The sequence below is a fragment of the Primulina huaijiensis genome, chromosome 13, assembly GCF_012295235.1.
Source record: "Primulina huaijiensis isolate GDHJ02 chromosome 13, ASM1229523v2, whole genome shotgun sequence".
NCBI lineage: Eukaryota > Viridiplantae > Streptophyta > Magnoliopsida > Lamiales > Gesneriaceae > Primulina > Primulina huaijiensis.
Window position 1 is genome coordinate 14,211,828 of NC_133318.1, and position 72,089 is coordinate 14,283,916.

General features: G+C 35.0%; 2 protein-coding genes and 1 pseudogene across 2 annotated transcripts; all 3 read left to right on the top strand.

Annotated features, from left to right (window-relative positions):
- The first annotated feature begins 34,222 nt into the window (after positions 1-34,222).
- LOC140991671 (mitochondrial dicarboxylate/tricarboxylate transporter DTC-like) lies at positions 34,223-40,873 on the top strand. Its single transcript, XM_073461764.1, has 6 exons — positions 34,223-34,456; positions 34,902-34,985; positions 37,395-37,456; positions 39,374-39,735; positions 39,861-40,075; positions 40,394-40,873. The coding sequence occupies exons 1-6, from the start codon at positions 34,340-34,342 to the stop codon at positions 40,448-40,450; spliced, it is 897 nt and encodes a 298-aa protein (XP_073317865.1). The 5' UTR covers positions 34,223-34,339; the 3' UTR covers positions 40,451-40,873.
- A 2,528-nt stretch (positions 40,874-43,401) lies between these two features.
- On the top strand, positions 43,402-48,328 carry LOC140991741 (5'-adenylylsulfate reductase-like 5). Its single transcript, XM_073461870.1, has 4 exons — positions 43,402-43,781; positions 45,128-45,309; positions 47,285-47,409; positions 47,697-48,328. Exons 1-4 carry the CDS (start codon positions 43,614-43,616, stop codon positions 48,122-48,124), a joined length of 903 nt encoding a protein of 300 aa, XP_073317971.1. The 5' UTR covers positions 43,402-43,613; the 3' UTR covers positions 48,125-48,328.
- Positions 48,329-49,246: 918 nt separating this feature from the next.
- Positions 49,247-50,864, top strand: LOC140991665 (uncharacterized; annotated as a pseudogene).
- The last annotated feature ends 21,225 nt before the right edge of the window (positions 50,865-72,089 follow it).

Genomic DNA, 72,089 nt, shown 5'->3' on the forward strand with positions numbered 1-72,089 from the left:
TAGTTCAACTGATATATAAAAAACCAGCTCAACTTATAAAGAGTCCAGCTGACCAGTTCAACTGAAGCAGCGTAATCAGTTCAGCTGACAAGCCAACTGATTTCATCGAACCAGTCAAGATCAGTTTAACTGACCAGTTCAGAACATCAGTTAGAAATCAATCAGTTTGCAGAACACGACAAGATTATTCAATGGAATCCAGCTGTGCGCATTAAGGAAAAGTTGTTGTCCAGTCAAAGGACAATAATGGACGTTGAATCAGAGCTTAAAGACAGAATGTTCCAGAATGACTATCGAAAAGTACAGATACATTTCTAGGAATGAATTCAAATTGCAACGAGTATATTTGATGAGTCTTGGTGTACGGTCTCATTGCCTCTATAAATACCAGACCAAGATCATCAATATACAAGTGTGGAAAATATAGAAGTGTGTGGAAAAGCAAGAGAGAAGAAGAAGTGCACGCATAATGCATATCTGCTTACAGAAGCAATCAGCCCAGATTTGAGAGAACACTTCAAAGTGTTATTAGCTTAGTTTAGGAGCAGTTTTTCTCTCAGTGTGTGAGAAGACTTTCGTGATTCAGTTTTTCTCTCAGTGTGTGAGAAGACTTTCGTGATTCATATATCGGTTCTCACACACGCACACACAATCACTCACATATACAGAGAGTTAAGCCTATTGAATAGTTGAGTGAGTCTCGCACAAAAATATTAAACTTGTGTATGTAGTCTTTAACCTATAGACGTTAAACAAGTGTTGACTGGAAGATGCTGCCTTCAGTCTAGGCTAGGAGTTCAGTTAGGCAGTAGGGTAAGTCCTAAGGTGAGTGAGTTTCTACAAGACATTGTATAAATCAAAGTTTTCTAGTAGATCCTACCCGAAGTGGTAGAAGAGGTGATGTAGGAGCAGTTCAAGTCACCGAACATCAATAAACATATCTTGTGTACTTAACTGTTTAACTCTTTTTTCAAATTGATTTGATCAGTTCGAGCAGTTATCAGTTCAGTTCTCACCATAACTGAACTGATATATGCAAGAACTGATTCCCCTTATTTCAGTTAAACAGTTTACACAAGTTAAATTGTTTTCAAATTAATCATCTTTCTTAACGAAGGATTACTTCGAGTATTTTCCGTTTGGTTTAACACAAAACTCGATTTAATTCATCGGTGTTTACATTCTTAGAACACGAGCTATTGAAGCTCATGGAGAATATTGTGTTTGAAGCACCTTCGCAAGTGCCAGAACCGATCCTTCATATATTTTGTTAAAATGTTTAGTAATTCAATAACTAACATTGTCATTTAGATTCAAGTCAATTGGAATATAATGTCATTTAAATTAAAACATATTCAAGTTAAATTATTTATCACATACTTTTCAATTTTCGTAATTATCTGATTATAATTATTTATATTACTTCATTCCACAACATTCTTAATTAACACACTTAATTAGCAGTAATTTTTTTAAAAATCATATTTTAATTTCATTCGGATATGTGATATTTTATCGACAAAAATTTATTGGTTCTTTATGCAACTACAATGCATGTTATTATTCTTATAACATAGATATATTCGATCATATTTTTTCTATTTTAGAATAATTTCATATGATGAGTCAGGTAGCTTGAATTTGTTTTTTTATCAATCTACAAGCGTGCTGATCAACCTATGATGTTACAAGCTTTATTGAACAGACAAATCGAGATGTCCAACTATTTTGATCTGATAGAGCTTCTTCATCAGCATGACTTGAAACAAGTTGTTCGAGCAGAAGAGATCAACTCAAAGACCATTATGTCAACATTCTCTGAAGACAAACAGACTATTTCTGAGTACGTTATAAAGTTGTCAACAAGGACAAAAGAGAAAAGAACTGTTGGTTACCCCTTTCAGCTAGTGTCCAAGAAATTTGAATTGGCCGGTACTATATTCGGAAACACGAGAAGGTCACGTGACAATATCTGCATAATTGTCAGCTACCCTGTACATCTGTTAGTATCGTATATATTTATTAACGTTGGAACAACACCTATAAATAGAGAATGCATCAACTCTGAAGATCACTCTCGCAACTTCTTCTATTATATCAATTTTCATCAAGCATTCAAATTGCACATCTCTTAAAAGATTCATCTTTAAGTTGTTGTTGCACACGTGCTAAGTTTTCATCAAATCGATTAAGGATCAATATTGTGCATTTTGTATTCTCACTTATATTTGATATACGAGTGTTGTTGTATTGTGAGAATCATTTGTAACGATCAGAAGCATGTTTCTGAACAGATCGAGTTGAAGTAAAGAGTGTTGGGAGTTTCAGAGACTTTTATTCCGATATCAGAGTATCAGATATATTGATGGCTTCTTTTAACAAAATTTCTATATTTTCCAAAGAAGATTATGATGACTAGAATATTCGAATGCATGTACATTTATCAGCCCAAGATGATGACATATGATATATCATCACAGAAGAACCGATAAAGATCATGAAAGACAACACTTTGTTGTAATAGACAGTGCTCCTCAAATGGTAGAGAAACCAACGATGGACCGGACTGCCGATGACAAGAGGAAACCAAATCTGGACAACATTGCAAAAATATCCTTTATACAAGATAAAAATATGTTAAGTAAAATTAAAACATACCCGTCTGCTAAAGAAATCTTGGAAAAAATAGCCCAACTTTGTGAAGAAAATGATCAGACGAAGGTAAACAAATTGATGGTGGCCATTCAGAAGTTTGACAACATCAAGATGAATGCCGTGAAACAATGAATGAGTTCGATGAGAGGTTCAATGGCATAGTGATTGAGCTGGAAGCTCTTGGGAAGGACTACAACAACATGAAGGTTGCACTTAAAGTTATGAGAGCGCCACCAAGAGAATGCGATATCAAGATCACAACCATGAGGTATTCGAAGGACTTGAACAAGATCGAGTTGCATGATCTGTCCACTGACCTGAGTCTCTCTCTCTAGATTCAAAACTAGGACTTCAAAATTTGTATGTAACTTTTTAAATTTTCCAGTTGGTGCTGACAGTGACTTGTAGTGGGTGGTTGAATAGTCTCTTCTTCCACTAGCTAATGGTACAATATTCCATTAAGTAGTGGACATGTCTTTTTTTGGTGGTCATCACATCCCACCTACCTTCTTTATTTCTATCGGGGAATCTTTTGCATTTGAGGTCTCCGAGGAGATTGTTTTTTTTTGTGTGGTCCCTCACCGCTTGGTCATGTATTTGCTAGATGCTTTCGATAAGTTCTTGGTCAAAAGCCTTTATCGAATTCTGGTTCTTTTTAGTTCAAGAACTCTGGGTAGATGTTTTCTGACCATCGTCTCACATGAACCATGTTACAGAACTTCCGGCTCGTTTATTTGCTTCCCATCAACTTGCTATTCCACAAAAGATTAATTTTATTTTAAAATATTTCTTCTGCAAAACTTGTAGTTTTTCCTGTCATAGTATTTAACAGAAAAAATCCATTTATATAATTTTGATAAAAACTTAAATAGAAACTTTACTTTTTTCATCTCTTTAAGACAGAACTATAGACCTCATGCTCTTGTGGAAGAGATTTCATCTTCAGTGTGAAGCAACAAGGAGTGTTTCTGCTGGTAGAGTACTTTTGATAAATCTTTGAATTTTATATACGGCCTTCTTAGCTTGATAAAATGAAAAGTTTCATGTGAACTTTTACCGGTTGGTTCTGGTGTTGTAATGAAAAATTATAGCTCCAGAATATCTCATATGGATAAATCATCGTTGTTTGCTCATGTTTCATTAACAACTTCCTGGATAGACATTGGTAACACTGATAAATCTGGGAAGCTGGGTGATGTAGTAAAATCGATGCTAGAGCCCCAAATTCATCATATCATGCCTCGACTTCCTTAAGATAGGAATTTGGTTTCATCCATACCCTTGGATACTTTCCTGCTATATCAACCTGAATTGTGATTGAGTTGATGCATATTCTTATATTCAATTTCTCCAAGTTATTTTGATATACATGAAATAGAGAAACTATACGCTCATTAATACCAACCATAGATTTACCCTTGTCGGTTTGAGGTCTAAGGTTGATATCTCTCTCTTGAATCCCCGAGGTGTAGGGTTGACTTGAATGCTCGAGATAAGGATCCGAAGCTTCAATTTTTTCTTGGGTCGACTCATATAAAGATGATCTCAAATTAGCACTCGTACTGCGGGTACTTGAATCCCTGCTCTAGGTATAGAGCCTTGTATTTGAAAATTATCCTTTTGAGAAGCCAAGGAATTCTCAATAGCATGGAGGATCGGCTTTTGTAATACAGACCATAGGTGAGTATAAACCTATAACCATCATGTGATTCGATAAGAGAAAGTGCTCTTATAAACTTGTTGTAGCCTACCCACAACCTCTGCATTTAGGGCAAACATGTTGAACTCGGTTTGAAGAATTTCCCTCAAATGCCTCTGCATTTTCATGATGGCATCGACATTAGCTTTGTCCATCACTTGTTAAGAAATATGCAAGAATATTTCCGTGAGATTTAATTATAACAATATCAAAATTTAATTTTTATATAAAGCTTGTCATTTTAATAATCTAGCTTTCTCGGGTTTATATTCAATTTTATTTTTTAAGAAATCTTTTACATGTGTATTAAAAATTTTTAAGATAAATTTCTTTACAAGTATATAATGGTCATTTTTCAAAAACTTTTTTTACTATATAAAATTCTTTTTCGTTGTATGTCATCGTATGACTTCTGTATCTGAGAATAGCCCATTGTAATACCTACATGGCCATTCTCCACCAAGTGTGAGATTTGTAAGAACCGCTGCCTATCAATGATCACTGAAATCTATATATAATATCTTATAATCTTTGTCTTGAAGAATAACCATTTTTGGAATATTTTTGCAAATCTCCTTTAGTTGACTAAGTTTTTGTGTGTGTTCTTCTGTCCATATAAATCTTGCATCTTTTTTTAGTAATTGAATAAATACTTTTCTATGTTTTGTTAATTCTTAATAAACATTCCAGTAAAGTTAACAACTCTTATAAAATTTTGCATCTTTTCCACTATGTGTTCATGCAGAATTATTCTTGGCTCATCTATTTCTACTCCAAGGAATTCAATCTCCTTGTAGCAATGAGTGTCTTCTTTTCAGATAGGATTATTCTTTTTTTACAGACCTTAGAGAAAATATCTAAATGTTTAATATGATCGTTCATATTTTTATATTCTATTAAAACATCATCAATATAAACAAACATTAAATTAAATAATTTTAAATAGATTACTCATTTTTCTTTGAAATATCTGGGATCATTAACCAAACCCATCGGTAATATTCCCCAAATATAATGACCTTGCGGTGTGAAGAAAGCTATGAATTTATTGCTTTCTATATTCGTCCGAATATGATAAAATCCAGACTTACAATCAAATTTAAATAACACTTTTGCGTTTCGTATATAATTGATTAAATGATCTCTACTAGGTATCAATTAGCCATCAAACTCCAAAAATTTATTGATCTCTTAATGATTAATAACTAATATGGGTTTGTTCTTTTTTATCCATACCAGAAATCCTAGACTATTGCATGGTGATATTCATTATTTGATTAAATCAAGGTTTAAATATTCTTCGATAATAATATGCATATCTTTTTGATAATTTATGTTCATCGGGATAGGCTTTCATTTGACGAATTCATATTCCTTACCTTCATTTATTTTAAGGTTGGTTTGGAGTTGGTTCTTGTCCCAGCATACCAAAGGATCTTCATTGTAGTTTTCTTTGATCATTTTCTTGACATCTTCTGAGGAAACTTTTGATTCAAACTCTACATCATTCAGGTGTAAAGCTATCTCAAAAAATTATATTTCTTCTTGTTAGAGGTTTTTATCTATTCTTAATTGGAGCATTGTTCCCCCAAATCGTCTAGAATTTTTCATTTTTTTGTTTGGAAGAGATTTCATCTTTAATATGAAGCAACAAGGGGTGTTTCTGCTGCTGGAGTACTTTTGATAAATCTTTGAATTTTTATATACAGCCTTCTTAGCTTGATAAAATGAAAAGCTTCATGTGAACTTTCACCGGTTGGTTCTGGTGTTGTACTGAAAAATTATAGCTCCGGAATATCTTATATGGATAAATCATCGTTGTTTGCCCATGTTTCATTAACAACTTCCTGGACCAACGCTGCTATTTCTGGGAAGTTGGGTGATGTAGTAAAAACCGATGCTAGAGCCCCAAATTCATCATATCATGCCTCGACTTCCTTAAGATAGGAATTTGGTTTCATCCATACCCTTGGATACTTTCCTGCTATATCAACCTGAATTGTGATTGGGTTGATGCATATTCTTATGTTCAATGTCTCAAAGTTATTTTGATATACCTGAAATAGAGAAAATATACGCTCGTTAATACCAACCTTAGATTTTCCCTTGTCGGTTTGAGGTCTAAGGTTGATATCTCCCTCTTGAATCCTCGAGGTGTAGGGTTGACTTGAAGGCACGAGATAAGGATCCAGAGATTCAATTTTTTCTTGGGTCGACTCATATAAAGATGATATGAAATTAGCACTCGTACTGCGGGTACTTGAATCCCTGCTCTAGGAATAGAGCCTTGTATTTGAAAATTATCCTTTTGAGAGGCCAATGATTTCTCAATAGCCTGGAGGATCGGCTTTTGTAATACAGACCATAGGTGAGTATAAACCTATAACCATCATGTGATTCGATAAGAGAAAGTGCTCTTATAAACTTGTTGTAGCCTACCCACAACCTCTGCATTTAGGGCAAACATGTTGAACTCGGTTTGAAGAATTTCCCTCAAATGTCTCTGCATTTTCATGACGGCATCGTCATTAGCTTTGTCCATCACTTGTTAACAAATATGCAAGATAATTTTCATTAGATTTAATTATAACAATATCAAAATTTAATTTTGACATAAAGCTTGTCGTTTTAATAATCTAGCTTTCTCGGGTTTATATTCAATTTTATTTTTTAAGAAATCTTTTACCTGTGTATTAAAAATTTTTAAGATAAATTTCTTTACAAGTAGAAAATGGTCATTTTTCAAAAACTTTTTTTACTATATAAAATTCTTTTTCGTTGTATGTCATCGTATGACTTCTGTATCTGAGAATAGCCCATTGGAATACCTACATGGCCATTCTCCACCAAGTGTGAGCTTTGTAAGAACCGCTGCATATCAATGATCACTGAAATCTATATATAATATCGTATAATCTTCGTGTGGGGACCCGGACACTAATTCATTTCCTTAATCGTTATTAATATTAAATACACAATTAAGTAATGTGGGATATAAATTTTTTTTCCCTTAAAATGCAATGCGGAACGTAATGTACATAGAAATCTAAAAGTACAAGTCCTGTACTAAATACATTTACTAGGTTCAACGACATATCACTGCTGAATCCTAATCTACTTCTGAGCCCGGATCTCCACGCTAACTAGTCCTGACTCGTTCTCTTCTTGATCCCGATCATGTCCCACCTGTTGTCATGCACACATACAAACAAGACAACAGCCGAATAACTCTGGTGAGAATTACATTCCCAGTATAAATCATGTATACATGCAATCATACAGACAATATAAAAGCATATAACAGGCATTCATAACATGTATCAAAATCAGAAACATGAATCCAATATTCATCGCATGTATCGAAATCCAAAACATGAATCAATATCAATAATAAATCATATTCTAAAGATGTACCATAATCAGGAACATAATTCAATATCAAGCAATGAATCACTCTCCGTGATTCTCAGACTCAGACTCGACTCAGTCCTAATCTAGGGATCCCGATCTGAATAAGAACATACACCCACCTACACTCTCGATCGGGGTGGTGGTACGTTCTTATTCACGGACTTTGGCCCTTTCCATATCGAACATCAGTAATAGAATTAACTCCAATTCTATCCACTTCGATATGACCAAACGTCCGATGTCCTGACATATCCGTCAAAGACTATGGCACTTCCGCCATACACTATCCTGTGACAAAGTGCAATGGGCCAATGACGATTCCTCACTATCCGGCCCTTCTGTCACAAGACCAATCATTTAATACCTGCTATCTATAAATCAATAGAACAAGCATATCAATTTATTCATTAATTGCAAATATCAATGCAATAAAATAAAGTATGTGAGTTAGGGAAACTCGAGTCAAACCTCACTCGAGTTGTGCAATCCCAACTCAACATTAATTTATACCTTTCCCTTCTCGGTCTGACGAAGACGAAGTCTCGAATTCAACTCTGTCCATACCCAATCTGGTAATGACAATCGAATAGGTACAATATCAATATACAACTCAATTCAATACCTTTCTGATCAATACTTAAATCAAAACACAATCTGATCAATATCAACAATACAATGATACAATCTCAATCAATCGTGAATCTGAGCAATATCAATTTACTGATGTTTCGACGGCATAACAATACAATCTCGATAATCCCGTCAATATCAACATCACAGATATAATACCAGAACTCCAAATCAATATCGGTACAACTCATAATCAATAACAATACACCTCTGATATCGAATCTTTATCAAATCAATTCCGAAAATCATAACAATTACATAAACAATCTTTTCTTCGATCTGACTTCAAATATACGATGTCTACTATATCAGAAACACCATGTATGAATCATATCCGCTACCATAATTTCCGATCATATCAAAACGTAGTGAAACTTACGTCCGTATGAAGCTTGCGTCGATAGAAATACAGTACTGAAGTCGGATTGAAAATCAGACAGGCGGATCTTGCACAAATCAGAAATATATAAAATAAAAGGCGTATGGATTTTCTTCAATTCTTCCTCGACCTTTCCTCGGAATTCTCCATGATAAAATACAGCTGTTAATGATACGTGGCTCATTTTCTTAACTTCCATTCGGCGCTCGAGCGGTAAGAAAGTACCGCTCGGGCACGGAATGTTCTGCCCAAATATTTCCTTCTCGCACATTGGCGCTCGGGCGGTTATAAATTACCGCTCGGGCGCAGCATCTTCTGCCCAAAACATATACTTGTCGAACCATGGAGCTCGGGCGGTCAAAAACTACTGCTCGGGCGTCGATAGTTCTGTTCAAAACTTGTGTAAGTCATATGCTTGGCCCAATCCGGTCTTGGACTGATCCGTCTATAATCACATCAATTCAAAATCAAGAATCTCAGCTTAACAGAATCAAAATCTCGGGCATTACACTTCGTCTTGAAGAATAACCATTTTTGGAATATTTTTGCAAATCTCTTTTAGTTGACTAAGTTTTTGTGTGTGTACTTTTGTCCATATTAATCTTACATCTTTTTTCAGTAATTGAATAAATACTTTTCTATGTTTTGTTAGTTCTTAATAAAAATCACAGCAAAGTTAACAATTTTTAGAAAATTTTGCATCTTTTCCACTATGTGTTATTGCAGAATTATTCATGACTCATCTATTTCTACTCCAAGGAATTCAATCTCCTTGTAGCAATGATTATCTTCTTTTCAGATAGGATTATTCTTTTTTTTACAAACCTTAGAGAAAATCTCTAAATATTTAATATGATCGTTCATATTTTTATATGCTATTAAAACATCATCAATATAAACAAACATTAAATTAAATAATTTTAAATAGATTAATCATTTTTCTTGAAATATCTGGGATCATTAACCAAACCCATCGGAATACTCCCCAAATATAATGACCTTGCGGTGTGGAGAAAGCTATGAATTTCTTGCTTTCTATATTCGTCCGAATATGATAAAATCGAGACTTACAATCAAATTTGTATAACACTTTTACATTTCGTATATAATTGATTAAATGATCTCTACTTGATATCAATTAGCCATCAAACTCCAAAAATTTATTAATCTCTTAATAATTAATAACTAATATGATTTTGTTCTTTTTTTTATTCATACCAGAAATCCTACACTATTGCATGGTGATATTCATTCTTTGATTAAATCAAGGTTTCAATATTCTTCGATAATAATATACATATCCTTTTGATAATTTATGTTCATCGGGATAGGCTTTCATTTGAAGAATTCATATTCCTTACCTTCATTTATTTTAAGGTTGGTTTGGAGTTGGTTCTTGTCCCAGCATACCAAAGGATCTTCATTGTAGTTTTCTTTGATCATTTTCTTGACATCTTCTGAGAAAACTTTGATTCAAACTCTACATCATTCAGGTGTAAAGCTATCTTAAAAAATTCTATTTCTTCTTGTTATAGGTTTTTATCTATTCTTAATTGGAGCATTGTTTCCCAAATCGTTTAGAATTTTTCATTTTTTGGTTTAGAAGTTTTTCTTCATTGCCACACTTGCTGCGAAACTGTATTAGTAAGTTTCTGTAAAATGGATCTCTTCGTCTCTGAACTATGACTGTGTGATCACATGGTGTTGTGAACACGAGTCTTCTGGTCTCATTTTCTTTTGTATAGGATTTAAACATTTGTAAGAAATTGATTCTTAACAAAATTTCAGCTTCTGTATCATAAAAATAAATCGGTGGTGTTTTCATCTTGTACCAAGATGTATGTCCAGTATCTCCGATTAATTTTTCGGTCTTCTTGATCCATTTGCATACGAAAAGTCCATTACTTTTAACTTTAAATATATTACTAATTTTTTTTAAATAAACATTTTCCTCCAACTTCAAAACCATCAAACATTAAAACTAATATTTAAAAAAACCTCAAATGCATAAAGATCCATAAATTGTCAACCACAAAATCGTAAGTCAATTTTAAAATAATCCAAAAACTAAACTTCCAAATAAAGCATAAAATCTTTAATAAAGTAATCCTCAAAATCATTTCTTTAGAACTTTAAATACTAAGCTAATGCGGAAAATAAAAGTCCAACGGTATTGTATTGCCGGAACCAATCTACTCAAACGTCAGCGCCTCCCTCAAAATCATCCTCACCTGTGGCCATCCAAACCTAGTGAGTCTAAAGACTCAGCACATTGTAACATTACGTAACAAATAATACATAGACAGACACATGCATTTAAAAATCTTACTTTTATTTAAAATAGGCTAGCATAAACTCGTAAGCGTAAATAAATCATAAATTTTTTTATCATCGTGTAGTATTTTGGGTGAAGTTTGATCCTCGAAAGTGACTATCCTTTATTATATCATCATATGGTCGTCTGATCAATCTGTATACACAAAGTACATGAGGGCGGGGCGTCAGCAACTCTCGTTATTGGGCCATGGTCAAATATAAAAATACGATCGTCAGTCTCCCTCAGGGGCCTTCTCCCGTAAACGAGCTCTCTCTGGGGTCTTTTCCCTCACGATATCCCCAATCATATCTTTTATGTTACAGTCAATTTACATCTTCCAAAATATTTTTTATTTCCTTTTATTTATAAAATATAGTATCCTTCAGAAATCATAAAATGTCTATTTTCGAGAAAAATCGTACAACCTTTGCATATATTATAAAAATATCATACTTTCATAGTAAACATTTTAAAATATCATTTAGCATGTATTATGATTCTTCAGGACACTACCAGACCTCTTGAACTACCTGGGACGTAAAATGACAATTTTACCCCTGGACCTCGAACTTCCCAATTTTGAATTATTCTTACTTTTCTTGAATCGAGCCTATCTCGAACCATCATATAAGCTTAAATTTGACTCATAATATTTTTCTTAGACGTAAACTCGAGTATTTTGATTTAATGACTTAACAGCTAAACTGTAAAGCGTTTCAAGCCCGAATTAATTCCAACCTTAATATTTTCTTATCAAATTTTAAACATAAACTTTTCATTCCTGAAATACCCCCATGAACCACAAGCAACTCCCTTGAACCATGGTTCGAGCCCTTTTTCCTTCCCAAGCCCTAACCGAACAAATTCTGTCCCTAGAACCCCTAGGCCACCCCATGACCCAGACCACCGCCAGACGAAACCCTAACCACGGTGCATCAGACCCTAACCTACCCCTCCTGGACCATCACAGACTCCTGAACCACGCTTAGCCACATGCTGCAACCCTCTTCTTCCTCAGCCGCACGCATGTCTCTCGATTCTCCCTCAATTCGTGGCTTCCATCAGCGGCCACCCTTCCAGCCCCTCAAGGACTCTTCCTAGCCTCTTCCCTAAGCCGTGCGCAGGGCCCTGGCCAAGCCCTAGTACGGTTCTTCCCTAGCCGTCTCATGACCACAAGGAAACTCATGAAGAAACCCTAGGTTCGACTACCTAACCATGCACGGCCCTCGTGCTACTGTCCAGCCCTCGTTCTCCCTTTAAACGACTCTTTTTCCAATCTTTTACCATCCCTAATGGAATCGCGTCCTTTACAAAAAATAACACGTCTTCGACGAGCGTAAAAACATCAAAAACTTTGGAAAATAAACCTTTAAACGTTAAATATTTGAACTACAAATTTTTCATGACTAAAAACATAAATCACACGTATTATGATTCGAATGGTGCACAAAGGAAAGATTGGAAACGTGCTTTTGCGTTTAACACGCTTGAAATACGAATACCGAAGCGCTGGGACGTCGGTGACGAACAGAGGATGATTTCTACCCATTTTTCTTGTCAAAACCCTACCAAAAACCCATCTTGAGATGCAAGGGAGTCGGGTGATCGTTGTTGGAAGGAAGAACGAGGAAGAAAATCGAAGAATGAAAAAGAAAAAAATTTGAAATCTTCCCCCTTGACAAGCCTCCAAGTTTCGGCCGTGCACTTCACTTTCAATTCTCACATGAATTTGTGTGTGTGTTTCAGCGTGTGTGTACGTGTTTAGGTGTGTGTGTATGTATGACTCTTTTAAAAAAATTTAAAAAGGTTTCCTAAACACTTAATTAATGGGCTTAATTAACTCTAAATTTTAAATAACAATTTAGGCCCATTAATATTTATAAAATCATTAGGCCTCAAATTAAAAGATTTAAAAATATCAATTTCCAAAAAAATCTCTTATAAAATACATAATTGCTCCCACTAATTAATTTAAATTTGACCTTCAAAATGTAATAATTCTTAAATTATTTAAAATAAATATTTTCTAAACTAAAAATAAAAATTTAGCTTTTAAATCTTTAACACCTTAATCGTCCACGGTCCTCCGTCCCTGGCCAACCACTGTTATTCGTAAAAAATCTTTAAATTATGAAACCAAGAAAAATTACACAATTAATCATTTAGTCACTCAAAATATATCATTCATGCAACAAAATCATTTAATTAAAATATTTTAGCAATTTAATAATTTTCATACATGCGGTCTACGTGGACTGATTTTCGGACATTACAACATAATATCAAGATTCGTTTGGAAAAGTCTCGTACAAAAATTTGAGGTAATTCTTCTTCTATTTCTTTTGGAAAAATTCCTCTTTTTATTGTACAAATTATAGCCTTTGAATCAATATAAACAACAAAATATCTTGTCTTATATTGTTCATATAACATTCCTACATGGTTGTACGTATTTCAAGAATGAGTTCGTGGTCATTGGATTTTTGCTTTCTTTCATCTGCCATGAATTCCATTCCATTCTCTAGACATTTCTATGGTTTGTGTTTATCGAGAAACTCTAGTCCAAGGACAAATTGATCAGTTATTTTCTTGAAATTCTTTTGATATGAACCTCCACTGTTTATAAATCATTGGCAAATCCCTATCATAGGTTATTACAAATAATATATAGTATTATAAGGAAAATTGATTTCTTTGTCATGTAATATAAAATGTTATTTCTATTTCTCTCCATCCCTCCGGACGTCTAAAATTTCCTATTGTTGAAAAAACTTTTTAATACATGTTGGGCTTCTTGGACATATGTTTTTCCCCCACCCGTGACTTGTGATTCAATCTCATTGGAAAGATAGTCTTATTGGTTCCAGTCTAAGACTTTGATTTCATTGAATTGTTTTTTCTCTGATCTGGATATATGTTTCCTATATTAAAGGGAACTACATTCTCTTTGGATAAATTATCTGAGATCCTTTTCCAAATATTTATGGTATTTCAATAAACTCATTTGTAATAAAAAAAAGTTCTGAATGGTGTGTATTAGATATAGTGTATGAAATTTGATAGGTAATAGAATATGGTATGTTATCTTCTTTCATTAGTCTTTTTTTCAAAGTTTTGATGCAAAAGGTTTGCTAAAATCTCGATATGTCAGATTGTAGGCAATTCTTTGATAAATTACTTCTAAAATCTTTCCCACACAGAAATTCCCTGAGATAGTTTCCAGTATTGAATCTTGAAGATTACCCATTCGTTTATTGCATATAGCAATGTCGATGGGTGAATCTATCCTTTCTTCAAAGGTAGGTTTTTATCATAATCTGAATTGCACCGATATGAATCCAGGACATAGTTTGTGCTACTTGTATCTTGATTTTTGTAATTCCTCATTTATTTCATCAGAGGAATTAATTGCATTTCCATTCGATTTTCCGTAGTTTCCATTGGGATTTTCATTTCTTTTCTGGAAACCTTACAGATTAGCTGATGCTTTCTGTTTCTTAGACTAAGATTTCCTAAGAAATTTTCTGTTTGTCCTCTAGAGAATCCTTGATATCTTAGAAGACTAGGATTTTCTCTCATGAACTTTTGGACTATGTTATCAGATATAGTTGTCTGGCTAAAGAAACGAGATAGATTTTCATATGTTTCGTGTCGAAACACTTCGTCTTCAGTCGGTTTCTGATTATATTTCATTATATTCTTCCTGACTCAGGACTTCTTCTTCTTTATTTATACTTTCATCTGAGACAATATCCTTAAATTGGTATACCTGAATAAGATCTTGGTAATAAACTGCTTCTTCAATATCCAGAGTTGGGTTCGAAGTATTTTATTCCCTTTCCATCATTTTTTGGACAGTTGGTTAAAATGTGACCTCTTGCTCCACGTGTCCATCAATTATAATATTTAAAACTTTCAATAGTCCGAGCTTGATCTCTTCTGAAAGTTTTATTCCTATGTGTATGTCCCATGCTTCGAGATGAATTTGATTCTTGGGATGACATCCTACTTCTTGATGGTCCACTTCTTTGTTCAGATTTATAAGATTTGGCTTTTTTCTAGACCATAGTGTTCTTGGTTTCCAAGAACTAATTATACTTCTTTAACTTCTGGTATGAGGACGAAATCTTAAACTCTTTCTTTTTTGTCTTTGTGGCTTACTTTCAATGATCGTTGGAAAATAATTTTCTTTACAACAAAAAAGAGTACGTTTATTAAAACCTTTTAATACTTTGTAATTCTTTAGTAATGCTACCATATGAAAATATTGTGTCAATTTTTCTTTAAGGAAAGATGCTCATCTGGCTAGAGTATCTGGATTGAGAGGGATATATTCTTTTATTAGCAATTCTCTCGAGGGACAGAATTTTAGCAGAAAAAATTGCATTGCTATATTTTATTTGACCCCCTAAATTCCATCTATATTTGGTGAATAACGTAATGTATTCATCCACTAAACATATGTCATGTAATTCAAGACTTTACGGAACTTGAGTATATTTCTTTTCTTCTTTGTATGTTGACTGTTTAAATAATATACCCCTATAAATTGTGCTTTAAATATGGTAGTCTTTCTCCCTGTTATCTCGTTAAAATATTCTCCTGCTAGGACTGACTCTTTGATTTCTACTGAAGTCATGTCCCAAAAATTTTTAATTGATCCCATAAGACTCATTTCTAAAAGTTTAATGAATCTTTCTCTTTGAGATCAAGTGTTCTTGCTATGATTCTCGTAGTCGATGTCCAATCATATATGAGATCTTCTCTGTTTTTTAAGTCCAGTACATCAAGGTTAAGCATAACTCCATAAAGATGTATTGGTTACAAAACAAATTTCTCATAGGGTATTTGGTGTAAGTGAATACTTCTCCTTGACCCGGTTCTCGCTAGGTGTGCTTCTCCATCTATCTATAAATCATTTCGGGGTGCCAGCCCGCCACCCGCCGCAACCTGCCATTAGGTGGGATGGCGGGCCTCTAAATGTCCAACCCAGCCCAACACACCATGGGCCGCGGGTTAGGCGGACCGACCCGTTTATTTTTTAAAAAAATAAATGCTAAACAATATCACATTAAACGTAGAAGAAAAATATATTTCAGTCAAATAGTTTCATAAAATACTTAAAAACATTGAAAGCTTTATTCGTGGGTCAAGAATAGCCCCAAATGCAAGAATCACGCTATATTGATTCTAATACTTATCAAACTTCTCTTTCATCATTTTACACATATCACTTATCAACTCATCTTCATTTGACAAATTCTCATTTAACAAAACCTCAATCTTCCAAACTTGCATGAGTTACAAATTTGATGTAGGATAAGAAGAACCAGAGATCAAATTGGTAATATCATAAAATGGCTCAAGAAATTCACATATTTTTTCTTCTCTTTTCCACTCTTCAATTGAAGGACAATATTTATAATTATTATCATTCAATTGAAGAGAAGAAAAGGGTTTCTTTTTATGTTTGATGACATTTTCCAACATCAAATATGTTGAATTCCAACGATTATGAGACTTATTTCAATTTTTATATAAAATTTAAAAATATAAAATTCTACCCTAATTTGACGGACCAGTCCGCCCCGTTTAGGCCCGCCTCGTCTTGACCCGCAACCCAAACGGGCTCAGCCCATTTGGCCCGCCTCCAAACGGGCTGCTATTTTATCAACCCAACCCACTCAATTTTTATAGCGGCCCGGCCAATTTGATAAGTCTACCACTTGTGTTTATTTCAGATCTACAACCTTAAGATTTGCAAAAGATTCTGCAAGGTCTTTTAGATCATCCAAACCAATCCTCTCTATATTTATCATCAAATTATTATATTTTCTGAGACAGTTTTGATGAGATTTATCATTTTCTCATCGTCTGTTAAAAGTTTTTGTATCACTTTGTCCTTTTATCTTTGGTGTAACAAGGGTTCAGTACCAAATAATAGTGGTAACCTTCCTTCCGAGATCATTTAACTAGAGGTCATTGTTCTAAATTTTGGATTCTTGTTTGAATTTTCTTTAGTGTTCCAAGAAAAGTTCTTCTTGTTTATGTGATATATAGTATAGCTTATTGTCATAATTTGCTCCGTCTTTTAGATCTCTCTAAGATCTCTTGAGAGTTTAGAGGAATATGTGATTATTTCTAAGAACCTATTACTCTGAATCAAAAATTTACCTTAGGATTCTGATGTATTCCTCTTTGTCCATAATATCTAACCTCAGTTAAATCTTATTTTAAATATTTCAAAGTATTGGAATATTTCATGTAAATATTTGATCTTAAACCTGGGTTCAGATCCATAATTTTTTATAAAATCTCTTCCTCAAATATTAAATTAATATGTAATAATAATTATGTATGTTTGAAATAATTTTACCTATCTTTTAATACTATTTTTATGGTAGTATGATAATTCTTTGATAAAATAGAATCAAGGGTATTTTGGCATTTTTTTTAAAATATTTATGTTTGGAGGACCAATTTGGGTAAATTCCTTGAATCATAAAGGACTAATTTGGGATTTTTGAAAGAAATGAGATTGAATTGAGATTTTGTTAAACATTAGAGATCGAATTGGGTTTGCCCAAAATGAATGTAACGCAATTAGACGACTAGTAAATAAAAAAGAGAGAGATTATACCTAATAAGTTTATAAATATGAATATGATGGTATTCATAGTTCATACTTCATGTATCAAGTGTGATCTTGATCAAGCTACAAAAGAACCATTTGTTTATTCAAATAAATAATTAAATATGTTTTTAATTTTTTTCAAACATTAGCTGCCATGGGCAATTGAAATAATATTCCATTTTCTAATTATTGCAAATATTCATAAGAATCAATTAAGCTCTTGATATATATATTTTTTTATACTAATTGTATGTCAATAATAATAATAATAAATAATAAATGATATAAATATACAACTAAAATAATTTGGACTGTTCCCTACTGATTTAAGAATGTGAAGCCAAAACTGAATCTTGAGGAAAAAAGAAATACTAAGGTAATTGAATTTTGTTGTCAAGACTAAAAAAATACTTAAATAAGTCCATTTTAAAATGTTTTTATTTAAAATTAAAAAATTAGAAGCGGTTCTAATTCCGCTTCTAATTTTTGGATAAATATTGAAAAAATAATTTTTTTTTAAAAGTAGAAGTAGAAGTAGAAACCAAAAAAAAAAAAAAATCCTAGCTTCTAAAAAACACTTTGAAAATTTTTTTTAAACAAAGATTATAATCGAACAATTATTTTTTTTAAAGAAAATTGATTTTATTTAAAAAAAAATGCTTTTACTTTGTCGGTTTTTCCAACCAAATGTAGTATGTCGGTCATAATTTATTCCATTCATATATAAAAATAATTAGTCGATTAAAAGTCAACTTCTACTTTGCATTACATACATCCATTGTGCCCACTTCTTGCTGTTTCCAACTTGAATGAATATGTTGAAAGATAAAGTCCCATATAAATTATTTGTGGTCCAACCAAAGAATGTATGAGAGAAATTGAAAAAGAAATCATCTAGTTTTGGACCGACTTACAAGTGCATGGGGTGATGTACTAATATGCCACTTACCTTTTAAAAATATACAATAAGAAACTCTTCTATACCAAAGTATTTTCCTCAACTATACTATCTATATTATACTTACTATATTATAATATATGAAGGAATTATGTATTTTTAATTATAAACAAAACAAAAGTAGTTCATCTTCACTTAATCAAAAATATCATTAAATAAACATATTTTAGTAAATTTTTTCTTTATCCATAGCTATCATATGGTTTTTTTTAAAATTAATTTTTAGTTTCAAAAATAAGATAAATTGTAAGAGTTTTGCAAAATTAAAGAAAAACGTCACAATGAATGCGGACGATGTAGTATATTATGCAACGTCTGTCACTAATAGTAGCGTCCAAGCTTCCATGTGCAGCTACGTCTAAATTTTTAGCTATTTGGTTAATTAATATTGTTAAGATCGTATGATTGTTTAGAAAGAGTTTGAATATATAATTACAATACTTCGTCAGAAATTCGATTGGGCTAACAAATTGAATTTTATAGTTCTCGGCAAGTCAGTGTTAGATGGCTAATAAGATAATTTATGTGCGGAATGAAGCTGAACTGATATATTGAACACTCCAAAATAGCTAAGTAAGAAAAACATTTGAGTGATCAAGAATAGGCTAACTGAAATGTAACCAACACGAAGATGTTTTTGGATATTCGGAGATTTGAATAACTCCTACGTCACCTCTTTTTCTTTGTGGGAATGATGTTTACTAGAAGACTTTGATAATTATAACTTTTGTAACAACTCGATGAAGTTAGGCTTTCTCACTACCTGATTTAAACTCTTAGTTTATATCACTAAAACAAAACTGAACAGTAGATTGACTGTCAGTTTACAAGTATTTTAGAAAAAAAATACTAAGCACAATTTGATTCTTAATTATCTGATTTAACACTTAAGCGTATGCTAAGAAGTATTTAGACCATTCGGGCTCTTGAAGGTTCTTGAAAGCTTGATTTTTTTTATTTTTTATTTTTGCCTTCTTATGCAATAATTTCTGAGCAAGAGGGAGAGCCTCACTGACTTACAATCTTCTCTATTTATAGACTTGGATCCAACGGTCAATAAAATCAAATATTGTATATGTACCAAATATATTAGCCGTTAATCCCATCTTTTTCAAATCATTGCCCTTTCTGAAAAATCGTACATTGTAGGTAATGTTCGTAGATTTTTGAAAACTCTGAGACTGTTTGTATGAAGACTTTATCCAATAATTCATCTTTGTAACTCTGACTATTCTAATTGATTCTTCAGAGAATGTCACATTAGCTTAACTTCTTTTTATTTCAGTTGGTCTTCAAATGTCAGTTTGGTAAACTTAGGTATCAGCTGAACTCGAAACAGATTTGACTCACAAACCTTTCAGTTTAGCTCATGTTGTTAAATCATCAAAGCTTAATGCTCCAACAAATTCCTCCTTTTGTATTTGACAAAATAAGAGTTTAAAAAAATTCTAATATATAACAATTTTATATAAAATGATAGGCTAGCAATATCTTCTATAAAAATCTTTGTTACTGTTTGAGTGTTTGCTTGACTCAATTGATCTCATGGAAAATTATTCTTTGGTATGTTCTTTCTTCTGACTGACTTATCTTTTTTTGTCAACACTAAGTGTCCTTAAAATTTCAAGAATTGAACTCAGTTGAGTAGATGTTGTATCAATTTTTAGGAGAGATCTTCATGAACTTTGTCTACATTAACTGCTAGCTCATGATTGGAAGAAGTGATTTGTCCTTAGAAAGTTTGAGCAGTAAGAACTTGATCCTTTTTCAGTTTGTTCAAAGAGCTAAAAATACTTTTAACTTCCATGGACAGGCGTGCTATTTCTGTTAGCAGTTTGTCTCGAAAAATATCTAGAGAATTTTTACTCATGTTGACTTACTTCTCTGTAGAGTGGTGAGACTATAGGTGATGGGAGCCAGACTTGCAGTGATACTATCCAAAGTGTTTTCTTCAGGAATGTTTAGTTCTGGAGATAGTGTAAAGTTTGAAAAATCATTGACCGAAGAATATTTAGATACAACCAAGGAGATATTTTTATTTGAATTGGAGAAGGATCCTTGTTCAATCATCATCGGTTGATCTCGAAAAACTTTCTCATTTTGCACATTAGACTGAATAGTTGCATCTTCAATCTCTAATGGATTTACTAAGTCTTCAACTATTTCAGTTACTACAGGGTGCGCTTCACTCAGAAATTTTACTAATTTGCAAACTATTCAGCAACAGCCACATCTTCAACTCTTTTTGTTTTCACATCATCTAAATGTTGTTTTGCAATAAAATGCACAATTTCACCAATAGCAGTAAGAGAAATTTCCCTAATTAGAAGAGAAGAGGCTGACGAGGCTGACTGGATGAGGATTCACTATCTAGAATTGTGCCTTTAGTCGAGTTGACATGGGCCATATCAATTTTAATGACCTTCTCATATTTTCTTTGTTTTTGGTATCAACTGGTATGAACAATTGATGATCATTCTCCCAAACTTCAACTTTCATTTGCAGAGTGATTAGATTCATGTCTAGTTGATTAGGCACAACTATATCATCAAAAGCAGTAGGACTAGTCGGATCATATTTGGCTCTGAGTTCTGCATAGATGACAATGAGCTTTTTAATTCGCAAGAGATACATCAGATTGTAACATCCGAAAATCAGTCCACGTAGACTGCATGTATGAAAATTATTAAATTGCTAAAATATTTTAATTAAATGATTTTGGACGCATGAATGATATATTTTGAGTAACTAACTGATTAATTATGTATTTGCTCGATTGCATAATTTAAAAGACGAATATCAGTGGTTGGTCGGGGACGGAGGACCGGAGACGATTAAGATGTTAAAGATTTAAAAGCTAAAATTTTATTTTAGTTAAGAAAATATTTATTTTAAATATTTTAAGAATTATTGATTTTTTAGATCAGATTTAAATTAATTAGAGGGAGTAAGGAATTTTATGTATTTTATAAGAGAATTTTTGGAAATATGTATTTTTAAACCTTTTTAATTTAAGCCTAATGGTTTTATTAATATTAATGGGCATAATTTATTCATTAAAAATTAGTGTTGATTAAGCCCATTAATTAAAAAGTTAAGAAAATTTTTTGTTTTTTATTTAGTTAAACCTAAATCTAAACACACACACCCCTAAACACCTACACTCACACACACACAAACCCCACGAAACACGCACCATTCACGTAAGAAAATAAAGGAAGGAACAGCAGGTGAATCCTCTTGCAAGCCAAGGAATTTTTTTATTTTTTTCCTTCTTCGTTCTTCGATCTTCTTCCTCGTTCTTCCTTCCAACAACGATCACCCGACTCCCTTGCATCTCAAGGTGGGTTTTCGGTGCGATTTTGACAAGAAAAAAGGGTAAAAAAAAATAGAAATCGTCTTCCGTTCGTCACCGACGTTCCACCGCTTCGATATTCGTATTTCGAGCGTTTTAAACGTAAAAGAACGCCTTAATCTTCCTTCTCTCATCTTTTACACCATATTATAAGTTTTGATACATGATTGCATGAAAAACATGATACAATTCTTTTATTTTCGTTTTATGGCATAAAAATTATAAAAATAGAGTTTTCATCATTTAAAACTCTTGTTTAGGATGCACAAAAGGCTGCCATGGTAGGGTTACTAGAAGGGATGTTTTTCCACGTGTTTAAGGGTCATGAGATGCATGTCTAAGGGCTGTAAAGGTTAGGGCAAGAGGGTGAACGGAAATATGGGACTTTAGAGACCTAGGGTTTTCTATTTCGCTCCCTAGGAGGACACGGATCTTAGCTGCTGTTGGGATGTGTTCAAAGGTCGTAAGAGAGTCTAGTCATGGTCCTAGATGGGCTGTGCAAAGGCTGGAAGGGAAGGTTGAAGGGTGCTAGCCTTTTTGAGGTCTCGTATATCTCGAAGTCGCGGGTTTGGGGGGCTGGCCTTGCATGGGCTATAGATGCTGGCACAGTAGAGTCCTAAGGCTTCAATCATGGTCCTAGGAAGGTGTTGTAGGGGATGGTTGGGGCGGCCAAGGGCTTAAGGGTCGAGCAAGCTAGGGTTTAGGGTATTAAGTGCAGAAAATTCCAGCAAGGTTCTAGGCTTGTTCAAGGGTTATAATTGGTTTGATTTGTGTTGTATATGGTATGGTTAGGTGTTGATAAGCTATGGTTAAATTTTGGTTAAGTTTTGAGTTAATTCAGGTTAAAACCGGGATGTACTTCTAAGTTTTAAATACGAATATGGAACTTAGTCGAGAAGCATAAGTTTACGTCTAAGAAATATTTATAGGTGTATTTTAAAGTGTTATGTTAAGTTTGGATGGATTTGAGTCGTCGTTTCAAGGTCTAAAGATTAATTGAAATGTTTATTATCCGATCCGAATATCGTTTGCTATTGATATCTCCAACTCATGAACTTAGCCGATACAAAGCTATATGATAGCACCCAATTTTTTCTTAGAAATATTTACCATCCGAAAAGAGGAAAAAACAGAGTCTTTGTCTAAGCACCAAACTAATAAAAAATACCAAGAACAAATATATGTTTCTAAGAATTATTTTTAGATAGTGAAGGGCGTTTCCGGGGAAGATATACTCTGGCGCTTTAGATTTATCTTAAGGAAAAGGAGTTTCAGGGGCAAAATAATCATTTTACATCTGAAAAATGTTAGACGTCCTGGCAGTGCCCTGAATGCTGTAATAAATGTTAAAATGTTTATTTTAAATGTTTATGAAATTTTATGATGAAACGTTAATGCTAAAAGACATGTTGCCTGCTTGATTTAAAAGAAAAATGATTTATATATGCATGACTTTTTATAAGTAATGGAAATATGAAAGGTTGAAGGAGGTGAATTGATTGTGACTAACACGATGATATGATGGTACGATGATATGTAAGGCCAAGGTTCAGTTGAGAGGCGAGAGTGTCGTTGATGTCCCCACAGCAAAGGTATTGTGGTTATACGTAGATGAATCCATCGACCTACAGCTAATACGCAAGTCACAATTGAGGATCTGAATTCAATAAAAAGGTAAATGTAATAAAAGGAAAGAAAAGTATATGATGAAAGGAAATTGTTTAAAGTTTATGTTAATGAAAAGTTATTTTATTAAAAGTATTTTCACTGTTACATGTGGATTGTGAGAACCCGGAATTTCTGAGGCGAATCATGTAAGAATTAAAACCCAAAAACTAAGCTTAAAACTTTAATTTTAACTATAAAACTCAAATAATAACTTAAATTTTCAGCTAACACAGCTCGAGGAAGTAGCTCAAAAGCTCGAAGATTAGTTCAAAAGGGATATACGCTATAAGGAATTGCATCAATCGAAGAATCGTCACCGGAAGAGTAAAACCCCAGCTCAAGGACTCAATATTCTAGCTCATGGAAGCTCAATCTAGCTTGTCCTAAAAAAACCAAAAAGGGAGCTAAGAAAAGAGCTAGGAGGCTTGGACAAATTTATTGTGCAAGAATTGTCCCTTTAGTAAACCAAGGTGACTCTTGAGATTGGATAGATTTTTTACCACATTGAATACCTTTCTTGAGCATCAAGATGGACGGCCATGGGGACAGGAAAACATTCACCTATAAATATCACCTTAATGTGCTAAAGAAACCACATCCAAAAAGCAATAAAAAAATCTGGCTCCTCCCCCTCCACAAAACACCCTTATGGCCGCCGATAGCAAGGAAGGAAAAAGAAAGCTCGTGTCGGTGATTTTGTGCAGGAATCGTTTGTAACATCGTCGTAAAGTCCTAAAAAATTTCGGTCATCACCTGTTCGAAATTCAGCAAGTTTCGTACGTCCATGTTCGGAAAATTTCGAACTACACATTCGAATTTCTATAAGTGGGTTTTTGTTACGTATTTTCTTGTAATTTAAACTTTACATAAATATAACATGACATGCTTGTATGTTTGTCCTTATTTTCAAAAATCAATACTTATATCATTTAAAAATCTCGATCAATGAATGTTATATCCTTTCTGGTTTCGATATTCTTGATTTCGCTGAATTCCTTTCAAAATTCTGATAAGTTATGTTCGATAAATCAGAATTTTGTGATACACTGTTACAAATCGAATTGGATATGGAACAACGATTGTAGTTCCGTCTGGCCCCCATTAGTGGGTATAAAACTGTGTTCTGACCCCCATCAGTATGTACAAACTGTGTTCTGTCTGGCCCCTATCAATGAGTATAGAACTGTGTTCTGGCCTCACCCCTTAGAGGACTAACATATTGGGGACAATTTGAGCATGGAAACTGAGATGAGTAACAGTTTTGTGTTTGTTCTGATTTGCTCTGAATCGTCTGATAATCTTTGTCTCATATTTCGAATTTGACTCGGTTCAGTTATGATAAGTCAAAATTATAAGTTTTGAAAGTCTGTTAAAAGATGTTTTAAATTAGCTCTATATGTATCTTTGAAAATCGATCGGCCCCCACTTATTGAGTGTTTCTCAAAACACTCACCCCCTTACATCTTTCACTAGATAAGAATGAAGAACAAATGGATGAGGAGGAACAGGGGGCATTCTGGGGCTGGTGATCGTAATAAAAGATCAAGAATCAAGATTTTTATCTTTTCTTTTGTTTCGCTTCCGCAATTCTGATGTAATTTTTATTTTGTTGTCATTGTAAAGACAATATTTGTTTTATGAAAAAGACTGGTTTTTGGCTATTTGCTACGAGGCTTAATTGTTTTCATGTAAATTGATAAACAATGTCGGATGTCACCAACGCCTCGGTCTCGTGGCGTGACATGGATGTATACGTATTAATTGCTACCATGGTTAAGGTTTGCTGAGTCATTAGACTCGCTCGGTGTGATCGATACAGGTGAGCATGATGTTGATATTGATTGAGCACTTGATGGTTGAACTAGCTAGACTGAAAGTGCACACAACCCGAGGACCGTTGCTATTTTTCCGCATAAATTACGCTTATGATTTAGGATTATTTTAAATATTTTATGACTTATATGCTTTTGAGTGGTTTTGAGAGGATTTGAGGAGTTTATGCTTTATTTTGAAAAATATTAGTTCTGGGTTTGGTGACGTTTACAAATTTATGTTTTGAATTGCGTTCTTTTGGATTTTAAAAAATTGGTTGGTTGGTATTTTAATAGCAAAAATATTTATACATATATGCATAGTGTTTCAGCCGAGAATAGTAGGGGAAAAAAATTTCTAGTACATTTTAAAGAAAAACTAGTAGTAGAAGTTAAAGTTGGTACCATAACAACGTTCCGGCAAAGGGTTGTGCCACCGTCTGTTCCGGAAAGCTCAGTCGTCAAGCCTCAAGTCTGTAAGTTTAAATTTTTTAAATGTTATCACCTGTATGTTTACATGGTTTATACGTTTAACTACATGTTTAAATACTTTTTGAAGTTAAATGACATTTATGTTTAAATTTGCATGATAAATGATTTTTATGATTAAACATGCATGATTGCATATTTTTTTTAATGCTAAAAGATTATATGTTTTAGAATTTTTATGCATGTTACGATATGAAATAAGAAATTATATGATTTTCATGCATGCTGACTTCATAGTGGAATTGGACATGTTTTAGAATTTGGTTAATGGGCTTTAGGAAATGTTGAAAATGATTTGACCATATTGATTTTTGGGTTTTAGTACTTATGTTCTATTTTTTGGGTCATAAATTAATCATGATTATGAATGCTTTTGGGACATGTAGATTTCTAAGAAAATACTGATGATTCGTGGTTACTAATTGAATTAATTTTTGAGAATTACATATAAAGAATGATGATCCGAAGACTGAGACGGTCTTTAGAAGTATAAAAATGGATAATTTGGGATTTTAGGTTTTGATAGAAAAGTAAGATTTGTTATGAGAATTGATTTTGGATTTAATAAGCTTAAAATTATTGAACGTTATGTTACTGGAAACCTATAGAATGGAATTAAGAATGCCAAGAATTATGAGTTAATTGTGGAATTTTTGAAATTTAGGACCAATTAGATAATTTTCGAGAAAATTATGAATTAATTTTGAAATTATTAAGAAATAATTTATAGGGTTATAAAATATTTATTATTGGGGATTATAAAATTTTGAATCCAGGTTTTAATTAGCGATTAAAAGTATTGTTGTTGTCAAGAAACATTTATTGCATATGTTGGGATTTTAGGATTGCTAAACACATAAATTGGGATATGTAGGACCTTGAATTATCTTGACTACAATAAATTAAGGAATAAAATTTCCAAGATAATGAAATTATTCTAATTTTTTTGGGATAACAAATAGATAACTACCTTACGTAAAATAAGTCGTAAAACATAGATATGTATTGAGGAAAGAGTAGCATAATAATTTTTGCATTTATATGATACTAAGAGTAAATTATATTGGAAGGTGGATAAAATTTTTCTTCCATAGGATGTTAAGATTTTTGTAAGTGTAATTTCATAGGACATTATCTTGAATTTCGAGGTTTACATATAAGTGTTTGATTTTATAGCGGGATTTAGAATGACATCAAAAAGGGAAATGGTGATCCGATGGACTTGAATCATTTAAGTACTTTTAGTCCTTTGGATTTAAGAAAGTTTATGATAGTGTTAAGGACAATATGCTTGACATATATAGAAATGGGGTTTTAGTAAGTATCAGTCATTATGGTGTTTTATAATCATGGATACTATGTGATGACTATGGATCGAAATTTGGTTTGCCAATAGGAATATATTTTGGGAATTAAATTATACGATCACGATTACTTATGGTAAAGTTAACAATTAATTAATCTTTGGGAAGATAAAATAACTTAAGGTAGTTTATGATTTATAACAGACAGATGATGCAGAGTTAGTTAAAACTTTGATTTCATAGAGATCAAGAAATTTGGTATAAAATGATAAAAATGGAAGATGTCACATTAGAGTACGCAGCGAAAGCGTGATAGAATGCAAAATTTAAGTCAATCAGATTAAGTATGAAGTTAATGAGGGAGCCTAAGATTTCTAATAATCAAGACTGGACAAATTTCGAGGAAGAAATTTTATTTAATGGGGGAGAATTTGTAACGCCCGAAAATCAGTTCATGTAGACCACATGTATGAAAATTATTAAATTACTAAAATATTTTAATTAAATGATTTTGGACACATGAATGATATATTTTGAGTGACTAAGTGATTAATTATGTAATTTTGCTCGATTGCATAATTTAAAGATTTTCAGACGAATATCGGTGGTTGGTCGGGGACAGAAGACCATAGACGATTAAGGTGTTAAAAATTTAAAAGCTAAATTTTTATTTTAGATAAAAAATATTTTAAATATTTTAAGAATTATTGCTTTTTTATTTCAAATTTAAATTAATTAGAGAGAGCAAGGAATTGTATGCATTTTATAAGGGGATTTTTGAAAATATGTATTTTTAAATCTTTTTAATTTAAGCCTAATGATTTTATTAATCTTAATAAGCATAATTTATTACTTAAAAACTAGTGTTGATTAAGTTCATTAATTAAAAAGTTAAGAAGCCTTTTGTTTTTTTTATTTATTTAAACCTAAACACACACACACACACACTAAACACCTACACACACACACACAAACCCCACGAAACACACACCATTCACGTAAGAAAATAAGGGAAGGAACTTCGGGTGAATCCTCTTGCAAGCCAAGGAATTTTTTGATTTTTTTCTTCTCCGATCTTCTTCCTCGTTCTTCCTTCCAAAAATGATCACCCGACTCCCTTGAATCCCAAGGTGGGGTTTCGGTGCAATTTTGACAAGAAAAAAAGGTAAAAAAAATAAATAGAAATCGTCCTCTGTTTGTCACCGACGTTCCACCGTTTTGGTATTCGTATTTCGAGCGTTTTAAACGCAAAGGCACGCCTTAATCTTCTTTCCTTCATCTTTCACATCATATTATATGTTTTGATACATGATTGCATGAAAAACATGATACACTTATTTTATTTTTGTTTGTATGGCATAAACATGATAAAAATAGAGTTTTCATCTTTTAAAACTATTGCTTATGATACACAAAGGGGCTGCCATGGTAAAGTTACTAGAAGGGATGTTTTTCCACGCGTTTAAGGGTCATTAGATGCATGTCTAAGGACTGGAAATGTTAGGGCAAGAGGGTGAACGAAAATATGGGACTTTAGCGACCTAAGGTTTTCGATTTTGCTCCCTAGGAGGACACGGATCTTAGCTGCTGTTGGGATGTGTTCAAGGGTCCTAAGAGAGTCTAGTCATGGTCCTAGATGGGCTGTGCAAGGGCTGGAAGGGAAGGTTGAAGGGTGCTAGCCTTTTTGGGGTCGCGCATGGCTTTAAGTCACGGGTTTGGGGTGCTGGCCTTGCATGGGCTGTAGAGGCTGGTTCAGTAGAGTCCTAAGGCTTCAGTCATGGTCCTAGGAAGGTGTTGTAGGGGTTGTTTGGGGCGTCCAGGGGCTAGGGACGAAAGGGCTTAAGGATCGAGGAAGCTAGGGTTTAGGGTATTAAGTGCAAAAAATTCCAGCAAGGTTCTAGGCTTGTTCAAGGGTTATAATTGTCGATTTGGGTTGTATATGGTATGGATAGGTGTTGATAAGCTATGATTTAAGTTTGGTTAAGTTTCGAGTTATTTCGAGTTAAAACCGAGATGTATTTCTGAGTTTTAAATACGAATTGGGAAATTAGTCGAGGAGCATAAGTTTAAATCTAAGAAATATTTATGGGTTTATTTTAAGGTGTTATGTTAAGTTTGGATGGATTTGGGTCATCGTTTCAAGGTCTAAGGATGAATTGGGAAAGTTAGGGTTTCAGGTACAAAACAGTCATTTTATACCTCAAAAATGTTACACGCCCTGGCAGTTCTTTGAATACTGTAATAAATGTTAAAATATTTATTTTAAATGTTTATGGAATTTTATGATGAAACGTTAATGCTAAAAAACATGTTACATGTTTGGTTTAAAAGAAAACTTATTTATATATGCATGAATTTTTATAAGTGATTGAAATATGAAAGTTGAAGGAGGTGAATTGATTATGACTAACACGATGATATGATGATACGATGATATGTAAGGCCAATGTTCAGTTGACGGGGGAGAGTGTCGTTGTTGTCCCCGCTGCAAAGGTACCGTGGTTATACGTAGATGGATCCATCGACCTACAGCTAATACGAAAGTCACAATTGAGGATATGAATTCAATAAAAAGAGAAACGTGATGAAAGGAAAGAAAAGTATATGATTAAAGAAAAATGTTTAAAGTTTATGTTCATGAAAAGTTATTTTATTAAAAGTATTTTCACTGTTGCATATGGATGTATATGTATTACTTGCTATCATGATTAAGGTTCGTCGAGTCATTAGACTCACTAGGTGTGATCGATGTAAGTAAGCATGATGTTGATATTGATTGAGGACTTGATGGTTGAACTAGCTAGACTGAAGGTGCACATAACCCAAGAACCGTCGCTAATTTTTCGCAAAAATTACGTTTATGATTTAGGATTACTTTAAAAATTTTATGACTTATATACTTTTGAGTAGTTTTGAGAGGATTTAAGGAGTTTATGCTCTATTTCGAAAAATGCTAGTTTTAGGTTTGGTCACGTTTACAAAATTATGTTTTGAATTACGTTCTTTTGGGTTTTAAATAATTAGTTGGTTGGTATTTTAATAGCAAAAATATTTATACATATATGCATAGTGTTTCAGCAGAGAGTAGTAAAAAAATATTCTAGTACATTTTAAAGAAAAACGAGTAGTGGAAGTTTCACAGATAGTCTCTGCGTTTAAGTTCTTCTGCAATTATCACATTTTTTTTACTTGTTTTAAGACTACCTTTTCAAGAGATATGAACTTTTTTAGAGTGGTATTCTTATTTAGCTTCTTGACGAAGGTGACTTTCCTAAAATCAACCCATTCATCAAAGAACCCAATCTTGTTATCAGCAACTCATTGACTTCATCTATTTGTAAATCGATTTGAGTATGAAGTGCAAATGTGGAATCAGGTTTTAGATCATTCACCTTTTAATTTCCTTTCCCAGAAAACTGGTTTCGTGGTAAAGCTGGAATCTAGTCCTGACTTGGTGTACTAAACTAGTTCCTTAATCACCACTCCTTTGCGTGGATTATTTTGTGGGAAAGCAGATGACATGATAATAACCCTTGGAGGAGCAGCTACGGCTATCAGCATCAGCTTAGCTGCTGGCTTGTCATTACTTTTCTCATTACTTGGTTCTTGAGAGGTAGCTAATCTCTTGAATGGAATAGATGTTGGTCTGTTTTTTGAGTCCTTGGATTTTTCGGAGAAGGAGTAGAGGTGTGAGGTTTAGAGTCACTGGTCATCAAGAACAATTTCCTTTTTGTTTTTGACACCTCAATCTGATTGACTTTTTCTTTGATGCCTGTTTTATTTCAGCCAGTTCCTCTCATATTTCTTTCTTAACTACAATTAGTTCAGCTGAAGAAATTTTTAGGTTTTGTACCTTTGGCCTGAGAGATACAATATTGGAGGCATTGAAAGCCTTGAACTTATGAAGGGTGATCGGATTACTGAGGTTTACTCAAGCATCTTCAATAATTTGAGAGTGGAAAAGCATACCCATGAGAGTGCTTCTTCGATTGAATAATAGATTTTAGTTTTGGAGCAGAATGGCTGACAAGTTGACTTTCATTCCACTGGAAATTGCAATCATGACCAAAAATTTCTCAGTAGTAATGGCTGCAAAGGAACCTACCTTGGCCAACAGACACTTAGCCACTACGTCAGCAAACAACTGATATTCTAGCTTCACCTTCTTTTTTGTCCTGATGTCTTGATATTTTTGTTGGTTGCAGAAATTTTACTTTGCATTTCCTCAACGGCTTTTTGAGATACTTCAGAGAAGACAGAGATCCCTTCAGAGGGTAACTAAAATTAAGTAGAGAAGAATCCTTATTTATTAATAAGATTTTGTTCTCCTAGCGTTATGGAAATCTTTCCATCATCAACAAAACCTCCGCCATAGAAATTCTTCAGTTCTGGGACATAGATCTCCAGAAAAGAGCTTAGAAGACTTGAAGCCCAGATGACTCGATTGTCTTGAAACTACATAGATATTAGGGTCTTCTACATAGATAGATTCAAAATCAACATCTATGGCATTCTTGAGCAAATTTGATGATCTACTGGAACGTCATCTTGATGTTCTCTTGATTGTTGTTCGAAATCCATGATTAATTTACATATGCATCGAGGGACTTTTTTAATGATTTCTTTTATTTCAATTGATTTTCTACGAAATTTTTTATGATTAGCATCCTTATTTACAAAATAAAAATAGTTCAAGTTTCATTGTTTTTGGTCCACTATCCGGATCAGATGCTGCTTCTACTTTCATTGAGTAATTCGAATTGAAATTCCCTGCAAAAAATAATTAACAGAGCTATGACGATAAAGGATGAGCAACCCTAGACTACCGAACGAAGGGAAAGAACCAAGGAAACGACATGTAGTTAGGAATATCTTAACAGAAATAAAAATAAAATATGTGACTAACAAAGAATGAAAACAGAGGCAACACATAGGTTGATGCCTCATAATACATAGGTATCTCGATCATTATAAATGCTGATCAGGATCAGCCCTAGTGTCATTTTAGTTCACTGATGGTGGGATCGCTTAGTGTCTCAGCTGGCATTCTTTGAATGATCAGACTACATACCCACTAGCCCAGCCTCAAACTTGACCTTTAGCCCAAGTACCATATTCGGTTATTTATTAAAATTGCCATTTGGAGGGGAATGGTTTATTGTTAATGTGGGCGATTTATAAGATATAATCGGAGGACATGTATGGTTAGGTTCCATTTGTATATTTGGCAGAATCTAGCATATCTTAACAAAACCCTTTGTGTGGGTTTGACGTTCCCTTGTATGGTCCGGGGAGGATTAATTGTTTTATAGTTTAGGGGCTTTGGACATCTTTGTTTTCATTTCCTGTTTTTTTTTTATCTAATTCAATAATATTGTTTATCCTAGAGAGTTTTACGGACCTACTGGATTAGAAAGATGCTTCTCATGCTCAAGCATTTACTTTTCTAGTTAGAGACCAATGTCTAGGGGCTAATGTAGGATCTGCTCAAGGACCTACTAGTTCGATTATTCTGTTCTGCAATGTCATTCTATTGGGGAGTCTTCGGTGCAGAGGCTACATCTGCTCCTCAAAGCCTCTTGACCTTTTGCTGGATGTGGATATCATCTGAAGAACCAAAGAAATTAGAAACCGCATAGCAGAGCAATAACTGTAAAAAAAATAGCTGGAGAAAGCCTCATATATTACGTGATAGTATTTAGTGGTTTCGAACAAAAAGACAAAAAAAATCTGAATTACTGTATGAAAATCAAAGTTTGACAAGTTATATGACTAAAACAAAAAAAAATAACAATTTACAGAATTGTAATAATCAAAATCAAACCAAATAAGCCAATTTGACCATATTTTTGAAATATAAAACTCGAATTTTAAAATTGTTACCAAATCGATTTTTTTAATCAAATCGGTTATGCCAAATATTATTGTTTAATCGAAGTGTTGCTCATCCCAATTTTGATAATATTATTAATTTTTATCGTTTCTTTCATATTTTTAGTTTTCCCCACTATATCTTATGTCACTCAATAGTATGATATAAAAAGACTTAAAATACAAAAGAAAACGAAGTTATTATACGAACATCTAATTTTGATTATTCAGAGTATTATTTTTATTACTTAAGTTGGAACATTTATTCCATGTCCCTAGGAGTTCAAGTGGTTATGGTTTGAACAGATATCTTGGGTTCGAAACCCGAGGAGACATGTACTACACTACTAGGAGTGTGAAGTTTTGTGAGTAGGGCTCCATGGGCTATCATGAGAACCGTGATTGCATGACCCAAAAGGAGTAGGCCCATGACCCTTACAATAATTAGCTCGATTGGTACTAGGTCTCTTGGAATCCAAGTATTATGGTTTGGACAGAAGTCTTGGGTTCGGGACTTGAGGAGACATGTACTCTACTGTCAGAAATTGTGAGTTCTGTGAGTAGGACTTCATGGCTATCTCGAGGGCTGTGATTACATGACCCAAAAAAGATATGTTCATGAGACTTACATAAATAAGCAATATTGTCAAATATAAAGAATCACAAACATTGTTTTAATTAGGCTCGTCGAGGTGTTGGAGGGGTTAATAAACATATTAAATTTTTTTAATATATTCCTATAACACAATAAATTTGAGCTGGGTTATCATCTAAAATATAATGATCAATTATCTAGTTTGGCAAACAATAATAAATTAATTTTAATGAGTGCCGAAAAATTAAATTGGACTTAATGAATAACAATAAATCAATGATTTATATATTAGACTTGAATAAAATTTTGTATAGATTAAAACAAACATCAAGAAATGTTATATGACATGTAAGTGTGTAAACTCATATATAGCATTAAGTGTTTATTTAAAAGTTCAAGGGGCTAAGTGTTATAAAATGTATAGTTGAAGGGTCAGTTGTAAATTCGTTAAGGGTACACTTCACAGGAAACCCTAGGATGCTTTACTGACGACGAGTGTTAGTTTTCTCTTTGGTCCATCTCTCCCTTTGTTTGGAAAACTAGGGAGAAGAAAAAGGAGAACAATGGGAGAGGAGAAGCCGAAATCAGCTGGAGTTTGGCCCACCGTGAAGCCCTTTGTTAATGGCGGTTGCTCTGGTATGCTTGCTACCTGTGTCATCCAGCCAATCGATATGATTAAGGTACTCGGTGTTTGTTTTTTTTTTTTGGTTGGTGTACACGCGCGGGCGCATTTCATCGGGTTTGTTTGTAATTTATTTGAGTTTTGAGAATTAAATTTTGTTGGAGCTGGATGAATGTTGGCTTCTTGCTTTGTTTCAGATCTTAGATAAAATGGACTCTTCGAATTCTAAAATACGGTTGTTATAGTTTTGAAAGACTCGAATAAGTTTTGGATCCTCTTTCGCACCGTAATGGATTTGTAGTTTTACTGCCATTGTGTGTTGATGCAAATGTTATTTTATCCTTGATCTGTTGAAGGATTGATTTGAGGGTTTTTTTAGTTCTGTTATTTCGATGGCTTTGTATTGAATTTTTGAACGTTGATGGTGATGAACTCGAACTCTTATGGTTTTTGTGTGTGCTGAAGGTCACGGATCTTTATTAAGTCGTTTGTTCTGATTTCAGGTGAGAATTCAATTGGGCCAGGGATCAGCTGGGGAGGTTACTAAGAACATGCTTAAGAATGAGGGTGTGGGCGCCTTTTATAAGGTTTGTTTGGCATGAGCAGTCATTCGATTTCTATTTTCTATCCATGTGCTGTAAGATGAAAATTTGATCGGTTGGGCGAATGAAATTACTGGCGTGTTTACATATATGCATGTATGTCTGGACTATGGATCGAAAAATATTGACTAATTCAATTAGCAAGATTTTTGAGTTTTCATCATTTAAACTTTTACAAGGATTTCATTATCACCTTGATAATGCCCATCCTCAAGCCCAATTCACTAAAATACAGAGCCTGGAACTTTTTGGAAAATATATCAGGTGGCCATTGGATTGATGGATTTTGGAGGGAGTTATTTGAATTGTGGAAGGATTTGAGGTATGAATTCCAAACGACAACCAACTTAGGTGTATTTGAAATCTATAACAATTACTAGGGACGTAAGTGAGTCGAGCTGAGCCGAACGGTATCAGGCTCTAGTTTGGCTCATTTAAGATATGTATAGTCTCGAGCTCGATTCTAGATTTTATATTAGGCTCGAGCTTGGCTCGTTTTAAAATTATTTACCTAGTGAATAGCTCGAGCTAGGCTCGTTAATAGCTCGTTTATCATATTTAGTGAGTCTTGCTCGAGCTCGGCTCATTAGACGGGCTCGTTTTCGAGCTCCTTAAACAACCTCGTTTTCAAGCTCGTCAAACAAGCTTGTTTTCGAGCTCATCGAACATTCATAGCCAAAAGACCGACAATGATATGAGAATTTAAGGAGGTAGACTTTTATTTTATAGGTTTTCAATAATTTTTTTTACACTTAAATTTCGATGTGAGACAATGTAAGTTAATTATACACTCAAGGCCCAACAAACGAGCCAAGCTCGATCTCGTGAACAGGCTCCCGAGCTTACGAGCCAAATATCTTTAAGCTCGAGCTGTGCTCGATAAGTTTAATGAACGATCTCGAACGAGTTTTTTACCCAGTCGAGTTCTGAGTAGTTAGCAAGTGACTTGGTTCGTTTATGTCCCAAATAATTACTATTAAAATTGCATAACTCGATGTGGAATTGATTTGAAATCCACTTAATTTTGTTTATCCAAGCAAGTCAAATAATTTGAAATTCATCTATCATTTGAAGTTCAAGGTGAATTTGTCCTTTAAAATTTAATTAACGACTTAATATGATCATAGTTGTCAAAAATGCAAGGGGCATTAAAGCGCTCATGTGTTCTGGGGCTTAAAGCGCAAAGTGAAGCATATATTTTACAGAAGCAAATCACAATAAATAAAATATTCTAAAAAGGTAACAATAAAATCAATTTATTTAAAAAAAATATGAAACATGAGATATCAAATATTAAATTTTCATTTTCATCTTCCAAGTATTAAATATTAAAATGTGAGGGCAAAAAGGCAAAGGCGATGTGGTGCAGAGACAGCCTGTGGCATATGCAACAAGATATTAGGGTTTCTACTGCACAATTTTTAAATAAATAGAGGAAAAATCACACTTTATCATCTTTCAGATTTTTTAAAACAAAAAAACTTTTTTTTCTAGTAAGCGCAAAAAAGCGCACACTCATGGAAGCCGTGTGCTTTGGAGTGCACTGAAGCGCAGGCTGTGCTGTACGCGCTTTTAACAACTATGAATATGATACAGAAAAAAAAACAAAGAAAACAGGAAAATTTGAAACTGATGCATATAATTTGTTTCAAGGTTTCTTTTTTCTGAAAATAGTAATCAACTCACTTCAGTCTCTCAATGTTTCTGTGACTTTGCTAGTGTTCATGTCCACAAAGTGAGACTGTCATCTGCGAATGTTCTGTTTGGTATCAAGATGAATACATTTCTCGTGTTGCGGCATTTGAAGCAACATTTTGGGTTTCTTTGGAAAATTAATAGATCTTACAACTCAAAAATATGAGACTACATCGAATTTATGGATGACATGTGACTTCCTGCCTGGAAAACAATATAGCTCATTGATTAACATGTCTCTGAGTTTCTCAGTATTACTGCTACTGTACATAAAAACTCCCGTATCAAAAGTCTCAAAATGGTTAGAGATGTTGAATATACCCAGAGGCAATGTGTGGCATTGGAAGATCTTGAGATTTATCCTCTTCAGTTTGTGCTGCCTATTCATTCATATGGGTTTTGATTTTAATTCACGATTCAGGTTTGCGTTTACATTTTCAGCCTCAGTTTTCCATCTTCAAATTTGATTTTCTTCATGATGGCATATTGTTCTGTAATATTGTAAGTATATGCTTTGAAAGGTCCATGAAATGGATATTCCCTCGCGCCGATATGTATACTCGGATACTCCTACGAATTTGTGATATGAGATTCAAATTTCAAATGACGCTCGTTTTGTCCGGATTCAACATGAAATGTTACAATATGAGCCACATGCTTTTTTTTACTTGTCTTGATTATATTTTATTTTTTCTATAGGGCTTATCTGCTGGGCTTCTTCGACAAGCTACATATACAACTGCGAGGCTTGGGTCATTTAAGTGAGTATTTTCTATGAACAGTGCAGCTCTCAGGCTATAGTATATCCTTTATTATGGTTGGTTGACATGACATTTTGGATAAACTAGAATGTTGTTGATCAGTTATGTTGATTGTGCTTTTGATGCCTTAGTCTTTTGTTAGTGGTTTTTATTTATTTGATACTTTCCCAAACTAGAGTGTTGATCAGTTATGTTGATTGTGCTTTTGATGCCTTAGTCTTTTGTTAGTGGTTTTTATTTATCTGATACTTGCAATCACTGTATCATTCCTTGCAAGGACACCATTGTTTCTGTTTTAAGAACACAACTATTCGAATGGGAGTTTATTTTCCTGTCCAAATTTTTTCTGTATAGCTTATCAAAAGAGGAACGGAAGCACTGCAATTTGTTAACCAAATAGAGATCCATTTCCACTTTCATAAATTTTTTTTATCTTCATAGCTTATTGACGAATGAGTAGCCCAATTGAGATTGAGAGATCCCAAAGTGTGCAGTTTTTCGCTTTTTAGGATGTATTATCCAAAAGATCGGGGGCATTAGAAAGGATATAGATCATAGGATTAAAGACTATTGTTTGATCAGCTATGCTTTATGGCTCATAGTGGTGGGCCACTACAGGACTACATAAGCATAAGATGGTTGTAACAGAGATGTGTATGTTACGATGAATGTGTGGCAAAACACGCAAGGATATAATTAAGAATGAAAGGATTATGAGGTATTTAGGTGTAGTTTCCATAAAGGATAATATCACGGAGATACGTGTAACATAGTGTGGTCATGTGAAGAGGAGACCAAGCACGACTCCAATTCAACATATCTTAGATTGACATGTTAATGGAAGAAGTGAAAACTTGGTTAAAAGTGGGTAAGGATGATATCTTACATCTTGGTTTAAGACATAATATGTGGGAAAATCATTTAGTTTTGAGAATTAACATCCATGTAGTCGATCTCGTAACTAGCGGGAATATGCTATGATGACGACGATGATGATAGCTTATTGACGAAGAAGAATGGAAACACTACAATTTGTTATGATTACCGGCCTTATTAGTGCAATCTGTCTACTAGTATACGGCACACATGTTACCTCAGTCTTCACATATGTAGGTTGGTTTGTCTTTTTGGTTCAGAATTTGAGTTTTTCGAGACTTTTCTACGTGCTTTCATAGTCATTGCAAGGATTGAATAACATGTTAAATTTCATACCAAGGTATTTATATTTCTTTGAATTAAAGGAACATAAAATGGAAAATGAAGCGAAGCACAGGAAAGGATACACTTCTTCACAATCACAAGTTTTCTAGTTTTCATTAGTTCTGCAAGCTGATCACTTTTTAAGTGGTTGTACTAGGGAAAATCGACTGCTCATCCTTGTAGCAAGAAAGTCAAATGGATGAAGCAGTTAACCGATACGGCAACTCATCGTTAAGCACGGGATTTGTATCTCGCTGTTTGCGTCGGTTACATCAATAATATCTTTTTTTTGCCTAAACTGCTGAGTCGTTGACTCATAAAATAATTGTATTTACACTGATGTGAAGGCTTAACTTCAGAATTGCCTCTCAGAACCAGCTCTTGTGCCTTTTTTATTAGTTACATCCTTGAATGAAGAGACTTTCTTGGGGAAAAGTGCTGTGGTGTTTTTATTGGATGAGAGTGTAGATTGACTCATTGACATCAGTAGACCATCATATCATTTGATCATTTTGTGCTTCATCTGAATCAGATATCTGGCAACATGCGTCTCCTTCATCTGGAAGTTTGAATACCACAGTACTTATTCAATTCTGACCGCATGAGTTGTCTTGAAGCTAATGAAAATACATGAAATACCGGAAATATTAGTAATATTTTCTAATTTATGTAATGTAATGTAGCATTTCCACTTACTTCTCAACTTTTCTGATATAGGATTTTGACCAACAAAGCACTAGAAGCTAATGATGGGAAGCCCCTTCCACTTTATCAAAAAGCTCTTTGTGGTTTGACTGCAGGAGCTATTGGAGCAACAGTTGGTAGTCCTGCAGATCTAGCACTCATACGCATGCAGGCAGATGCAACATTACCCGTTGCCCAGCGGCGGAATTACACAAATGCCTTTCATGCACTTTATCGTATTGCTGCTGATGAAGGGGTGTTAGCGCTCTGGAAAGGTGCTGGACCTACTGTGGTAAGGGCTATGGCACTTAACATGGGTATGCTTGCTTCTTATGATCAAAGTGTGGAGTTCTTCAAGGACTCTCTTGGTTTTGGTGAGGCTACTACAATTATAGGTGAGATACTCTGAGACTATACTGGCAGTACCTTTATCTCATTTGTTGAGAGCATTCTTGAAACATAACGTTTTGTTATTTTATTTAATTAATTTAAAATTTCAATTTTTTACCTTTTTCTTCAGGGGCTAGTACCGTGTCAGGATTCTTTGCTTCAGCCTGTAGTTTACCATTTGATTATGTCAAAACCCAAATACAGAAAATGCAACCGGATGCCGAAGGAAAATATCCGTACACTGGTTCTCTAGATTGTGTTGTGAAAACATTGAAGTCAGGCGGACCCTTCAAATTCTACACTGGTTTCCCAGTATACTGTGTTAGAATTGCCCCTCATGTCATGGTACTCTCTTTGTCCCTATATACTAGCGGAACTCTCCATTATCATTATTTGAAACATCCAACTAGTTGTCGTCCAAGGAATGCAAATTTTGCTGCTCATGACCTTGCTCGTAAAACTCAATATTGCATGTAATTTAGTGTTTTGGATGCTATTCCTATGCTTTTGAAAAATGCTGCAACTAATTATCTGTTGCATCGTCAATGAAATGGATGTTCGTAATTTTTTTTCTTTTTAAAAAAAACCCCATCGAGTCCTGATAAAAATTTAAAATAAAATATCGTCTTAGAATTTAATCTACTGTTGTTTGTGTTCTTGCAGATGACCTGGATATTCTTGAACCAGATTCAGAAGATTGAAAAGTCTGTTGGGTTGTAAACCCGGAGAGGATCACCATTGAAGTTGGCCTTTGATCAAATAATGAAATTTCACAATGTTGTATTAGTTTCTTGTCTTCCTTTTTTGGGAAAAATTCACGTCCCCAAAGATTGTTGGGTAATCTTATACCGCTACTGAATGAATTTTTGTACTGATCCGAATCAGAGTAGGATAGAGATCTGAGAATTTCTCAGGTGATTTATGGGAGGTTTATTTGTTTGCGAAATCGGTTTATTGTTTTCGCCAAAAATAATTTGTGTACTCTGAATTACAGATAAGCATAGACTTGGCGTGCATCATTCATTAGCTGTAAAATATTGGTGTTGTATTTGGAATTTGCTTTACGCTTTAACCACAGGATTAGAGAAGCTAAAACGTTTAAATTATTGCTGTTTGACCGAATCATGGGATCGAAATCACTAATTCGAATTCTCGGTTGATTTATTGGCTCAATCTCAACGTCAAATATTTTATTTGTTTCAACTCTGTCGTTATGTTTGGATTGTAATGATTTCAAATTTATTTACTGGTTTGGAGGTACAAAAAATAAAGAGTCTGTGTAAGATTAATTTTTATTAGTAGAAGAGTGAAGAAGCTAGGGATAATATATCTATGATACCTTCCACTTCGACCCTCTTTTTGAAGAACCTAAATCTATAAAGTTACTAGCTAGAAAATGGGTTGAAAAAATTGCACGTCTGGGTGTCAGTGGATCTCTAAAGATTAAATGGTCGGCCCAGTCATATCACAATACCAAGGAAGTTGCTCGGATTCTACATAAAAAAACACCTCATCCAACCTCTGTGAGAGAAAGGATTATCATCTAGAAAATCGCATTCGGGCTGAGGTAATAAGTAAAATTGACTCGTTTCTTTTCTTTTAATTTTCACAAAACGACCTAGGAGTGCAACCGAGAGAGGTATATAAAAATACTTAAGCTAGACCCCTAAGGTCAGAAGTGTGCTAAAAGAATTAGGAGCTTGCTAGCTTGAGCCTATCAGATAGTGCTCGCAAAGGCTTTGAACGAATTTGGGAATCGAGAACCAAAGACCCATCTCTAGCTAATCCAAGTAAAACGTATAATACCCTTCAGGTGGGAGATGGGCCTTATTTGTGAGTTTGGGGATCTGGATATCAATCGACGAGACAATCCTGAAAATTTCTTAATCTTATAAACATCACTAGACTCAAGAATTGAAGCCTTAACTTCATACCAATGATGCCCAATAGTGGTCATCCGATCTTTGTCCACTATTATTTGAGCCGATTTCTTATTTCTAGCTAAACGAAGATTAGGGTCACCTGAGCTCCTAAGGGAGGGGGCAGAAGTATTTATGGCTTCAATCATTTCTTAACTAAAATATCACAACTAGCACAAAAAGAAGAACTTACCAAAGAGATCAAAAAGAAAAGAGTTTGGAACGAGAAGGTCTCGAACGTAGGATAGTTTGGCCGAGCTGTGGACGTCAGTAGTGCGGGAGATGCTCTAGATCTTGGCGGAGTATTGGTGCGAAGAGAGAAAGATGAAAATGAGCGAATGAAGACCTTATTTATAGAAGAGCATGGGAGAGGCCAACGGTTGGATCAATCAGGAGCGAACGAATTGAATCATGCCTGTTAAAAACCTCAGGATCCAAACCCTCACTTGATCCTAGCCGACCAAACTAGTATTAGTGGTGGGGAAGGTGGATCACCCGGATTGGCATCTTGATCGTTCGTCATTAGTGGTCTAGATTTTCTTACAACCAATGCAAAACCCAAAGACTTAGGGCTCGATCAGATCCACCAACTAGTCTAAAATTCAATGATTCTTTTAAATCAAAGAGATAAGGTACTACTGGTGCCCCATAAATTAACCTTTCTCGAGTCCTAACCCTTTTCGAGACCATGAGTCATAATCGGCAGAGCCTGCTCGGTCGAAGCCCCGAGCCTCCCATGCTCGGCCGAGGCCCTGAGCGGCGCTCGGCCGAAGCCCTGAGCCATGCTTAGCCGAGCCATGTTCATCCAGAGCCTAGCTACGTACTTGATCCGATTTCAGAGTAGTGTAATATTTACGTACAAAGCCCCACTACCTCGGGCTTTAGATGGAAAGGAGTATGTTACAGATTATGGTACAAGTCCGTATGCAGGCTGAGTAATAGGGCGATGCTCTAATTAATTATGCGAGCTAAGATCCAATCCTGACCTAAGTGTTCGGACTCTATCCTAAGAACCCTATCAAATATCGAGTGCATGAGTGATCTTTTTAAATATAGGATAATCTCACGATATGATTAAGTATACCAAAATATCCGGGATACAATTAGATTGATAGGGATTTGATGAGAATTTACATTTACAAGGGAAATCTACATAAGATAGACTTCTTCTCGGTATGGTAACTAGTCATATCAACGCTTATAAATACTCAGGGAATATTTCACCCTACCTTATGGGGCACTGCCCCCATGAGGTAATCAAAGGCCCAATTTTAACCACATCTATGCGGGGTCCACCAATTCATATGCGAGGTCCACCAAATTCTTTAAAATCAACGGCTCAGATCCTGTGGGGCAGTATCGACAGAACCAATACTCAGGTGTGGTTCATTGTTTGATTAATTAACACATTGATTCACTTAACACTACTTTACGTACCACAGCTCTTTTTCCTTGAGTTAAGATCTAATTTTTGCGTCGAAAAGGTCATGTTGTAAAAATTCCCGACACCCCCAACTATTGCTCTTATGTGCAAATTAAAATCAATCCATCAATCACGACTCAAATATTGAAGGTTCGAAAACTACATTCATGACCAAACGGTATCATCAAAGTTCTTGCACCAATTGACAAAGATTTTCAACTTCCTTCGCTCCACATCGACACAGATGTACAACATCAGTCGTCGGTTTCTATTGGTTCTCAGTATTTAAAAAAAAATAAAATGTATTATAGGCTATTTCGCTGTTATATTATTGATCATTTCCATCTCATAAAAGTCGCTGATAGAGATTTTATCATTATTAATTAATTACATAAATTATAATAAAACTCAATAATGATCGTGGATCCTCAAATCATGGTGGCGGTGGAAGAATCAATCTCATTTTAGGTTTTGTATTATCTCGAGGAGAAATAATTTTTGGATTCGAGAATCAGAAGAACGGAGGATTTTGATTCTGTCCATGGAGGTCTCGATGAGAAAACGCCTGAGTCTGTTGATGTGTATATTAGCCGCATCGGCTCCAGCTGCGTATGCAGCGCCCATCTGTCGCCGTGAATTCAAGACCTTTCTGCGCCATCTGAATTCACAGTGCCCGCCGTCGATCCCCTTCTCACCTTCTCCTATCCTGGTAATTTTTAGGTTTTGAATTTATGTGGTTATTTACTATTTCGATTGTTGTATATCTTTTTCTTTTCGATTTACTGCTTTTTGACCTTATTGGTTGCTGATAAAAAAAATTTCACCTGGCTATTGTAATTGTGTAAGCATTGACTTTTTGATCCTGTCGACGGTTCTTGAGGGTATCGTTTGATTTCTGGTTTTGTCATGTTCTGTGGCGTGTGCTTTCACTTGGTGTTTCATATTGTCTTCATTTTATCCATGGATTTATGTGGGCTTATGGTTCTCCAAAAGGTAGCTAAGCATCTTCCTTGCACTGGAAACTTCTTATAAAATTGTAATCATTTATAGACTTTTAAAACTAATTGTTTTCTCTATTATTTTATTATAAGGAGTTAATGTTTGTAAAGAGCCTTTTCACGGGATTAGTTCGCCTAAACTAAGATGGATCTACTTTTACCTGATCAACCTCCAGTGTTGATGTTACTTTTCCTGATGGACAGTGGTGTCATGCATCTTTATTTGGTTTTAATTTTTCAATAGCAGGATAGTTCCCCATTTTATCGTTGAGAAAATTATATAATGTAAGGGTTTAAAAGGTGAGTATAAAAATTGCAAGATCTTAAATTTTAATCTGAAAACAAATTTCGAACAAGGTTAAGGGTTATACTTTGGAGTATTTTACAATAAAATGTTCAACCTTAGTTGATGTTGCATTTTTTTCCTCAAATGAGCTTATAAGATAAAGTCATCATATCCTTGTAGTGGACGCACCAGTTTCAGAGGCATACATATTCCAATATTGCAGCTATTAAAAATCTACCTGTAATATAGTGCGCCAATATCCATGCACCAATTATTTTCTGCACTCGTTTATCAACAATGGGTTATCGTCTATACTCCTGCTCAGGGGCACTCAATAGTTTTTTGGTAAATGGGAAAAACCCATTATGTTTCACAACTAGATATCATGCCAGTAAGCTTTTTAATTTATCAACATTTGAGTTATGAAACATATGCTGCTGCATCGATAAAGTGTGCTTCTGAAACAACTAGAAAGGAGAGACTGGGGATAGCTGTAAAAAATGTTTTTTTTTGGGTCAATACTCCCATATTCCATTATTATAATTATGATTGTGATTATGATTATGATTATGATTATGATTATGATTATGATTATGATTAATTGTAGTTGGACTAATTACCGCTACAGGATGGCAGGCACTAACTTGTTAGTAGTTGTGGTTGGGTGAAATTTACATCTCTGTTGGATTTTGTGTTTTTTTTCTTGTCACGTGCAGTTTTCTGGCTTTATGCTGTCCTATTAATCATTTATGTGTTGCATGACATTTGAAGGTGGATGGAGGATCATTTGAAGAAGCTTTGAGCTCTGCAAAGGAGAATGAGTATACTGCTGTTCTGTTTTATGCTTCTTGGTGCCCTTTCTCAAGCATTTTTCGAACACAGTTTTCTAGTCTGAGTTCCCTATATCCACAGATCAAACATGTGATGGTTGAGCAGTCTTCTGCCATGCCCAGGTTCGTGTTTTTAGATATGCTCTCTGCTCCCTTCATTTCTTTATCTTCCCCTCCTTGGTTCCTAAGTACGTGCTTTGTTAGACCTTCAATCCCCAGATGAGAATGGTCACTGTGGATCACATTGTGCATATTAATTTATTTACTGTTCATAATTCACCACCTGCCTGCTGTAAAAAATGGCTCATCGCCTCTTTGCAACGATTAGCTGTAGCTGAACCAATAGCATAAGATTGACCAAAGATTTTGCAGCACCTTGAGGTTCTCCAATTGCAACATTTTAACTGAGAGACATAAATCCCTCCAAAAAATATTGATTGCTTTGAACTACAAAAGTTTTTTTCTTATTTTTAAAATAAACAGTGGCTTAAAGAAGGATGTTCGGATTGGTTTGTTTGTTTCTTTTTTAAAAAAATACTTAGAATCAAAATTCGCGAGACGCTAGTCGGACACCAAACGAGACTAGGCGCCGTTAGGCGGATTCCATAGTATCAACATAATAAATCACGTACTATAACTCCAACACAATATCATCAAATTTAAAATGCGTTCTAAATTACACGACCAATAGAATATCAAAAATTTATTCCACTTCTTCTACTCCTTAATTTCAACAACTTATTCGTTATCGGACACAAACTCAATATCATCATTGTTATCCTCATCTTCTTCGGATGCAAAATCATCTTCGTGAAATTCTCTCACTCTAGATCGCAGACGAAGATGAAGTTTGGTGTGCTAAGGTAAGCCAACAAATCGCATTTCTTGTTATACTTTGGTTTAGAACCTATAAAAAAATTTATCTTTCATTATTTTTAAATTAGGCTTTTAATTTAAATTAAAAGTCCAAAAAAATTCAAAAAAATCCCAAAAATTTACCTAAAAGCCCAATCGTTTGCGTCTCCTAGGACAAATAGGCCGATTAGTCGCCACCTAGACTTGCCGACTAGCACTTGTGGTCGGCCAGCGCCTAGCACCTAGACCGAATTTTAGAACACTGGTAGAAAATCTAGAAGCCGAGTCTGGTTTCTGGGCTTCGGCTTCAACAAAACTTTTCAAAGGAAAAAAAAAGAAGAAAACCTCTTTTCATTGCTTTTTTTTTTTTAAATTATTTTCATTGTTTTTTTTTAATTAAAAAAACGCAATTGAAAACCTCCCTCTACAAATACTTTTTTTTAAGCCAAGAGCTTTGACTTAATTGTAACAAGCGCACTAAGGCGCAAAAGGGGTGGTCTTGGAGCCTGGCGCAAAAAGGGTGGTCTTGGAGCCTGAGACACAAGGCAAGGTGTGCCCCTTATTAAAGCTAAGCGCACTATTAATTTTTAAAAATATGTATTTATCCATTATACTAATATATGGCAAAAATGCTATTATTGAAATAATTAAGTTGTGCAAGCAAAAATTAATTAATAAAAATGATTGTTCTTACTGTTTGCCGATTTGGAGATCCTCTGTTGTCGTTATTGCACTGCTTGTAACTTTTTGCAGATGACTTGATACTGTTTTGGGCCTTGCTCGTTGCTGACCCGATTCTTATTTCTTAGGGTTTATGCGTTTGCTTTGTTTTTTTTAAAAAAAAATCAGATTTGGACTTTGTAGCCAATTTGTTTTTTTAAAAAAAGAACTTTGCCTTGGTGCATTCTTAGGTGTAGCAGGCGAGTGGTGCCTCCCGCCTTAAGGAATATGGCAATCACTTGTATATCCAAACCAGTCTATTATTACGATCATGAATATGGCAATCACTTGTATATCCAAATTGGCCAGTTATCAGGGGACCTTGATTTAATTGCTGATAATTTTAACGAGCACTTTAGGGGTCATAAACATATTGATAAGTTTAATATTTTTAAATGGTGCTGGGATATCATCATGTACTCTGAATTTGTAGCAAAATAGCCGAAGAGGTTGATAACCTGTTTTCTGCATCCGTTTTATACTTTTTCGTCTATATTTAATTTGCTTACTTGTTTTTGGGCAGTGTTTTCTCTATATACGGGATTCATAGTGTACCTTCTCTACTGATTGTGCATCATACCACACAAACGAGATTTCATGGTCAAAAAGATCTCCCTTCTCTCGCAGACTTTTACAAAAGAATTACAGGTAGCACGTGCAGTATAATGCCTATTTTTAGGTTTCTAAGTTTGATTTTGTCGTATGGCGATGCTATCCACCTGAATGATGATAAGTTTTTTGTAATTTATCTTGGTCATTTTCTATTTTTTGGGAATAAGGAGAATGAACATGTACTTTTATCGAGAACCATTCACGGCTTAAGAGTGTATTCTTAGGCATTGATTTTACCCCATGACATCAATTTTGACTTGCATGTTCTGAGATTAAAAGCTACTTTTCTTTTCCTCTTACATGGAATCCTTTTATATGAACAGGGATGAACCCAGTAGTGGATTTGGTGGAAGATGCGTCAAGTGATTCGGCGTATGACTCAAACGTGTCTCAGCTTTGGAATGGAGCATCGTTGAAGGAAACTTTTACTAGGGAACCTTATCTACTACTTTCTATAGCATTTGTCTTGTCAAGAGCATTTCTGTATTTCTTCCCAGGAATCGCATCTTGTTTAAAGGCACTGTGGATCTCATGCATTCCTCATCTAAATCTCGGAATATTTGGGGAATCGAGGCAGCTTTTGTGGCGTGTTCTACATCTCATCGACTTCAAGAGAATTTGGTACAAGATAAACGCATGTAAAACCAGGAACTTCCATAAAGGAGCTAGAAACGCTAGGGTTTGGGCATCATCCCTTGCCTCTGTTTCCTTAGGAGAGACGTCTTCGTCAAGAGTTTTGCCCTGCAAGTAACTTGTAAAATTATGTGTGTAAGCATGTACCCACATTGAAACAGGTGAGCTGTTCTTCTTCGTGTAGTATTTCCGAAAGTGCTTTTTTTTTTTCCCCTCTTCTCCCCCTCGTGTAAGTAAGGTTTGGTCATAAATTTAGCCAAGGGATCGTGTAATTTCAGTGTATACTTTATGTAGATGATGGAGAAATCTTCTGTAATGAAAATGTAAACCATTTTGTATCACGTAAAAACTTCATAATTAGAAATATATAACTTTTTTTCCTGATTTTAAAGTCGTTCTATTTATTCTTCCACAATCAGTGATTATTGTAAACTACTTTCAAATTATAAAATATCTCTGTCACTGAAACATAAAACATTCAGATTTCCAACCACTGGTTTAAAACATTTCAAAACATGAAATTGAAAGGAATGTCGTTGCATGGAATCGACTCTTTTTGTTTCATGATTCACTAACTGGATATAATTTCTTTTCTTTAAAAAAGGATTTTCTCAGTCAATAACATTAAAGTTATATTATTCAACATAAAACATTTGAAACCATATTATTAGTTTTTTTTTTTTTTTTTCCAATTTTTCGTAACCATGATAAGCTAAGAAGTCCATTGAGTTTTGCTAACTAATAAATATTATTGTTGAGCTACCTCTTATAAGTTTAAACTGTCACAAAAAGTGATTATTTCTTAAAAAATTTGCAAAGAAGAATATGAAATTCGAAGCCGTTGACAGATACACAAAGGTACAGATATTTTGTTGAATTTGTTTTTAAAAAAAACTTAAATATGTGTTGAGTAGGTCTCTTGTGAGACGGTTTCACGAATCTTTATCTGTGAGACGGGTCAACCTTACCGATATTCACAATAAAAAGTAATATTCTTAGCATAAAAAGTAATACTTTTTCATGAATGACCCAAATAAGAAATACGACTCGTGAGACCGTCTCATACAAGTTTTGTCATATGTGTTTGAGCAAGATTTTTGTTAAAGGTTTATGAAAATATTTTTTTTTCTCCAGATATAATTTTTAAAAAATAATTAAGAGATATTTTTATGTTTTTAAAATAAAAAACAAGGGACAAAGAGTCTTCTACTTCTACATCAACATGAGGTTGTTAGTTTTGTTGTGATATCTGGGCCTTACTAATTACATTATGGGCTTTACAAATTTTGGCCCATTTAGCAATCCTAGTTCCGTACTCTGATTCTCAAATTCGGGCAGACCCTAACAATTTCCAGCACTTTCTGCTTGTACTGTACGCCATCATGGTATGCACTCTCTGAATGTATATGAATCCGTGATTTTCATGAATTCTCCATGCTCTATCTTTGGTTTTTCGTGATATAATGGTTTGCAAGATCTTTGTTATTTGTAGACTGCGGATGCTGTGAACCCGAAAGCGTATCCGTTGGCAGATTCGCAGCTCAACATTACTATTCTAGACTTGGTTCAGCAAGCCGCTAATTATAAACAGCTCAAGAAAGGCGCTAATGAAGGTGTGTTAATTTCGTTCTTGATTTTATTGTTATTTTTTATGAATGAGAATCTGTTTGGTTTCTTTTATGAACTTATTGCAGCGACTAAGACGAGGGATTTCCGAGTTCATTGTGATGGCAGCTGACACAGAGCCCCTTGAAATCCTTCTTCACCTTCCACTTCTTGCTGAAGATAAGGTTTCTATAATTAGTAAAATTTTAATGGCTTTTGATAACTGAGAAGAAGTTCAGTGTGATACTGTATAAATTATAAGTATGGATATGGAGACTGGCTGACTGACTACATTTTGTTTTGATTGCACAATTTGTAAATTTGGGTTAAAACTGCCATCTTTCAGCGGTTGGATTTAATTGGAAGATCTGTGATTGAGAAAAGAACATTTGCCATTACTATACTCAAAATATAGAAAAAGAAAGAGAACTTTGTAGCATCCTGCGATATGCATGCAATATCAAATACTGGATCTGTTAGAAAATAACTTTTATGGCAAAACTATCAAAAAATAGATTATAGTTGGCCATGTAGTTCTGATGTTTACCATTTCATTGTACAATGTATTAGTTATTTGCAGCTTTCAACGATATGCTTTTTTACCTTATTGATTATGTGGGAGTATTCTGATAATGGTTAGGTGATTTTTATCTGCTAGAAACAGCATGAAATTATAACTTCTTGACCTCTTGTGTGTTTGGTTGGGAGTTTGGTAGTTGTTAAGTGGCTCATAAATCCTGTAACACTGAGTGCAGAACGTCCCGTATGTTTTTGTTCCATCAAAACAAGCTCTTGGTCGTGCATGTGGAGTTACCAGACCAGTCATCGCATGTTCTGTGACGAGCAATGAGGGAAGTCAATTGAAATCTCAAATACAGCAATTGAAGGTAAACTATGAATTATTTCACTCTTTTTGTGGTTATTGAGAGCTTGATTTTCATAGGTGATTTAATTGTATTATCCTTCTTGTCTAATGCAGGATGCCATTGAGAAGCTCCTGATCTGAATGTGATGGGAATCAAAGAATGTGTAATCCAGAATGATGAGCCTTTTGAGTCAACCCATCTGTTTTTATTTAGTTGTCTCTTAGACGCATTTGTTAGCCTTCTTCGTCGAGTTGTGTCGAGTTGCACAAGTAATTTAGTAGCTTTTAAGGGCAATGACTAATACATACTCTTTTGGGATTTGTTTAATGCTAAAACCACTTGACCATGTTGACAGATATTGGCATTTGGAGAAAAAGCGCTTTTTTTTATTATCAGGGGCCATGCCGTGACTCATTCATTTCATAGGAAGTGGTCAAGCCCCAGCTCATTTTATAAGCGTGGGGCAATGTTTACGGCCTAGCAAAAATTATCTTTATTTCACATTGTTACAGAAATTATCGTCGGCTTTCTAGGGGAAAAAATTAATAGAAACATATTGACGTCATGTGGCTTTAATACATTACTGAACATTGTGTTGGTTAGGGGTGGTAAAATGCAACACGATCCGTCAATTCGACATGATCCAACACGAAAAAAATCAGGTTCGGGTTGAAGTTTTTTTGGTTCGGGTTGGGTGGGTTCGGGTTTGTGTCAGGTTAGACGGGTTTCAAGTTGGGTCGCGGGTTGATCCGAAAATTTTTTTTTTTGAAAATATTCCCTATATTTTTATATATTGTATGTTTGAACAAAATTTATTGTATATTTATATGATAAATTTTCATCATTTAATATTTATTTTGTATTTTTTTTTATTTTTTTAACAATTGTTTATTTGATTTAGTAAATATACTTTTAATTTTCTACAATTAAACTTTCAAATTTAAATCGAAAATTTTGTTATTATGTGTTTAAATTAAAATATTATTATTTTTTATTTTTTTGAATTTTTTTCATTAATTTTTTTAAAAAAATAAAAAATAAATAAATAAAATTCGGGTTAGACGGGTTCGTGTTCGGGTTGGAAAAAAAATTCACGGGTTGATCCGAAATCCGATCCACTCGATCTGATTGACACCCCTTTAACTGTTGGCCTTAAAAAATTAAAATTGTTGCGCTCAAAGATGGGAGAGAATCGGGGCAAGGGGTCCATTGGGGCAAAAAAAATTAGAGGGTTAGTTGAAGGGTTGACCAATTCGTGGGCTTACAACCGACCGCTACATGTTCAACATCGAGAAAATCTGAGGGAAACATTGAGAAGAGTGAAACAAAAGAAAGGACAAAAATGCAAGGTGGCAACTCAATCATTCACAAACTCAAGCAAACGTTTGTAGATTTCAATCTCTATTTTCAGCATGTTGTTCATATTTTAGTTTATCAATTTCAAGTTTTCAAATTTAGTTTTTAGATTTCTTGCTAGTAAAAAATATGTTTATTTCAATTCTTAGTGACGTAATCATGTGTTTGTGTCTTTTGAAGAATCCGAGTAGCAAATAACTGAAATTTTAATCAAAATTCATTCGATGTTTTAGGAGTCAGATTTGCGCTTCGCTTCGGTCACGTGTTTGTGCCTGACATGCTCGCGCAAAAGTTGAAAGCAACAATTTGGCACGCTCAATGGGAAAAAAATGCCTCCAAAACAATCGAACACCGAGAAAAATAAAAGAATTCCCCAGCCACAAGGGAAAGATAGACATGGTCAAGGAGAATAAAATGATTTTGGTGGGAGATCAGTTGTCGAACTTGTGCAAAAGTTCGAGAGGGATACTGTAAAAGATGGGAATGTGCAACATGGGACTCAGGAAGTTCTAGTAGGTTATCTTGCACTCGAGTCGATTATTAAATATATGACCAGCATTTTCACTACTACTATGAACAACTTCATGAAAGAGGTCGGGTAGTGGCATGAACCATCAGTGGATGACAAATATAATGATCCAGAAAATAAAGAGACTGAGAAGCAAGTTCAAGTCTCAGAGAACTCTCGAGCAAGAAAAAATATCCGCTTGGAGTTACTTCCGAAAAAATAGTCTGTAACAGTGGAGAAATACATGTATGAGCTAGAGAGGTACGAGGATGCGGGAGTTCGAGGATCACCAATTATGAATTTGGAGACTCATGCTCGGGGGCACCGCATTTTGATACATAGAATGAGGTTAACAAGGGTAATCTTGTATAAGGAGCATGTGTTGTCTCGAATCACATGACTTGTGAATCCACAGTTAGTTGTATCTTTGAATCATTGAATGTCATATAAGTATTGATTTATGTGTTACCGTTGATATTGTCAAATTCAAAGAAGTTTAATTTGGTGATTAAGTTTGATGGAGTTCAAACATATGGCTTATAAAGATGTTCGTAAGTGGATTTCATATTTGAAAGTTGTGAGTAAACATGACTGCCAAAATTGTAAGGAGAGTGCAACAACCTAAATTTTGTGAAGGAGTTCTAAAATTGACATCTGCCAAAATTTGAGTCAGTTGACAGTTTACTTTGAATAGTTGACTTCGACTCGGTGGTTTTCGAAAAGTTTGATTTTGTATTATTATAATGAGTTGTGTACACTCGTCACATCGGTGATGTCTAATCGTCGATCGGGATTATGATAAAACCACGATCATAGATTGTTTGATTAATACACTTGGAGTATCCTAGTGAAGCTCTAACTAGTAGAAGTCCTATTTAAACAAAAAACAATCAGTAGGAATTTTGACTCATTACACTTGAGTATTCTATCAAACTCTGACTAGGAATTTTGACATGTTGATCCAGAGTTTCCTAATAAAATATAATCCAGATTGTCAAATTAAAGGAAGTTGAATTTGGTGATTAAGTTTGCTAGATATCAAATGATACTCACGAGAGATTTAGGGTCCGATTCTGACAAGTGTCATTAGTCCAGACGCATGTTTTGAAATTGTCCTGAGCCTGAAATCACGAATAAGATCGTTAGAAGGGGGCCAAGAAGGTGTCCCGGCGTAGCCCCTCCGACTCTCAAGTCAAAGACTGAGGATATGAGGTGAGAGCAGCTAAGAGTGCTGCTGAAAAATAATATAGTGAGTGAATGAATCATATGCTCAAACCTGATATTTATAATAGAATACCTAGACCTGTCATGGGCCCTCTACCTGTGTTAGGGACGGGCCTGTCATGAACCCTCTACCTGTGTTAGGGATGGGCCAGGAGTTTGGGCCTGATCTTGATGAGTCTATTCCTGGGTTATCATCAAACATATTGCTTATAAAGATGTTTGTAAATGGATTCCTTATTTGGAAGTTGTGAGTAAGCATGACGGTCAAAATTGTGAGGAGAGTGTAACTGCCTAAATTTTGTAAAGGAATTCCAAATTGACAGCTGTCAAAATTTGGGTCAGTGGATAGTTTACTTTGGATAGTTGACTTTGACTCGTTGGTTTTCGAAAAGTTTGATTTTTCATTATTAAAACGAGTTGTGTACATTCACCACATCGGTGATATCTAATCGTCGATCAGGATTATGATAAAACCACGATCTTATATTGTTTGATTAATACACTTGGAGTATCTTGGTGAAACTCTAACTGTAGAAGCCCTAGTTAGACAAAACACTCAGTTGGAAAATTTATTCATTACACTTAAGTAGCCTATCAAACTTTAATTATGAATTTTGACATGTTGATCCAGAGTTTCCTAATAAAATATTATCTAGATAAGATTACATTAACTAGACATGATCTAGATAATATTGCACACTATCTAGATAATGTCTTAATTGGTCAAAACTCTTAGTAGGATTCTACCTCATCCATGAAATCTGTAAATACACTTTCACATGTCAAACTTTGATGCTAGACAATTTCTCTCTCATGTACATCCAATTTCGGCCACCTCTGTTTCTTGTAAATAATTTTTCGGCCACCGTCCTCTCACAACCACCGCATCGCCATCGTGACACCTTCGTCGTTGTGCACCTTTATTTTCAACACACAAATTTTCTAGTTCTCTAATGCGATCTAGAAAAAGAACTAAGATATTAATCGTGTGCTAAAGTAAGTGTAACGTTCGAAAGTCAATCCATGTAGACTGCATTTATAAAAATTATTAAATTGCTAAATATTTTAATTAAATAATTTTGGACGCATGAATGATATATTTTGAGTGACTAAATGATTAATTATATAATTTTGCTAGATTTCATAATTTAAAGATTTTCAGACGAATATCGATGGTTGGTCGGAGACGGAGAACCAGAGACGATTAGGGCGTTAAAGATTTAAAAGCTAAATTTTTATTTTAGTTAAGAAAATATTTATTTTAAATATTTTAAGAATTATTGCATTTTTAGGGTAAAATTTAAATTAATTGATGGGACCAAGTAATTTTATGTATTTTATAAGAGGATTTTTGAAAATATATATTTTAAACCTTTTAAATTTAATTCTAATGATTTTATTAATCTTAATAAGCCTAATTTATTAATTAAAAACTAGTGTTAATTAAGCTCATTAATTAAGTGTTTAGAAAATCTTTTTAAATTATTTTTAAAAGAGTCCTACACACACACACACCCGAAACACACACATAAGTTACGTGATTTTGAAGGGGAAAAGAATAGAGTGCAGCGGCCGATCCTTTGGCTTGGGCAAGTGAAGTTTTGATTTTTTTTTTCTCATTCTCTCTTCGATTTTCTTCCTCGTTCTTCTTTCCAACAACAATCACTTGACTCCCTTGCATACCAAAGTGAGTTTTTGGTTTTGACAAGAAAAAAGGTATGAAAAAATATAAATCGTCCTCCGTTCGTCACCGACGTTCCACCGCTACGGTATTCGTATTTCGAGCGTTTTAAATGCAAAGACACGTTTCTAAACTTTTTTTTTTGCACCATTCAAATCATATTATGTGTGTTTAATCATGTTTGCATGAAAAATATGAAATCCTCCTTTTATTTTCGTTTTTATGGCATAACATGCATGAACGAAACTTGAGTTTTTGTGTTTTTAAATTCATGGTTATGATCCACAAAGGAGCTGTCATGGTAGGGCTATGGAAAAGGACATTTTTCCACATGTTTAAGGGTCCATAGATGCATGTTTAAGGGCTGAAAAAGATAGGGAAATAATATGAACGAAAATTTGAGTTTTATGGGACTAGGGTTTCGAACTTGGGTTCTAGGAGGGCACGGCTATGTGCTGTTGTAGGGTCACGTCCAGGGGTCTTAATAGGGTCTAGTCATGGTCCTAGATGGCTTGAGGGAAGGCTGGTGCAAGGAGGAAGGGCTGTAGGGTGAAGGTTGGTCGTGTGAGTACAAGGTTGCACATGTTTGAGGCCTCTAGCGTGCAAAGGCTGTAGGGTTGGTCCAGTAGGCTCTAAGGGGTTCGGTTAAGGTCCCAGCAGGGTGAGCTAAGGGCTGGATGGTGTTGGTCCCACTTGCGATAATTTGAGATAATAAAACCCAAAAATAAAGAATAAACGAGACACCGAGATTTACGTGAAAAACCCCTAAAAATTATTAGGGTAAAAACCACGGGCAAGATGAAAAGATTTTCACTATAATATTTTATGGTGTACAACTCACTCACTGTGTTTTCAAAGAGAACACACACTCTCTTAATACAGGAGAAAAAATACCTCACAAATATTATAGAATGTTATAAGATGAGAGAAAATTCGAAGAAGGGATTTGAGAATGGGATGCATCGAAATGCCAAATGATGCCTCTATTTATAGATGCATCATTCCAGTGTGAACATTCATCTGCCATTTCAGAAAATCAGCTGCCTTGTTCAAATTCTCTTCAAATAAGGCTGCCTACTTTCTTTGACAAATTTCCCGACATGCAATTAATGAACAACGGCCGACATTTCTCCCACTTGGAGATTTGATTGAGAATCAAACACATCTCTACACATCTTTTCAATCTTGTCATCACCTGCTGCTTACGTTTCTGCTAGGCCGCTTGAGGATCTACACTACTCAAACTTATCAGTGTTTACTGGCTTGGTCAGAAAATCAGCTATATTATATTTTTTATGGATCTTATGCATATCCACACTTTCTTCTTCTACTACTTCCCGCACAAAGTGAAATTAAACTCCAATGTGTTTCATCCTGGAATGAAATGCTAGATTTCTTGCGATGTGCAAGGCACTTTGACAGTCACAAAACAAAAGAAAATTCTCTTGTTTGTGTTCGATCTCCTCCAATAACTTTTTAATCCATATTGCCTCCTTGCAAGCTTGAGTAGTTGCCATGTATTGTGCCTCTGTTGTAGATAACACCACAATTGTTTGCAGTTTTGAAACCCAGCTTACTGCTCCCCCTGCAAGTGTAAACACATAACCAATAGTAGATTTTCTCTTATCAGGATCACCTGCATAATCTGAATCGACATAGCCCATGAGTGTAAAATCCGATCCTCCATAAAATAATGCAGCATTCGAGGTACCCTTAATGTATCTAAGGATCCTCTTGACAGTGCTCCACTGCTCTCATCTAGGATTCGCCATATACCGACTAACTACTCCCACTGCTTGAGCAATGTCCGGTCTTGTACAGATCATAGCGAACATCAAACTTCCCACTGCTGATGCATATGGTACTCGAGACATCTCCATCCTCTGTGCTTCACTTCTAGGACACATCTCTGAGGATAACTTGAAGTTAACAGGAAGAGAGGTCGATATTGGCTTGCTATCTTGCATGTTGAAGCGTTGCAAGACTTTCTTCAAATAATTTTTCTGGGAAAGCCAAATCTTTCTATTACTTCTGTCTCGACGAACTTGCATCTATAGAATTTTGTTTTTTGGTCCCAAGTCCTTCATACCAAATTCCCCTAGCCAACTGTGACTTCAATCTTTGGACCTGATCTTTGTTGGGACCTGCTACCAACATGTCATCCACATACAACAGCAAAATGATATAATCATCACCAGACATCTTGAAATACGTACAAGGGTCTGCACTCAGTCTGTTGTATCCAAGGCTCATGATATAAGAATCAAATCTCTTGTACCAACACCTCGGCGCCTGTTTGAGACCGTACAGAGATTTTTTCAACATGCAAACCAAGTTCTCTTTGCTTTTTTTCGCAAAACCTTCTGGTTAGAGCATATAGATTTCTTCTTCAAGATCTCCATGAAAAAATGCCGTTTTCACATCTAGCTGTTCTAGATGTAGGTCAAACACCGCACACAATGTCAACACTATTCTGACTGTTATAAGTCGAACCACATAAGAAAATATCTCATTGAAGTCAATGCCTTCTTTCTGAGCATACACTTTTACCACCAATCTAGCACGATACCGCTCCACTTGGTTATTGTCATCACGCTTGATCTTATAGACCCGTCTGTTTCCAATGGCTTTCCTCTCTTGTGGTAGTGTAACAAGATCTCAAGTTTTATTCTTGTCTAATGCCTCTAACTCTTCTTGCATTGCTATCATCCACAAGGATACATCCGAGCTTTGAGTAGTCTCGTGAAAACTCGATAGCTCACCATCTTCTGATAATAGACAATATGCAATGTTACTTTCAGTGACATAATCTGAAAGCCAACCTGGTGGTCTTCTGTCTCGAGTTTATTGCCTCACATTGGAAACCACAGACTCAACATGTTCTTGTTCTTCGTGCTCTGGTACTGCTTCACAAGAATTTTGACTTTCATCTGTCCTATTTTCCACCTGAAATATAGTAGTTTCTGAATTCGGTGTCCCTTTGTCTCCCTTTACTTTATCTTCCTCGAAGATAACATCCCTGCTGATGACAAGCTTGTGAACAGTAGGATCCCACAAGCGAAACCCATTTACTCCATCAGCATAACCCAAGAAGATATATTTTCTGGATTTCGAATCTAACTTCGATCTTCCTTGCTCATTGTACAGAACGTACACAGGACTTCCAAATGTATGCAGATGAGAATAATCTGTCGGCTTCTCGGTCCACATCTCCAATGGAGTCTTCAGATCAATCACCAATGAAGGAGAATGATTGATAATATAACAAGCGGTTTTGACTGCTTCCGCCCAAAATGACTTGTCTAGACCCTCAGTCCTCAACATAGCTCTTGTTCTGTCCAACAAGTTCATGCTCATCCGCTCTTCCATTCCATTCTGTTGAGGTGTGTAAGCCGTCGTGAATTGTCTTTTGATGCCTTCATGTTGACAATATGCATCAAATTCGTCACTGGTATATTCTTCTCCATTGTCAGTCCTCAGACATTTGATTTTCTTTTCAAAATCAAGTTCAACCCGCGCTTTGAAATCTTTGAAGACTTGGAAAACATCTGATTTCTTCTTGATTGGATACACCCAACATCTCCTAGAGAAATCATCAATGAACGAGACAAAGTATCTCGCTCCTCCTAGAGATACAACCGGTGCTTGCAAAACATCCGAATGAATTAACCCCAATATGCTTTTACTTTTGGCAGTAGAAGTGCCAAACTTTAATCTATGTTGTTTACTGGTGACACAATTCTCACAAAAGGGTAATGACACTTTTGTCAGTCCCGACAACAGCTTCCGTTCTGAGAGAATTTTCAACCCTCGTTCTGAAATATGCCCGAGCTTTCTATGCCCAATACAAGAAAAAAGGCCTACGACAACGGTTTTTCCCCGTTGTTGTAGGTCTTTTAAAACCGTTGTTAGAAGCCCTGTGGTTAAAGGGTGTGCTCAAAGACAACGGTGAAAACCGTTGTCGTAGACGTCTAAAGATGACGGTGAAAAACCGTTGTCGTAGGTATACAAAACCGTTGTTAAAGGTCATGTGGTTAAAGAATTCGCTAAAAGACAACGGTTCTAGAGGGTTGTTGTAGTTACAATTTGCGACGGTTTTTAAACAACCATCGCAAATTTCAAATAAATTTGCGACGGAAATCATCGTTACCCGTCGCTAATATTAGCGATGGTCGTAATTAAAATAGTCGCTAACGAGCGACGGTTTTATACACCGTCGCTAAATTTAGCGACGGTATTAATACAATTTCGTCGCTAATATTAGCGACGGTGTTTTATGCATTCCGTCGCTATTTTTGTCAGTAAAATAAAAAAAAATTTCAGTCGAAAATATTATATTCTTGATTTTAAAAATTTATTAAACTTAAAAAAAAAACGAAATTAAAATTGTGTAAGGGAGAAAAATTTTAAGTGTTGTGAAGTGGTAAAAATTTATTAATCTTTAAAGAGAAAAACGAAATGAAAATTGTGTAAGTGAGAAAAATTTTAAGTGTTGTGAAGTGGTAGGGTAGAAAATGGACTGAGGGTTGGAATATTTATAGACAGTTTGCGACGGTTGTGATTAAACCGTCGCAATTAGCGACAGTTATTTTTTCAACTGTCGCCGATTTAAAATTAGCGACGCTTTTATAAGAACTGTCGCTTTATTTAGCGACGGTTAAATATAAACCGTTGCTAATTATAGATCGGCGACAGTTTAAGAAAACCGTCGCTAAATGTAGCGACGGTTATACAAAAATCGTCGCTAAATTTAGCGATTGTTTTTGGAAAACCGTCGCTATATCTACATCGGCAACAGTTTTACTTAAAACCGTCGCAAATTTTAGCGACGGGTATACATAAACCGTCGCAATATTTAAATTAGCGACGGTTAATTTAGCGACAGATTTTACTTAGGCCGTCGCCAAATCTAATATCGACAACAAAATGTGTAGAAAAACCAGTTGAAAGACAACAGTTTTTTACAAACCGTTTTCGTATCTTGAAGAAAAACGCTTATACGACAACAGTTTAAAAACCGTTGTCGTAGTCCAAAAAAAAAACGCTCATATACAACGGTTTTTAAAAAACGTTGTCGTAGGCAAAAAAAAAACGCTCATAGACAACGGTTTTTAAAAACCGTTGTCGTAGATATATCAAAGACAACGGTTTTAAAGAAACTGTTGTCTTTGAGCGGATTTTTTTAGGCTACGACAACGGTTTTAACAAAAACAGTTGTTAAAAGTAAAAAGACAACGGTTTTTGTTAAAACCGTTGTCTTTGATGTGTTGTTAAATAGGATTTTTGTTGTAGTGGCCATAACACTGTTAATTCTTCTCCTGAACCAATTGATGCAACAGCTAGTTCTAGCTCTTTGTGTGTTTCTCCAAAAAGTAGATACAGATTTGCAGCAACTTTTTCCGCCTTCATAACCACAAGCGCACCCTTCACAATTTTCATAATCCCGTTCTCGATACGAGTTTTGCACCCGATGTCATCCAATTGCCCCAAGGACAAAAGATTGTTCGTCAGTCCTTTTACATATCGTACCTCTTGTATGGTGCGAATGGTGCAATCAAACATTTAATTTTGACAGTACCGACCCCAGCGATTTCCAAGGCATGATCATTTCTCATGAATACAGATCCTCCTGAAACTGGTTCATAATGATCAAACCATTCTCTCGAAGACGTCATGTGCCACGTTGCTCCTGAATCCATAATCTATGTATCACATAATTTGTGTCTGCCTTCTGCAACAGTTGCTGCTTCGCTGAATAATATTTCACCACTGCCTGAAGTACTGGCCATATTTCCTTGAGAACTTTTATCGATACTCGTAAACTCTTTCTTGAAGTGTCCTTTACAGCCACATTTAAAGTAGTAAATATTTTTTCTTACTTCTTGACTTTTATCTACCTCGTCTTTGGCTCTCACTGGAGTCACGGTCCATAAATCTTCCTCTTATCATCGGTAAAGCCTCTGCCTGCTTCAATGTTACAAACCTATCTTCCTTATTCTTGCGCCAGCTTTCTTCTTCGAGAAACGCAGTTAAGACATCGTCGAATTTTAGAAAGCCCATGAAAATATTGTTAGTAATGTTGATGATAAGTTGATCATATGAATCTGGTAGACTTTGAAGTAGAAGCTCTGCACGTTCATTTTCCTCTATTTTATGTCCCATGGAAGTGAGTTGGACAAATAGAGTATTTATTGTATTGATATGGTCGGTCATCGATGAGGATTCCGCCATCCGAAGAGTAAAAAACCTTCTCTTTAGGAAAATCATGCTGTGTAGCGACTTGACCTCGTACATCTTTGTCAGAGTATCCCAGATAACTTTTGTTGTTTTTATCTCAGAGATACTTGCCAATACTTCGTCTGCTATAGCCAAGTGTAAATTGGCAACATCATTGTCATTCATCTCATTTCACTTTCCATCATCTATAATCTCCAATGGTCTATCTCCAATAGCCGCCAAGCAATCTCCTTTCTTAAAGCTGCTTGTATCTTTATTTTCCACAGCATAAAATTGCTTCCGTTGAACTTTGCTATCTCGTATCTGCCCGCCATTATGTCTACATCAATTTAGTAGACTGGACAAAATAATCTCGCCTTAATAAAAAAATCTCAAAAAAACTTTTCTGATGTAGAAGGTCAGTCTAAGCTGCAACCACATAGCATACTCAGAATTTTAATAACCAGAAAATAAAGAATAAACTGGACACCGAGATTTACGTGGAAAACCCTTAAAAATTATTAGGATAAAAACCACGGACAAGATGAAAAGATTTTCACTATAATATTTTATGGTGTACAACTCACTCACTGTGTTTTCAAAGAGAACACACACTGAAACGACCTCGATTTTTTTTAATATCTAAACCATAACTTCTAAATTTCTAAATAAAATAATTTAACATAATCATGTATCCTAATAAATTAATAATTTAAAACTCAAGTGCATAAAATAAATCCTAAATCATCACCTAACCAAAACATCCTAAATTGACCTTTGAAAAGATCACTAACAATAAAAATAAAGCATAAGAATTCTCTAATAAAAATCATTAACATAAATCTTTAAATCTTAAATCTAATAAACTAGTGCGAAAACATAAAGGCCCTCGGGTGTATACTGCTGCACTCGATCGACTCAATCGTCACCACCTCCAAAAATCATCAAATCCTGCATCATACAAATCTAGTGAGTCTAATTACTCAGCACGTTCTAAACATATATAACAAATAATACATATACAAGCACATGCATTTAAAAATCATATTTTTATTTAAAATAACTTTTGAAAATAAATAAACCATTTTAAAATCTTTTAAAAATCATTTAAGCATAATTAAATCATAAATAGAAAAATCATTTTACAATAACTTTAAGCATAAATAAATCATTTTAAAAATAGCTTTAATCCTCATCGTAAATCATATATCATCAAATCATTTTTATCATAAGCTTTCAATCATATATCATTTTGGGTGAAGTTTGATCTTTGAAAGTGACTAGCTTTTATTCTTTGGTCGACTGCAGCCTTAGCTCCACATGGTCCATGGGGGTGGGCACTAGGCTCCACCATGGAAATACGATCGTCGGGATCCCTCGGGGGCCTTTTCCCATGACGGGGTCCCTCTGGGGCCTTGGCCCGTAAACGGGGTCCCTCTGGGTCCTTGGCCAGAATATGGGTTCCCTCTGGGCCTTGGCCCTCACGTCATCTCCACAAAATCATATATCATAAATCATATCATTTGTCACAGTCAATTCACATCCCTCAAAATATTTTTCCTTTTCTTTTAAAATCATAAAATAACATAGCTTACCAAAAATAGCATTTTAAACAGTATAAATTGCACAGGTTTACCATAAATCATAAAAATACATATTATTATCAAAATCATCATTTTAAATCATAAAATATCATTTAACATGCGTTATGATCCTTCGGGACGCTGCCAAGCGTTTTCGTATTTTCTTAAGTGTAAAAAGACCGTTTTGCCCCTGGACGTACAAATTCTCGAATTTAACTTTTTCGCACTTCTAATGACATGGGCTTATTCATGAGCCACACCCATGGACCCATGGATTCAATTTTAGTTGTTTAATTTTTGAAATTGACACATATACGAACCACCCGAGCCATCTCCTAATTTACTCAAGCCATGGTCGAGCCACCTCAAGCCAAACTCTAGCCAACCCACCTAGGCACCCTCCTGACCAAGCCCAAGCCCAAACCCCTGAACCTAGCCCTGGCTTGCTCAAACTAACCTGGACAGAAGCATAACCTGCTGCACGCTGGTTGCCCTCACGCCCAAGGATCCTAGTGGCACTAGGACTCTTCCAGCCACTTGACCAGCGACCCTACACGACCCTAACCACCTCTGGACCACGCCCAGACCAAACCCAGACAAGCCCAGCCCCTGAAACCCAAGCTGCGAACCCCTGAAACCAACAGAAGATGCGCGCGTCACCTTGCTGCTACCAACTCACGCTTCCCACGTTTCGCTCGAGCCACAGCGCTCCCACTTGCACTAAACCATGGCCCGACCCCTACCCCTCACCATAGGACCCTGAAGAACCAGCCTGGCTAGTGCCCAGGCCAGCCACAAGCCACTCTTCTTTCCCGAAGACACTAGCTGTGCGTTCACCTTGCTGCATGCGGTTCCCTCTTTTTACTCGAGCCAGCAGTGAGCCCACTACTCTAGCCCCTGACCCGGCCCCTGCCCATCATCCTAGGACCCTGATGGACCACCTAGCCCAGCCCCAAACAGAGCCCCAGCCCCCTTTACACCAGCTGAACGCGAGAAGGCATGGGGAGAGTCCTAGCTTTCGTGGACTATTCCCCAGCCTGAACCACGAGCCCTAGACCTCCTAGGACTCTACCTACGGCCTAACCATGACCCCTAGGGCCTAGCCTCCACACCTGGTCGAGCCCCAGGTGCCCATGCAACACAAACAACCCATGAACCTTGAACAAGCCAACCAAAAACCCACGGCCCTTCTTGATAAATCCTACGGTTTCCAACCTAAATTCCCTTCAATATTTATCATGTTTTGTCCATAAATTATCATATTTTATCATGTATTGGCAGCTTAACCCTTGGATTCATAACGTTTTTCGAATACAAGTAAAATCGTCGCGTTTTTGAAAATATACGATCTACCATATAAATAATCGAACAATCATATTTTTCATGCATAAACAATTAAATCAAGCATATTATGATTTGTATGATGTTAAAAGAGTTTAGGAAACGTGCCTTTGCGTTTATAACGCTCGATTATTCGATCTTCGGCGAGGGTGCGGCGTTGGACGACCGGACGACGAAGAACAAAAGCTTTCTTCCTTCCTCTTTATTTTTCCGAAAATTGTGTGTGCTTTGAGGTGAGAAAACGGCTGATGGGAAGGAATTGTGGTGAAAAAAAAAACTCAAAACACTATTTATATATTTTAATTAACATGTAATTGGGCTTATGTTTGGGCTTGTTTGCTTAGGGGTTATTGGACCTACTTAATTATTTAAATTGACCTCAATAATACTTATTTAATTAAAACATAAATGTTTATAAAATAAGTTTTCATAAAATAATATTTTTGATCTTTTAAAACTCCTTGTTCGCCTAAAACCGGCTTCCCGAGAAAAATCGAGCTCGACTCGTAAAATAATTCGAACTCCAACATTTTTAGGAAAAATTAAATCATTTTTAATCATATTAGGAAGTCTTGCCATTATTTAAAGAAAAATAAATATTCTTGTCTTGGTCGTCCCCGGTCTCCTTTCCCCTGCCTATTATCGAATATTCGGGTAAAATCCTTGATTTCATGAAATCATGTCATATTATCATTTAATCATGCAATCACATTTAATCATCTAATAAAATATCAGGCAAGCATTTAAAAATAATTAAATAAAACAATTAAGCAATTAAAATAATTTTGCATGCATGTGGTTTACGTAGGTTGGTTTTTCGGACGTTACAATTATCCCCCCTTAAATTGAATTTCGTCCTCGAAATTTCCTTGGCTTGATGATTGTAAAGCTTAGATTTCTTTATTCACCTCCAACTTAACCTCTAACTTAAATCTTACTCCTCAATTCGGTCCTCAAAATCTTGGAAATCATAATACTAAACCAAAAATTTCCCAAAGTTTACTCCTAAATCCGTCTCAAGTAGTGCATGCACCCTATCCTTCTAAGTTCTTCAATTAATTCCACTACCCAACATGCATTTAAGTATTTTCCATGCAGCATGCAACTAACATGTATATCATGCATCATATAAACATTTAAAATAATTTTAAGCATATAAAATATAAAGCAGTAAAACTCACATATTGAGGCGTGACTTCTTGAGCTTCTCGAAGTGACAGTACACAACCCTTTGGGGAAAACCTCGGCTCTGATACCAACTAAAACGACCTCGATTTTTTGTTTTAATATCTAAACCATAACTTCTAAATTTCTAAATAAAATAATTTAACATAATCATGAATCCTAATAAATTAACAATTTAAAACTCAAGTGCATAAAATAAATCCTAAATCATCACCTAACCAAAACATCCTAAATTGACCTTTGAAAATATCACTAACAATAAAAATAAAGCATAAGAATTCTCTAATAAAAATCATTAACATAAATCTTTAAATCTTAAATCTAATAAACTAGTGCGGAAACATAAAGGCCCTCGGGTGTGTACTGCTGCACTCGATCGACTCAATCGTCACCGCCTCCAAAAATCATCAAATCATGCATCATACAAACCTAGTGAGTCTAATGACTCAGCACGTTCTAAACATAGGTAACAAATAATACATATACAAGCACATGCATTTAAAAATCATATTTTTATTTAAAATAGCTTTTGAAAATAAATAAACCATTTTAAAATCTTTTAAAAATCATTTAAGCATAATTAAATCATAAATAGAAAAATCATTTTAAAATAACTTTAAGCATAAATAAATCATTTTAAAAATAGCTTTAATCCTCATCGTAAATCATATATCATAAAATCATTTTTATCATAAGCTTTCAATCATATATCATTTTGGGTGAAGTTTGATCCTTGAAAGTGACTAGCTTTTATCCTTTGGTCGACTGCAGTCTTAGCTCCACATGGTCCATGGGGGTGGGCACTAGGCTCCACCATGGAAATACGATCGTCGGATCCCTCGGGGGCCTTTTCCCATAGACAGGGTCCCTCTGGGGCCTTGGCCCGTAAACGGGGTCCCTCTGGGCCTTGGCCCGAATATGGGTTCCCTCTGGGCCTTGGCCCTCACGTCATCTCCACAAAATCATATATCATAAATCATATCATTTGTCACAGTCAATTCACATCCCTCAAAATATTTTTCCTTTTCTTTTAAAATCATAAAATAACATAGATTTCCAAAAATAGCATTTTAAACGGTATAAATTGCACAGCTTTACCATAAATCATAAAAATACATATTATCATCAAAATCATCATTTTAAATCATAAAATATCATTTAACATGCGTTATGATCCTTCGGGACGCTGCCAAGCGTTTTCGTATTTTCTTAAGTGTAAAAAGACCGTTTTGCCCCTGGACGTACAAATTCTCGAATTTATCTTTTTCGCACTTCTAATGACATGGGCTTATTCTAAATAATTATTTAAGCTTACAAGAATTTTCTCATATTTTTATTTGGCTTAAATCGATGACTTTTAAATTAATCTTTAAATAAGACATATTAACGCGTTTTAATCCTGATTTAAACCAAACCTTAATATAAAATTCCCAAATTAAAAACTTAGACTTTTAATAATTATTTAAGCCTAAACCTAATTTTTCATAATTTTATAAAGCTTAAAACTAGGCTTTTCAATTAATTCGTTAATTAACGCTTCGTGTGACGATTAAATCCCGAAAAATTCCAAAACTCATTATTTTGATCCCAATTTTAAAAATAACATTTTTAGTATTTATTCTACCCTTCCAAGTCATGAGCCACACCCGTGGACCCATGGATTCAATTTTAGTTGTTTAATTTTCGAAATTGACACATATACGAACCACCCGAGCCATCTCCCAATTTACTCGAGCCATGGTCGAGCCACCTCAAGCCAAACTCTAGCCAACGCACCTAGGCACCCTCCTGACCAAGCTCAAGCCCCTGAACCTAGCCCTGGCTCGCTCAAACTAACCTGGACAGAAGCATAACCTGCTGCACGCTGGTTGCCCTCACGCCCAAGGATCCTAGTGGCACTAGGACTCTTCCAGCCACTTGACCAGCAACCCTACACGACCCTAACCACCCCTGGACCACGCCCAGCACCAAGACAAGCCCAGCCCCTAAAACCCAAGCTGCGAACCCCTGAAAACAACAGAAGATGCGCGCGTCACCTTGCTGCTACAAACTCACGCTTCCCACGTTTCGCTCGAGCCACAGCGCTCTCACTTGCACTAAACCATAGCCCGACCCCTACCCCTCACCATAGGACCCTGAAGAACCAGCCTGGCTAGCGCCCAGGCCAGCCACAAGCCACTCTTCTTTCCCGAAGACACTAGCTGTGCGTTCACCTTGCTGCATGCGGTTCCCTCTTTTTGCTCGAGCCAGCAGTGAGCCCACTACTCTAGCCCCTGACCCGGCCCCTTCCCATCGTCCTAGGACCCTGATGGACCACCTAGCCCAGCCCCAAACCGAGCCCCAGCCCCCTTTACACCAGCTGAACGAGAGAAGGCTTGGGGAGAGTCCTAGCTTTCGTGCACTCTTCCCCAGCCTGAACCACGAGCCCTAGCCCTCCTAGGACTCTACCTACAGCCTAACCATGACCCCTAGGACCCAGCCTCCACACCTGGTCGAGCCCCAGGTGCCCATGCAACACAAACAACCCATGAACCTTGAACAAGCCAACCAAAAACCCACGGCCCTTCTTGATAAATCCTACGGTTTCCAACCTAAATTCCCTTCAATATTTATCATGTTTTGTCCATAAATTATCATATTTTATCATGTATTGGCAGCTTAACCCTTGGATTCATAACGTTTTTCGAATACAAGTAAAATCGTCGCGTTTTTGAAAATATACGATCTACCATATAAATAATCGAACAATCATATTTTTCATGCATAAACAATTAAATCAAGCATATTATGATTTGTATGATGTTAAAAGAGTTTAGGAAACGTGCCTTTGCGTTTATAACGCTCGATTATTCGATCTTCGGCGAGGGTGCGGCGTTGGACGACCGGACGACGAAGAACAAAAGCTTTCTTCCTTCCTCTTTATTTTTCCGAAAATTGTGTGTGCTTTGAGGTGAGAAAACGGCTGATGGGAAGGAATTGTGGTGAAAAAAAAAACTCAAAACACTATTTATATATTTTAATTAACATGTAATTGGGCTTATGTTTGGGCTTGTTTGCTTAGGGGTTATTGGACCTACTTAATTATTTAAATTGACCTCAATAATACTTATTTAATTAAAACATAAATGTTTATAAAATAAGTTTTCATAAAATAATATTTTTGATCTTTTAAAACTCCTTGTTCGCCTAAAACCGGCTTCCCGAGAAAAATCGAGCTCGACTCGTAAAATAATTCGAACTCCAACATTTTTAGGAAAAATTAAATCATTTTTAATCATATTAGGAAGCCTTGCCATTATTTAAAGAAAAATAAATATTCTTGTCTTGGTCGTCCCCGGTCTCCTTTCCCCTGCCTATTATCGAATATTCGGGTAAAATCCTTGATTTCATGAAATCATGTCATATTATCATTTAATCATGCAATCACATTTAATCATCTAATAAAATATCAGGCAAGCATTTAAAAATAATTAAATAAAACAATTAAGCAATTAAAATAATTTTGCATGCATGTGGTTTACGTAGGTTAGTTTTTCGGACGTTACACACACTCTCTTAATACATGAGAAAAAACACCTCACAAATATTATAGAATGTTATAAGATGAGAGAAAACTCTAAGAAGGGATTTGAGAATGTGATGCATTGAAATGCCGAATGATGCCTCTATTTATAGATGCATCATTCGAGTGTGAACATTCGTCTACCATTTCAGAATATCAGCTGCCGTGTTCAAATTCTCTTCAAAGAAGGCTGCCCACTTTCTTTGACAAATTTCCCGACATGCAATTAATGCACAACGGCCGACAGATGGGTCGACAGAGGCCTAGGAACGAAAGGACATATGATTGGTTCAAGCTAGGGTGTCGGAAAAAGAGTGCAAAATTTTCAGTAGCTATTTAAGCTATTCTATGGGTTTTAATTGGCTTGGTTTGGGATGAAAAAAGGTTAGTTAAGTGTTAATAAGTCATGGTTCAAGTTTGGTTGAGTTTTGAGTCCATTCGAGTTAAAACCGGGAGTTATGTCTAAGTTTTAAAGACGAATTGGGAAATTAGTCGAAGGCTTAAGTTTACGTCTAAGAAATATTTATGTATGTATTTTAAGGTGTCATGTTAAGTTTAGGGATGAAAATTTTATGTTTAAAATTTGAGAAAAAAATATTAAGTTTTGAATTTATTCGGGTTAGAAATCTTCATGGTTTACTCATTAAATTATTAAATCGAAAGGCTCGGGTTTACGTCTAAGAAAAATATTAGAGGAAAAATTTAAGCTTATATGATGATTTGGGATATGCTCGAGTCAATAAAAGTAAGAAAAAGCCAAAATCAAGAATTTTGTAGTCCAATGGTAAAATGGTCATTTTGAGTCTCGGGTAGTACGAAAGGTCTGACAGTGTTCCGAAGAATCATAACGCATGATAAATGATATTTTAAAATGTTTATGATGAAAATATGAGATTTTATGATTTATGATAAAGATGTGCAATTTTTACTGTTAAAATATTATTTTTCGAATGTTGAAAGGACACGATATTTTATGATTTAAAAAGAAAAAGAAAAATATTTTGAAGGATGTAAATTGACTGTGACATAAAGGATATGATATATGATTTTTGAGAATATCGTGAGAGAAAAAGCCACAGAGGGGGCTCATTTACAGGAAAAGGCCTCAGAGGGAGTCCAACGATCGTATTTTCATTTTACGTCCGTGCTTAGTGCCCGTCCCCATGCGCAATGGTTAGCTAAGACTGATCAATCGACCATAGGATAAATGCTAGTCATTTTCAAGGATCAAACTTCACCCAAAATAATAAATGATTGACAGCTTTACGATTTTACGATTTATTATATAATTATGATTACAAGCTTATTTTGGATAAAAGTATGATTTTAATGCATGTGCTTGTATATGTATTATTTGCTACTCATGTTTAGAACGTGTTGAGTCATTAGAATCACTAGGTTTGAATGCTGCAGGTGATGATGATATTGAGGGAGACGTTGACGCTTGAGTGGATCGAGGAAAGCAGTACACTGCTGAGGGCCTTTATTTTCCGCATTAGCTTGATAGTCAAAGTTTTAAAGGATTTTGTTAATGATTTAATTAGAGATTTGTATGCTTTATTTTGAAGTTAGTATGATCATGTTAAAAGGTTGGAGTTGAATTTTGTTAGTTGACGATTTAAGGATTTTTATGCACTTGGGATTTTAAATACTAAATTATTTTGATTTATGGAAATGTTAAGTTATTTTAAATGGTGAATTGATGTATGAAAAAAAAATTAGTAGGATTTGAAAGTTAAAAAGTAGTTAAAAACGATCTTTATTTTAATAATATTTTACGGTTTTATCTAATTTTGGCATTTATTTTATCTTTATATCAATGCAAACTGTATAAATAAAATCATTTAATATATAATAAGTACTATGAGTTCTGCTTCTCAACGTAATATCATGAAACTCATTAGAAAGTATACCATATATCTAAACAAGTTCCTAGTCGAATCATCTACCTAAAATAAGGATAAAGGTCTGTAGGACCGAGTGCTTATCGCTTTACCAAAAGCTATAGCTGATGGTAATGGTGCAACTCAAATCTTTTAAACCGCACAGCAACTCAAGCACCACGGTTCAATCGCTCTACCAAGCAGGGACAATTATTACACCCAACAATCTCCTTCCCAATAATTGCACTCTTTGCAATCAATGGGAATCGAACCCGTGATCTTGGCTATGAGACCAATTGTAGGACCGAGCGCTTGGTGCTTTACCAAAAGCTATAGCTAGTGGTAATGGAGCAACTCAAATCTTTTAAACCGCACAGCAACTCAAGCACCACGGTTCGATCGCTCTACCAAGCAGAGACAATTATTGCACTCAACAAGGTCGCTTGAGCTTGAGACTAGCATATGTGATATAAACATCATGTTCCATTGCCAAGGATATAAAAATGTCCATTCATAAAGATGGATGATCATTGATGATTCACTAAACAACCCTCCTTCACACTGTTCAAGTGGTTTTCATTTATCGAGTGAATACTCTGCGTTTGTGGTTGTACACCATTAGTCCTTTGTATCGGGAAAATGTAGAGGCTCTACGTACTAGCATGTACTTTGATCTTTTTACCGACTTCATTGAGGGTCATCAGGTGGCGAGGTTGGGTATAGTTTCGAAATACGTAGGAGCAAATGCATTGTAGTCGGGGATTCACCGTTTGCCTACGAATAAAGATATCTTATGTGACATGATTATTTAATAGTGAGAAGTATCTCTGGCTATATTTGATATATCAGTGCTGTCCAGATCGTCGATCGGGATTATAATAAATTCACAATTATTTATTTAGTGAATTTGAAATTTATTAATTAAATAATAGTATTAGTAGTACTACTAATATGTACAAAATTCTCATAAAATATTCTAGAAGGGTTTAGAATTAATTAACTAATAAGTTAATTAAGGAAATTAAATAATAGTTATTTAATTTAATTAATATGTCTATGCATATAGTATATGT

What these genes read in the sequence shown, in the direction of transcription:
- LOC140991741 (XM_073461870.1), top strand. Translation starts at nt 43,614, where the DNA reads ATGGAGGTCTCGATGAGAAAACGCCTGAGTCTGTTGATGTGTATATTA. An exon ending in CAGTCTTCTGCCATGCCCAG is followed by an intron (nt 45,310 to 47,284) that starts GTTCGTGTTTTT and finishes GTTTTTGGGCAG; the next exon opens with TGTTTTCTCTATATACGGGA. An exon ending in CTTTTACAAAAGAATTACAG is followed by an intron (nt 47,410 to 47,696) that starts GTAGCACGTGCA and finishes TTATATGAACAG; the next exon opens with GGATGAACCCAGTAGTGGAT.
- LOC140991671 (XM_073461764.1), top strand. Translation starts at nt 34,340, where the DNA reads ATGGGAGAGGAGAAGCCGAAATCAGCTGGAGTTTGGCCCACCGTGAAG. An exon ending in GTGTGGGCGCCTTTTATAAG is followed by an intron (nt 34,986 to 37,394) that starts GTTTGTTTGGCA and finishes TTTTTTCTATAG; the next exon opens with GGCTTATCTGCTGGGCTTCT. An exon ending in GAATTGCCCCTCATGTCATG is followed by an intron (nt 40,076 to 40,393) that starts GTACTCTCTTTG and finishes GTGTTCTTGCAG; the next exon opens with ATGACCTGGATATTCTTGAA.